Source organism: Triticum urartu, chromosome 1, assembly GCF_003073215.2.
Source record: "Triticum urartu cultivar G1812 chromosome 1, Tu2.1, whole genome shotgun sequence".
Taxonomy (NCBI): Eukaryota; Viridiplantae; Streptophyta; class Magnoliopsida; order Poales; family Poaceae; genus Triticum; species Triticum urartu.
In genome coordinates this window covers 213,878,858-213,950,946 of record NC_053022.1, presented here as the reverse complement: position 1 = coordinate 213,950,946, position 72,089 = coordinate 213,878,858, and positions in this window count along the sequence as shown.

The following is a 72,089-nucleotide window of genomic DNA, read 5'->3' as shown; positions in this document are numbered from 1 at the left end:
CAACTTTAGGCCAGTGGCTATGGATAATTGCCCGCGCAACCTTTGTCCTCTTCAGCAAGACTTCAATATTGTACCGTGGGTGTTGAATGAATACCTTCCTCGCCTCTTGACCATGCAGGTGGTTTGAGAGGTAATCATCGGTGAACTACTTTGAAAAGTACTGAAAACAAAGCTATGTAAATCGCTGTTGTAAATTTTGAAATGGCGCAAGGGGTAAAAACAAGGTAAAAGAGTTGGTACCATCCTATAGTTGACTGATGTCTTCTTCATTGTGCAAACAAAGATCTTGTTGTTATTCGTCGCAAGTTTCTTCATCCTAACAATCTTTTCGAGTTTCTTGACTTGACTTATATTCATGGACATCTCATTTCCCCATATGCAAAATGGGTCAAATAGTGGGTCTGAGCCTCTGACGGCAGGGCCTACATGTGCAAGACCAAATTGTAAGAAACCTAAATATTAGAATGATTCCTGCAACTGCACAATAATGTGCTATTAGCCAAAGGACCCTGCTTGAACAAACCTCGATGGTAAACCGCAGTGTCTCCCATTGTTTCCCTGCAACACACATAAGGAAGATCTTGATCAGGTTAACTGAGAGTTGTCATACTATCAGTAGAATATGTATTGAGTACAGCCAAATTCGATTGGTGTCACATGCATAACAATACAAAATTGTACCCATAGCAAATGAAAATCAAATTGCAGAACTGAACCAAACAGTTAAATGGACAGCAGACCAAATGAACCAAAATAGTTAACTAAGCACGACATTGCAGAATAGAAACATATACTAGAAGATAAGACAGTTAACAAAACAAAGAATGCTTGAGAACAGTACTACGAAATGTAGCAATTGTTGGACCAAAGTGTTAACTGAACATTAAATTTTAGAGGACCAAACTGTTAACTGAACATCAGATTGCATATTAACATTACAAAGGACAAATCACTAGAAGGCACTGGCGGTGGCCTCGAGAAAACATCACGAACTGTATCTTAAAGTAGACAACCGTGTGGCGGTGTCGATGGTGGCCTCGAAGACGAGGTGCTCCTCCAAGATCTGGCGGTCGACACGCATGGCAGCCATAGTGACGCATGTGCTGCCGCATGCTACTGAGCTCCACGTTATAATGCATGCAAAATGGCTGTGGGCGGCGCTTAATTGGAGGAGGGGGCAGTGATTATAGTGGAAGATGTCGCTCCATCGGTCGGGGCATGTGGGACAGGAAAGGAGGAGGATGGTGTGTGTGGGGTGTGGATTACCTGACCATATCGATGAGGCCACGCAGCAAGAAGAAGGGTCGGTGGCGAGGAGGCCGTGCAGCAAGAAGAAGGGTCGCCGGCAAGGAGGCGGCGCTACAAGAAGAAGGGTCGCTGGCGAGGAGGCGGCGCTGCAAGAAGAAGGGTAGACGGCGAGGAGGCTGAGCTGCCAGTAAGCAGTAGTGAAGGTTTGAACTTGGAAAGCAAGGTGGAACAATGGAAATGTGGATTTTGGTAGGAGGTAGGGGGCAGGGAGACAGATATTTCTGCGGTGGCAAAACAATTTCGCTCGATGCCGCGAAAAACAACATGTGTGTCTTTGGGTGAATTTATAGGTCCCATGCAAGAAATGGGAATGAAATTCAAACATCTGGGCGTCGTGGCTCGGCTAGAATGATTGAGAAACTTGGTTTTTTAATTCCTGTAAATCCAAAACACGGCTGAAAATCATGAAACTTGGCATGGTGTCATGACATGGCACCAACATGTTTGAGTAAATTTTTTGGCTGAATTGGGACAAGCTTTGGTGTAAGCTTCCTGCAAACCGGAGCTTCCCTCAAGAAGGCTCTTGGTTCCGAGAGGGAACGTCTCACCTTCGTGTGAGAAGCGACATAGGTACGCTGCCTTCACCCGCCTTAATTTTTTTACACTGGCAGATTAGACCAAATAGAAGTATCGTGCTAAATTTTGGAATTATTCTGGGTTCGTTTGGCCTTTTTTATACATTAATTGAGTTTTGGGGCATTTAATGTGCATAATTCAAATTTGAAATACAAGCACATGCTCCAGTGCACCAAAGTTGGTTGAAAAATCACATGTGTGTCTCTGGGTGAATTTATAGGTCCCATGCAAGAAATGGGAATGAAATTCAAACATCTGGGCACCGTGGCTCGGTCAGAAAGATTGAGAAACTTGATTTTTTTTAATTCCTGTAAATCCAAAACACGCCTGAAAATCATGAAACTTGGCATGGTGTCATGACATGGTACCAACATGCTGCAGTAAATTTTTTGGCCGAATTGGGACAAGCTTTGGTGTAAGCTTCTTGCACATCGGAGCTTCCGTCAAGAAGGCTCATGGTTCCGAGAGGGAACGTGTCACCTCCGTGTGCGAAACGAGATACATATACTGCCTTCTCCCGCCTTAATTTTTTTTACACATGCAGATTAGACCAAATAGAAGTATCGTGCTAAATTTTGGAATTATTCCGGGTTTGTTTGGCATTTTATGCATTAATTGAGTTTGTGGGCATTTAATGTGCATAATTGAAATTTGAACTACAAGCACATGCTCCAGGGCACAAAAGTTGTTTGAAAAATCACATGTGTCCTTGGGTGAATTTATAGGTCCCATGCAAGAGATGGGAATGAAATTCAAACATCTGGGTGTCGTAGCTCGGTCGGAAAGATTGAGAAACTTGGTTTTTTAATTCGTGTAAATCCAAAACACGCCTGAAAATCAAGAAACTTGGCATGGTGTCATGACACGGCACCAACATGTTGTGGTAATTTTTTTGGCCGAATTGGGACAAGCTTTGTTGTAAGTTTCTTGCAAACCAGAGCTTCCGTCAAGAAGCCTCGTGGTTCCGAGAGGGAACGTGCCACCTCCGTGTGCGAAACGACATACATATACTGCCTTCTCCCGCCTTAATTTTTTTACACAGGCAGATTAGACCAAATAGAAGTATCGTGCTTCCGCTTCCAGGCTCGCCTCTCCCTGGTGGTAATCTCTCTACCCAGAACTCACGCTGGCCATGGCAGACGAAGGGAACGATGATGAATGACTTGTTTGTTTTTGTGGATGAGGAGTTGAGCAGGAATGTGCAGTCATCTTGGAGTAGTAGTATTTATAACCGAGTATAATATGCTCCTAAGTGGGAAACCGTTTAGGTTTTGATCGGTGTGAACAGGTTCACAATTTGGAATGTGACGGGACACAAGCTCAAAATTTACCGACGTTATCAGTGCGGCACTATTCCCGGAAGGCGTAACGTGGGCACGTACGTCTTCTCGGCCACGTACGTGGAATTTGCACCATAGGGTGCACCGCAATAGGCAATGTCAGCACACGTCTTGTTCCAACAACCGTGTGCGCTCGTTATTACCATCTACACGCTTCTTTTAATTAGAATGTGTGTGCCCGTCTAGCGCACACACGTTGATCTATCTAACTGTTTCAGTTTGTTGTGGCTAATCGCAAACAGTTCATCCATGTGAAGTGTATGCCATCAATTGCAGACACTTTGATCCGGCTGACCCGTTTCTGTTCTGTTGCCTAATCACAAACAGTTAATCCTTCTGAAGCGTATGCCCTCAATCACACACACCTTGATCTGGCTGACCGTTTCTTTTGTGTTGCCTAATCACAAACAGTTCATCCGAGTGAACCGTATGCTCTATATCTGTGACGCCCCCGATTCAATCGTACACTAATCATACACGCAAACGTGTACGATCAAGATCAGGGACTCACGGGAAGATATCACAACACAACTCTACAAATAAAATAAGTCATACAAGCATCATATTACAAGCCAGGGGCCTCGAAGGCTCGAATACAGGAGCTCGATCATAGACGAGTCAGCGGAAGCAACAATATCTGAGTACAGACATAAGTTAAAAAAGTTTGCCTTAAGAAGGCTAGCACAAACTGGGATACAGATCGAAAGAGGAGCAGGCCTCCTGCCTGGGATCCTCCTAAACTACTCCTGTTCGTCGTCAGCGGGCTACACGTAGTAGTAGGCACCTCCCGAGTAGTAGTAGTCGTCATCGACAGTGGCGTCTGGCCCCTGGACTCCAACGTCTGGTCGCAGCAATCGGACATAGGAAAGGGGAAAAGGGGGAGAAAAACAACCATGAGTACTCATCCAAAGTACCCACAAGCAAGGAGCTACACTACATATGTATGCATTGGTATCAAATGGAAAAGGGGTATCATATGTGGACTGAACTGCAGAATGCCAGAATAAGAGGGGGATAGCTAGTCCTGCCGAAGACTACACTTCTGGCCACCTCCATCTTGCAGCATGTAGAAGAGAGTAGATGGTAAGTTCACCAAGTGGCATCGTGTAGCATAATTCAAATTTTAACTACAAGCACATGCTCCAGTGCACCAAATTTCAGGACCCCGATTCCAAGTCACATCGATCTAGCCGGTAACACTTCATATCACTTTGCGGCCTCACGCACGGTATTCCCACGGGTGTCGCCTTACCATGGCCCGGGACCGTTTGCGCCTTTTGGCTCACGTATATGATAGTGTCGCTAGCATCCATATGACAGGGAACCCGGGCCGACATGGCTAGTCGTGAACCCAAAGCCGCACTAACCTATGGGGACAGGCATACATGAATCACATCGAGCGTGTCGGTCAGCAGCGTGTGAATCCGGGCTATAGCACTGGGCTAACAGGACTCCGGGAACCCGGGCTGTAGCAGGCTAGGCAGGACTCCGGATGTCACCGCATGACATTTCCCCGAAGGGACAGACACAGGAACGAAGTGAAACACATGCCGGCCAGTCAAGTGTCCTGAGCAGTAGTGCTGGGCTAACAGGACTCCGGTGAACCGGGCTGTAGCGGACTACTATGGCTCATGGAAGCACTAGACTACATTTCCCCATAAGAGAGACTGCCAAGGATAAACAACTAGATTGTCGGATCCCACACATACCAAGCATTTCAATCATATACACAATATGCTCAATATGTGTAAATACAACATGGCATCACAACATAACCCTACAACTCAAGTATTTATCCATTAGGCTCCGAGGAGCGAGATATTACAAACATGGGTCTCATGACCCAACAATCATAGCATACAAGTCAAAGCACATGCGGAAGCTTAACATGTCTGAGTACAGACATCTACAAATGAAAAAGGCTGAGAAGCCTGACTATCTACCAGATCCTGCCGAGGGCACAAGATCGTAGCTGAGGTATCAAGCTAAACATCGAAGTCCACACGGAACTACTAGCGAGACTGACGTCTCTCTGCAAAAACATAGAATAGGCAAACGTGAGTACAAATGTACCCAGCAAGACTTACATCAGAACTAACTACATATGCACCGGTATCAACAAAGGGGGTGGTGGAGTTTAACTACAGCAAGCTAGCTTTGACTCAGTGGCTAATCTGAACTACGACTGAAAGCAACTCTTTTGAGGTGGCGCACACGAGTCCACATGTTCACCATTCAATACACCACTATGGATCCGCTCTCGTCTCCCTACGAGAAGGCCATCCATAGCACTCACACTTATCTTGCGAGTTTTAGAGTATCCACTTTCACTTGTCTATGAACTATTATAGGCAACCTAGAAGTCCATTACCGCGGACACGGCTATTCGAATAAGATGATGTTAACCCTGCATGGGGTGTACTTCTTCAAACACGCTCTCACCACTTACCGTCGTTTACACGACATGTACTCGGCAACCTTCAAGCGGAAGCCCAACGAGGGTGTCGGCCACAGCCTACCTAAACACTCAAGTCTCTAGTCCAGGTTTATCGCCTATCCAGGTTCTATCTGCAGGGAGTCCGGCCGAGGTTTCCACATACGGCCCCGGACGATGTGTACAGGGTTCCGAGACACCAAACGGGCGCCCGGCATGCCCGGCCACGGTGTATCTACCGCATCATAGCCCACCCCTAGGGTCAGCGCTACGCACGGCCGCCAACACATATCCTATAAACACCAGAAACTAGTTGCAACTCCTGGACAGAGGACAAGGGTGATCAAGAAGCCGAGAGGGTCCATTGGTTTCGGGCCTAATGCGTGGTAGTAACTGTTTCATGGATCACAAACACAGAACTCAGTTCCTAAGGACGGTTTCAATGAGACAACCCACCATGTAATCCTACATGGCCTCTCACCGCTACCTTTACCAAATCGTGTTCACACACTTAGCTCTCAACAGTAGGACATGTTTACACACCTCAATTCATCCCCGATGAATCAGACCTGACTCAACTCTAAGCAGTAGCAGGCATGACAATAAGCATGAATGAGTAGGCACATCAGGGCTCAAACAACTCCTACTCATGCTAGTGGGTTTCATCTATTTACTGTGGCAATGACAGGTCATGCAGAGGAAAGGGGTTCAACTACCGCAACATGTAACAGTTGAATCGTTGTTGTCCTAATGCAGTAAAAGAGAGCAGGAGCGAGAGAGTGGGATTGTATCGGAATGAACAAGGGTGTTTTGCTTGCCTGGCACTTCTGAAGATATTATAGCTCTTCATCGGTGTCATCGAACTCATCGTTGGAAGTACGTCTATCGAGAGGGGACGAATACCAGCAACAGAGAGGGAGAGCACAATCAATGCAATGCAATAATATGATGCATGATCATGACATGGCAATATGCTGTTATTTGGGCTAATGCAACAGAAAGTCATTTTAATTGAAGGGGAATTCAAAACTATATCAATTCCAACTCCAAACCTATTATGAAATTTGCCCTAATCATGTTTCATCCTAAACAGTGAGGTTAACTTGCTCAAACATGCATGAAAATGGTACAGATGGATTCCTTGAATTTTTCTGATAATTTTCATATATAATTTATTTCATTTGGAGTTATGGTTGATTTTCTATGATTTTTAGAAGTTTATACTAATTTCTGGAATTTTCTGAATAAACTTAAATCCAGAAAGTGCTTTACTGCGTCAGCATGACCTCATAGTGACGTCAGCAGGTCAACGGCTCGGTCCAGGTCAAACCTGACGTGTGGGGTCCACACGTCAGTGACACAGTTAACTAACAAGGTTAACTAAAATTAAACTAAACCTAATCTAGTTTAGTTAAGGCCTGGGCCCACATGTTAGAGGCTAATTAAAAATAACTAAATTAATTAACACTAACCTAGGTTAATTAGCAGGGCTAGCCCCACGCGTCAGTGACCCAGGGTGGTCAAACCCTGGTCAGACGGGGTCAAACCCCTGGTCAACCGGGGCTAAACCACCGGCGTTTAGCCGCCGGCGATGACCAGACGCGGCGGATGGCCGCGGGAACGGGCTCTGGGGCCCCGTTCGCACCATGGTTGGCCTTGTTCGAGAGCCCAAACCAGCGCGCGTCGGATGGTGGCGCCAGCCAGGCCTGGGGCGGCCGGAGGCGACGCCGTGCTCGGGTTCAGCGCTGGGATACACAATAGGGGCGTGGAGAGGGGCTACGGCCTCCTGGGAGTGTGGCAAATGCGGTGACGCGCTCGGTTTCGAGCCCGCGTGGCTGTGGCCACGACGACGGCATCGCCGGCGGAGCCGAGTGCTCGGGCTCGGTGGAGATGGCGGCTAGGGGGCGCAACCAAGGCGTAGAGGAGGGGGGTTAGGGGCAGGGGCTTACGTTGAGTCTTCCGGTGCAGACGGCGGGGCCGGGGAGGTGTCGGAGTGAGCGAGGCGGCGAGGTGAATCTCCGGCGACCCGAGGAGGATGAAGGGGTCGGGGATGGTGCTTCGAGGCGTCCGACGTCATGTGGCTCGGCGGAAAGGACCGGGGCGTCACGGCGGAGCTCGGGGACGCGTCGGAGAGGCTCGGAGGTGGCTCTGGCCGCGGGGGAGCTCGTCGGCGGCGACGGCTGCGTTCGGTCGCGCGTGTGAGAGAGAGACAGAGGAGGGGATGAGGGCGAGGGAGAGTGCGAGAGAGGTCGGGGGATGCGTGGCGTCGCGAGGGAGGGCGAGAGCGACGAGGAGGCAGGCAGGGAGGCAGGAGGTGGCCGGAGCGTGGCCGGCGCGCGGCGAGCACGCACCCCTGCCTTCTGGCGCGAGGTAGGGGGTGACTGGCGCTGGCAGTCGGCTGGGCCGGCACAGTGTCGGGCCAGCAGTGGACCAGGTAAGCTCTCTCTCTTCTTTGTTTTCTAAATTGTTTCTGTTTTCTATTTTTCTGCAATTGTTTTGGGTTTAGTTTTAACACCAAACCATTTTATGAAATCCTGAAAATAATTATGTGGCTAGAACTAAAATATCCAAAACCACATAAAATGTTCCAGAATTATTGGACATATATTAATTATATAAAGAATATATATCCAATGCAAATAGTTATTGAATTAATTCAAAGGCCCAAAATAAATGTTTCTGAGATACCAAAAACATTGGTTTGAATTTTACCTCTTGCCAATATTTTCAGAGACTAAGAGGAACATTTTCTTGGACTTCTTTGAAGACATTTTAATGTTGATTATTTTTGAACTGGTTTCTGAGGGTTTCAACAAACCTCAATTCAACTTTCAGAAATTTTAGACATGATGCATGAGTGCAGATGCAACAATTTCACTCAGGTACTCTAGGGCTGTGACAACTCACCCCTACTAAACAAGAATCTCGTCCCGAGATTCAAGCGTAGGGTAAAGTGAAGGGGGAAACACAAGCTAACAAAATCTTCATGATCCAGATGTCTTCTCGAGGATGTTGATTTATTGCATCATCTTGATCTCGACGTCTTGCTTTGAGAACTACATCTAACATGACAACGAGTAGAAAGGGAGAATTTAAGAAGAAACGATCTTCTTGAGGTTCGAGCAACGTATTAATGATCGCAAGATCAACTCATGGAATGAGACATGGAAACATCTCTGGAGCTGAGAGGCAAAACATGCATCAGAGATGATGGAAGAGAAACATATGACAAAGGTTCAAATTGGTAGGCGATAATTCCATGCTGGAGTAGGATGGTGCATGGTTTTCAAGGTAGTGAGGAGATAATTGCCATGATACCATAACGAGACATCTTAAGGAAGGTGACTCGCAGAAATATTCCCTTAAGTGGCAAAAAGAATTACTTTTGATTCAGAGATCATTGAAACTCTTCATACCGGCTTAAGGAAATTTACAATTGATCGTTTGAGATAGCTCGAAGAGATGGCATACTTGGACTAGGATGGATGATGTGGACTACCTTGTTGAAGACAACGCAATGGATGATTTTTGCTTATCACCGGAAATGGATGGGACCCATGGTAGACTGACACAATGACGGGTGCAAGCTGGGAACAAAATGCAAATACTGGGAATGATTCTAGTGACTGGGAAAAAGCTCAACAGACGAGAGTGATTCCCCTGTTTGAATGGTTATAGCATAACCGAGGAAACTGAGAGCGGATCCCATTTAATGCCGAAGATAAATCCTAGTGCTTGCACGTGCTCTCAAGAACTTGAGCATTTCCATATTCATCAAGGTTTTACCAATATCCGTGACAAGGATCCTGGCAACACAACATACCACCATGATGGATATTGGTGGAGGATGCGGATGCAAAGGAAGATAACACTTTCTAAGATTTCACCTTAGCGAGGCCAAGGGGACAAAATCTGGATAATCGACCGAGAGACATTTAGCACTCCGCTTCTAATGTTCTCCTTGAGGTACTAGCGTATCCCAATCATAGATATGGTTTGATATCTAGAACATCAAGTAAAGGTCAGACTTCAGGAACACAAAATCCATAAGGGACATCCAGGGGGTAAATCCTACGAAATCCTTATGGGGAGGTGGCCAACTTTCTAAATCAAGATACTACAATAATAGGTCTTCCGGTTGGGTGTGTTGGCCACGACATCCACTTTACCGGTTATGGTGAGACAAATATTATAGTTCTTGGGAAAACGTTCCAACCATCACATCTGCCTAAGATTCAGATCTGGTTGGTGTCAGGACATTCCAGACTCATCGAGTCTAGAAAGAAAAATTAAAGTTTGCAACACAAATCGACGAGATGACATTGCGAGATTCTCAGGGAATGAACTGCGATAGTAAGCTCCAAAACATGAGCTGGTTTTGTACAAACTGGTGAACACGCTGTTCCAGACAAGCATGACCACATAGTAGTCTTATAATAAAACACTACCGAGTTTAGGTGGGGAACCATCATCAAGGATAACAAAGTCCTTGCATAAGTCATCATTAGCTGTTAAGAAGGAACTTCTTCTCCTTGAATAAATCAATCAGTGGCTTGGTGTGCTAGGAACACATACAGAATGGAGGCGGCCAACCTATCATACCATAGAGTACTTCGCACATAGGCATGACTAACTTGGAATGATTCCAGAGGGAGCAAAAACAAGCTTTCTCGAATTTATAGCGGCAACTTGCACCAAATTCACATGAATCAGAGAAAGTCGCTTCTTTCATCCAAACATATGCTTCATGAACGAAACACGAAGAAATGCTTACACAAGTTTCCAACACTAGGTTGATGTTCAACATGAGTCATGGGGGAAGACAGAATGCTGCTAATGGGCTCAACAGCAACTCATCCGAATTTCCATATCACTGGACTTCCACCATCATGTGAACACGGTGATAGTATTGGTCAGACCAGAAGATGTAATGATGTATGCTCGAGGGATCAACCACGAGTAAGACAACATTACGAACATCGTTGGTTCTGATTTGACTTGACGATAGCCCATACTCAAGTCAAGGTTTTGACAAGGCAATAGATCCAACAATTGATCACGAGGACCAATCGATGGAGATATCATCTTTCTTCAACACGCACACACACAAAAAGATATCCCTTAACATGAGCTAAGTCAGACAAGCTTTATCTTCCAACTCTCCAAGTTGTTGTTTAGCTCAACCAACTAGCTCAGGGATATCCAACACAGATTCTTGGAGAAGGGGTGATTTATAAGAAAACCCATTTAATCACGAACTCAACATACCGATCAGGTGACAACCAGGTAATACTTCCGAGAAGATCTTCGGAAATCATGAACCACCGATATGTTATTAAGCTCGAGAAAAATCTTGCTTGTCAGGGCAAGACGATATGATCAAATAAGCAAGGATAGACACAGTCCCAACTCTTGATCGAAGAGCGCACCAGGGAAATGGACTAGGTAGCACAATCAATCTTAGAATGATGATTCAGTAACCAACACGCTAAGAATGAGAATATTGTCCATTAACTACCAAGCATCTAGGTTGCTAGGAGTATTGATTTCACACATCACAGTTCACTTGTCGGCATTCCGGTTATGGCAACACGGGACCGAGGAATGAACGATGATGGCGAGAGTATCACTGCATCAAGAATTCATAAGATAAGGTGCAATTCTCATGACGTTCCTGACATAAAAGTGGGTAATACTTCAGGGTAGAACAGAATCAAAGCTTGATTGCATTTGATCTGTGGAATACAACTGCTTTGACCCAATCCTGGATATGGATGAGGTACTGGAGTTTGTTTCTCCTAGTCATTCTGAAATAGAACGGCTTGACGAACCACAAGAATACTAGGCATCGATAACATGAATGCACGACATAAACTTGGCTATCAACTAATAGACAAGGATCGGAATACAACTACAGAGGGACAACTCAAGGAACATATATCTTTCTGAGTTGTGGATGCATAGGTTAGTATGTCGAACAAGTTCAACATATTTCTTCCGAATGACCCATGCTGAGAGGTAGGACTGGCAGAGACACAATTATGAATGGAGAACTCCTCAGGAGTACTCTAATGGTGATCTTTTGGTTCAAAGAACTTCTGCCTTAATGGTTCATGGTATTTGGAAGAAGGAAATACCATGGATCTCGAGGACTATCGCAAATGTTACTAGTATCTTAAAGGAACTAGCAACACTATCAACATGAGATAAGTAGGGTGAATCTCGGGTTCAAGAACCCAGGAATAGAATACCTACTACTAAATGGCATCACGGGATGCTTTCGAGAATGGTGGCCAGAATTATCACACCGGAACACAAAACATGGCTATATTACTAGGTGACTCCCTAAAACACCTAGGGTCATAATGATAGCTCCAACATATATGTCGAGACAACAGAGTACCTCAACTCACCGATTAGTGTGATTAATCTGGCCCAAAAGGATATCAGAAATGGAAAGAAAGGATTTGCAAATGCATCAGACTACTTAGAAACCTGGGATGACTCGGACAGCATAACGGCTGTAAATGCTCAAAACGATTTGAGACATCCTACAAAATGGTGGCATAACCACTCAACAACACAATATCAAGTTTCTGAGGCCAGCTATGAGCATACAGAGGTAAAAGGAACTGAACTGAGACTTGAATCCAACAATCCTATAAGTCTACGGATTAGTAACACGTCATCCTGATAGATAGATGAGAAGGCCTAGTTTCTTAACCCGCGTAGAATGATAAGAGAATGACTCAGATCAGAAGGCATAAGGTATAAGGAGCAAAAAGAGGCTTACGTTCCCTTCCACAATCAATTCTCGTATATAACTAAAGCATTTCTAGACTCAACTTCGACCGATTTGGCTTGGTAATCCTACAGGTAGTCAGGCTCTGATACCAATGCTGTCAGGACCCCGATTCCAAGTCACATCGATCTAGCCGGTAACACTTCATATCACTTTGCGGCCTCACGCACGGTATTCCCACAGGTTTCGCCTTACCATGGCCCGGGACCGTTTGCGCCTTTTGGCTCACGTATATGATAGTGTCGCTAGCATCCATATGACAGGGAACCCGGGCCGACATGGCTAGTCATGAACCCAAAGCGGCACTAACCTATGGGGACAAGCATACATGAATCACATCGAGCGTGTCGGTCAGCAGCGTGTGAATCCGGGCTATAGCACTGGGCTAACAGGACTCCGGGAACCCGGGCTGTAGCAGGCTAGGTAGGACTCCGGATGTCACCGCGTGACATTTCCCCGAAGGGACAGACACAGGAACGAAGTGAAACACATGCCGGCCAGTCAAGTGTCCTGAGCAGTAGTGCTGGGCTAACAGGACTCCGGTGAACCGGGCTGTAGCGGACTACTATGGCTCATGGAAGCACTAGACTACATTTCCCCATAAGAGAGACTGCCAAGGATAAACAACTAGATTGTCGGATCCCACACATACCAAGCATTTCAATCATACACACAATATGCTCGATATGTGTAAATACAACATGGCATCACAACATAACCCTACAACTCAAGTATTTATCCATTAGGCTCCGAGGAGCGAGATATTACAAACATGGGTCTCATGACCCAACAATCATAGCATACAAGTCAAAGCACATGCGGAAGCTTAACATGTCTGAGTACAGACATCTACAAATGAAAAAGGCTGAGAAGCCTGACTATCTACCAGATCCTGCCGAGGGCACAAGATCGTAGCTGAGGTATCAAGCTAAACATCGAAGTCCACATGGAACTACTAGCGAGACTGACGTCTCTCTGCAAAAACATAGAATAGGCAAACGTGAGTACAAATGTACCCAGCAAGACTTACATCAGAACTAACTACGTATGCACCGGTATCAACAAAGGGGGTGGTGGAGTTTAACTACAGCAAGCCAGCTTTGACTCAGTGGCTAATCCGAACTACGACTGCAAGCAACTCTTTTGAGGTGGCGCACACGAGTCCACATGTTCACCATTCAATACACCACTATGGATCTGCTCTCATCTCCCTACGAGAAGGCCATCCATAGCACTCACACTTATCTTGCGAGTTTTAGAGTATCCACTTTCACTTGTCTATGAACTGTTATAGGCAACCCAGAAGTCCATTACCACGGACACGGCTATTCGAATAGATGATGTTAACCCTGCAGGGGTGTACTTCTTCACACACGCTCTCACCACTTACCGCCGTTTACACGACATGTACTCGGCAACCTTCAAGCGGAAGCCCAACGAGGGTGTCGGCCACAGCCTACCTAAACACTCAAGTCTCTAGTCCAGGTTTATCGCCTATCCAGGTTCCATCTGCAGGGAGTCCGGCCGAGGTTTCCACATATGGCCCCGGACGATGTGTACAGGGTTCCGAGACACCAAACGGGCGCCCGGCATGCCCGGCCACGGTGTATCTACCGCATCATAGCCCACCCCTAGGGTCAGCGCTACGCACGGCCGCCAACACATATCCTATAAACACCAGAAACTAGTTGCAACTCCTGGACAGAGGACAAGGGTGATCAAGAAGCCGAGAGGGTCCATTGGTTTCGGGCCTAATGCGTGGTAGTAACTGTTTCATGGATCACAAACACAGAACTCAGTTCCTAAGGACGGTTTCAATGAGACAACCCACCATGTACTCCTACATGGCCTCTCACCGCTACCTTTACCAAATCGTGTTCACACACTTAGCTCACACACAGTAGGACATGTTCATCACTGTTCCAATTCATCCCTGATGAATCAGACCTGACTCAACTCTAAGCAGTAGCAGGCATGACAAATAAGCATGAATGAGTAGGCACATCAGGGCTCAAACAACTCCTACTCATGCTAGTGGGTTTCATCTATTTACTGTGGCAATGACAGGTCATGCAGAGGAAAGGGGTTCAACTACCGCAACATGTAACAGTTGAATCGTTGTTGTCCTAATGCAGTAAAAGAGAGCAGGAGCGAGAGAGTGGGATTGTATCAGAATGAACAAGGGTGTTTTGCTTGCCTGGCACTTTTGAAGATATTATAGCTCTTCATCGGTGTCATCGAACTCATCGTTGGAAGTACGTCTATCGAGAGGGGACGAATACCAGCAACAGAGAGGGAGAGCACAATCAATGCAATGCAACAATATGATGCATGATCATGACATGGCAATATGCTGTTATTTGGGCTAATGCAACAGAAAGTCATTTTAATTGAAGGGGAATTCAAAACTATATCAATTCCAACTCCAAACCTATTATGAAATTTGCCCTAATCATGTTTCATCCTAAACAGTGAGGTTAACTTGCTCAAACATGCATGAAAATGGTACAGATGGATTCCTTGAATTTTTCTGATAATTTTCATATATAATTTATTTCATTTGGAGTTATGGTTGATTTTCTATGATTTTTAGAAGTTTATACTAATTTCTGGAATTTTCTGAATAAACTTAAATCCAGAAAGTGCTTTACTGCGTCAGCATGACCTCATAGTGACGTCAGCAGGTCAACGGCTCGGTCCAGGTCAAACCTGACGTGTGGGGTCCACACGTCAGTGACACAGTTAACTAACAAGGTTAACTAAAATTAAACTAAACCTAATCTAGTTTAGTTAAGGCCTGGGCCCACATGTCAGAGGCTAATTAAAACTAACCAAATTAATTAACACTAACCTAGGTTAATTAGCAGGGCTAGCCCCACGCGTCAGTGAACCAGGGTGGTCAAACCCTGGTCAGACGGGGTCAAACCCCTGGTCAACCGGGGCTAAACCACCGGCGTTTAGCCGCCGGCGATGACCAGAAGCGGCGGAGGGCCGCGGGAACGGGCTCTGGGGCCCCGTTCGCAGCGTGGTTGGGCTCGTTCGAGAGCCCAAACCAACGCGCGTCGGATGGTGGCGCCAGCCGGGACTGGGGCGGCCGGAGGCGACGGCGGGGAGCTCGGGCGCGGCGGCCGGAGCTCGGGCGTGCTCGGGTTCGGCGCTGGGATACACAACAGGGGAGTGGGGAGGGGCTACGGCCTCCTGGGAGTGTGGCAAACGCGGTGACGCGCTAGGTTTCGAGCCCGCGTTGCTGTGGCCCACGACGACGGCGTCGCTGGCGGAGCCGAGTGCTCGGGCTCGGTGGAGATGGCGGCTAGGGGGCGCAACCAAGGCGTAGAGGAGGGGGGTTAGGGGCAGGGGCTTACGTTGAGTCTTCCGGTGCAGACGGCGGGGCCGGGGAGGTGTCGGAGTGAGCGAGGCGGCGAGGTGAATCTCCGGCGACCCGAGGAGGATGAAGGGGTCGGGGATGGTGCTTCGAGGCGTCCGACGTCATGTGGCTCGGCGGAAAGGACCGGGGCGTCACGGCGGAGCTCGGGGACGCGTCGGAGAGGCTCGGAGGTGGCTCTGGCCGCGGGGGAGCTCGTCGGCGGCGACGGCTGCGTTCGGTCGCGCGTGTGAGAGAGAGACAGAGGAGGGGATGAGGGCGAGGGAGAGTGCGAGAGAGGTCGGGGGATGCGTGGCGTCGCGAGGGAGGGCGAGAGCGACGAGGAGGCAGGCAGGGAGGCAGGAGGTGGCCGGAGCGTGGCCGGCGCGCGGCGAGCACGCACCCCTGCCTTCTGGCGCGAGGTAGGGGGTGACTGGCGCTGGCAGTCGGCTGGGCCGGCACAGTGTCGGGCCAGCAGTGGACCAGGTAAGCTCTCTCTCTTCTTTGTTTTCTAAATTGTTTCTGTTTTCTATTTTTCTGCAATTGTTTTGGGTTTAGTTTTAACACCAAACCATTTTATGAAATCCTGAAAATAATTATGTAGCTAGAACTAAAATATGCAAAACCACATAAAATGTTCCAGAATTATTGGACATATATTAATTATATAAAGAATATATATCCAATGCAAATAGTTATTGAATTAATTCAAAGGCCCAAAATAAATGTTTCTGAGATACCAAAAACATTGGTTTGAATTTTACCTCTTGCCAATATTTTCAGAGACTAAGAGGAACATTTTCTTGGACTTCTTTGAAGACATTTTAATGTTGATTATTTTTGAACTGGTTTCTGAGGGTTTCAACAAACCTCAATTCAACTTTCAGAAATTTTAGACATGATGTGAGTCAGATGCAACATTTCATGTACTCTAGGGCTGTGCACCAAAGTTGTTTGAAAAATCACATGTGTGTCCTTGGGTGAATTTCTAGGTCCCATGCAAGAAATGGGAATGAAATTCAAACATCTGGGCATCGTGGCTCGGCCGGAAAAGATTGAGAAACTTGGTTTTTAATTCCTGTAAATCCAAAACACGCCTGAAAATCATGAAACTTGGCATGGTGTCATGACATGGCACCAACATGCTTGTGGTAATTTTTTTGTCCGATTTGCGAAGGCGCACACATTAACAATCAAAGTCATTTTGGAACAAGTGCTGTCACGTTACAAATCAGGAAACACAAGTATTATTGAAACCATGGGCGTTCTACTTACCAATTACGTGCGCCACGCGTCCCCTTTTTTTATTGGCTAGGAGGTGTCGTGCGGGGTAGCTATTTGAGTACGGAGGTGCGATCAGACCCCTACGCGTGCTCATCGGGAGGAGAGCCCTTTTGACCGCTACGCGCACCTCCCTCCCAACGTCTCCCATTAATGGCGCCCGAGCACCTGTTCTACGGCGTGGCTATATGTCTCACTGGACTAGATTTAAGAGAGAAAAATGAAAATCTGAAAAGAAAGTTTTGCACGGATCTTGATGTAAGATCTGACGGACCTATATAGCATCGACTGCGACTTATAGCAAGCATGATGAATATAAGGATGATGACAGTGGATAATAATTGTCTTACATATTTAGGAACATAATTAAAAAAAGCCACATGCGGCAACGCCCGAAATACAAAAGGCAAAAGAAGAAGGAAGACAACGATCTTGGCTCGCTGATCTCTACTTTCTTGATGTGTTGCTGCAGGCCGCAGGAACTAGTCTCCGCGGCGAGCGGCGAGCTCTTTCTTGTCCTCAAGATGCTGCTTGAGAGCATCCACGGATTCCTCCACCAGCCTTCTGCGCTCGATGCTAGCATGGCATTCTCGTCCATAAGTTTCTCGACGATGACGCCGGTCCTCTTCAACAAGGCAGTGGTCTGCTCCTGCTGCTCCGACACTTCCGACGATCTTCGCCCTCAGCAGGTCGCTCGGCCGGAGCTTCGCATTGCTCTCATTTAGTTCGGATGACGTGTAGACTGTTCAAACGAGGCTTTCAGGTCATCCTAACCTCGCCCACCTGAGATCTGATCCATCTGCCTAAGGACGAGGGCACGCATGCGCCTGTAAGAGTCCTCGCTGCCCGCGAGACATTTGGACGCCGCGACGCGGGACGGACATCGTATATCGTATGACGATGTGCGGTTCCCACACTTGGCGTAGTAGATGGATGGTTATGGAGTAGCAGACTGGGAGGAGAGATCGTAGAGCGACTGATTCGTCATCATGATGTCAGCAGGGACTGCGAGTCGCGTAATAACAGATGACAACGAGAGTGAGTGTATAGTAATTCTCACGGCAAAGATGTGGAGTGTGACTCTACGTATTACGTTAGATTTACTAGAGACACTGTATTAGAGTGAGAGTCACGTAGCTGTATGTGACTATCGGTCAGATGTATTAGGCAGTTAATCCAGCAGCAGAGTTAGACACTGTGTGGAGATAGGTATAGAGAGTATATCTTGGGTGTCTGCGTATGAGTGAGAGGCGATGAACTGCAGGAACTCTCGCTCTGTGGTGTCGCGCGCGAGACTCACACGTGGCTATGCAGACGAGAAATCCTGGAGGATTGTGCGAGCTGTTAAACAGTCATGGTGGGTGATTCTGTGTGAGTGACACATCATTTATAGACTTCTAGTGGAGCATGGTCATATATAAGTGCAGTGCGATGGGACAGTCGATCATAAGTATATCGTGAGGCTCACACACTCGCTCGAGCATGCTCGACGCGGCCATGGTCACACGGAGGATAGATGTGTGAGAGAGATTGACTCAGCAGATGAGGACGTATACGCGGGATTGGAGTCGAAGTGGCCTCTCTGCAGGATCACTCATCACAGTGAGTGCAGTGTCGCGGATTTGAGAGGAGTCATGCGTCGGGTTGGTGGAATATATTATAATATGAGGGCTCTCGATTTCTCGCGTGTGTAGTGAGAGCGGTGGTGGCACGCTTCGATACAGATGATATCGTGTGAGTGTATTCAGCTGTATATGTGTTAGCGCAGAGTGCTGAGAGAGACGCTACATAGGCACACAGTGAGAGTGTGACAGCTAGATAAGTGTTCTCACACTCGCTGCGCACGAACTCGTGTGGATGAGTTGAGCATATGAGGTTATCTCTATGCAGGGACTAGAGAAGTAACCGTGCCATATGACAGTCAGTGCGTTAGATATAACGTGAGGTGCCCATGGTGCGACGAGTATAGGAGTGGGACTGAAGACTTCTGTATAGTTGCGTATACTAGTAGTCATATGTCTTGATCGGCTGCACATACTTTTCTTCTTTTTGTTCTATCAAAAATTCATCTATGAACGTATATGCTATACTGTATGCCCCCGATTTCAATCGTACACTAATCATACACGCAAACGTGTACGATCAAGATCAGGGACTCACGGGAAGATATCACAACACAACTCTACAAATAAAATAAGTCATACAAGCATCATATTACAAGCCAGGGGCCTCGAGGGCTCGAATACAAGAGCTCGATCATAGACGAGTCAGCGGAAGCAACAATATCTGAGTACAGACATAAGTTAAACAAGTTTGCCTTAAGAAGGCTAGCACAAACTGGGATACAGATCGAAAGAGGCGCAGGCCTCCTGCCTGGGATCCTCCTAAACTACTCCTGGTCGTCGTCAGCGGGCTGCACGTAGTAGTAGGCACCTCCCGAGTAGTAGTAGTAGTAGTAGTAGTAGTAGTAGTAGTCGTCATCAACGGTGGCGTCTGGCTCCTGGACTCCAACGTCTGGTCGCAGCAATCGGATATAGGAAGGGGGAAAAGGGGGAGAAAGCAACCATGAGTACTCATCCAAAGTACTCGCAAGCAAGGAGCTACACTACATATGTATGCATTGGTATCAAATGGAAAAGGGGTATCATATGTGGACTGAACTGCAGAATGCCAGAATAAGAGGGGGATAGCTAGTCCTGCCGAAGACTACACTTCTGGCCACCTCCATCTTGCAGCATGTAGAAGAGAGTAGATGGTAAGTTCACCAAGTAGCATCGTGTAGCATAATTCAAATTTTAACTACAAGCACATGCTCCAGTGCACCAAAGTTGTTTGAAAAACCACATGTGTATCCTTGGGTGAATTTCTAGGTCCCATGCAAGAGATGGGAATGAAATTCAAACATCTGGGTGTCGTAGCTCGGCCGGAAAGATTGAGAAGCTTGGTTTTTTAATTCCTGTAAATCCAAAAGACGCGTGAAAATCATGAAACTTGGCATGGTGTCATGACATGGCACCAACATGCTGCGGTAATTTTTTTGGTTGAATTGGGACAAGCTTTGGTGTAAGCTTCTTGCAAATCGGAGCTTCCGTCAAGAAGGCTCGTGGTTCCGAGAGGGAACGTGCCACCTCCGTGTGTGAAACGACATGCGTACACTGCCTTCTCCCGCCTTTATTTTTTTACACATGCAAATTAGACCAAATAGAAGTATCGTGCTAAATTTTGGAATTATTCCGAGTTCATTTGTCCTTTTTTATACATTAATTCAGTTTCTGCGCATTTAATGTGCATAATTCAAATTTGAACTACAAGCTCAGCCTCAAGTGCACCAAAGTTGTTTGAAAAACAACATGTGTGTCCTTGGGTGAATTTCTAGGTCCTATGCAAGAGATGGGAATGAAATTCAAACATCTGGGTGTCGTGGCTCGGCCGGAAAGATTGAGAAACTTGGTTTTTTAATTCCTGTAAATCCAAAACACGCCTGAAAATCATGAAACTTGGCATGGTGTCATGACATGGCACCAACATGCTGCGGTAATTTTTTGGCCGAATTGGGACAAGCTTCGGTGTAAGCTTGTTGCAAATCGGAGCTTCCGTCAAGAAGACTCGTGGTTCCAAGAGGGAACGTGCCACATTCGTGTGCGAAACGACATACGTACACTGCCTTCTCCCGCCTTAATTTTTTTACATAGGCAGATTAGACCGAATAGAAGTATCATGCTAAATTTTGGAATTATTCCGGGTCCGTTTGGCATTTTTTATAAATTAATTGAGTTTATGCGCATTTAATGTGCATAATTCAAATTTGAACTACAAACACAGGCTCCAGTGCACCAAAGTTGTTTGAAAAACCACATGTGTGTCCTTGGGTGAATTTCTAGGTCCTATGCAAGAGATGGGAATGAAATTCAAACATCTGGGCGTCGTGGCTCGGCCGAAAAGATTGAGAAACTTGGTTTTTTAATTCCTGTAAATCCCAAACATGCCTGAAAATCATGAAACTTGGCATGGTGTCATGACATGGCACCAACATGTTGTGGTAATTTATCTGTCCAATTTGCCAAGCGCACACATTAACAAACAACAAAGTCATTTTGGAACAAGTGCTATCATGTTACAAATCAGAAACACAAGTATTATTGAAACTGTGGGTGTTCTACTTACCAATTACGTGCCGCCACACGTCCCCTTTTTTATTGGCTAGGAGGTGTCGTGCGGGGTAGCTATTTGAGTACGGGAGTCGTGCGATCAGACCCCTACGCTTGCTCATTGGTAGGAGAGCCCTTTGACCGCTACCCGTCGCGCACCTCCCTCCCAACGTCCCCATTAATGGCGCCCAAGCACCTGTTCTACGGCGTGGCTATATGTCTCATTGGACTAAGATTGAAGAGAGAAAAATGAAAATCTGAAAAGAAAGTTCTGCACGGATCTTGATGTAAGATCTGACAGACCTATATAGCATCGACTGCGACTTATAGCAAGCATGATGATTATAAGGACGATGACAGTGGATAATAATTGTCTTACATATTTAGGAACATAATTAAAATAAGCCACATGAGGCAACGCCCAAAATACATAAGGGCAAAAGAAGGAAGACAATGATCTGGCTCATTGATCTCTACTTTGTTGATGTGTTGCTGCAGGCCGCAGGAACCAGTCTCCGCGGCGAGCGGTGATGAGCTCTTTCTTGTCCTCAAGATGCTGCTTGAGAGCATCCACGGATTCCTCCACCAGACTTCTGCGCTCGATGCGCAGCATGGCATTCTCGTCCATAAGTTTCTCGACGATGACGCCGGTCCTCTTCAGCAAGGCAGTGCTCTGCTCCTGCTGCTCCACACTTCCGACGATCTTCGCCCTCAGCAGGTCACGCTCGGCCCGGAGCTTCGCATTGCTTTCATTTAGTTGCCGGATGACGTCGGTAGACTGTTCAAACAAGGCTTTCAGGTCATCCTGCAACCTCGCCCACCTGGAGATCTGATCCATCTGCCTAAGGACGAGGGCACGCATGTGCCTATAAGAGTCCTCGCCTGCCCGCGAGACATTTTCCTAGGCCGCCGCGGCGCAGGAGGACATCTCTGCTGCATTCGCGGCATGGTGGGACATCTCTTCTGCTTCCGCGGCGCGGCCGGACCAGTCTGCTGCATCGACGGCACGGTGGGACCTTCGTGCTGCTTCGGCGGCGCAACGGGACCTCTCTGCTACTACGGCCGTGCGGCGGGACATGTTGGCTGCTTTTGCAGCGAGGCGGGACATCTATCGTGCTTCCGCTTCCAGGCTCGCCTCTCCCTGGTGGCAATCTCTCTACCCAGAACTCACGCTGGCCATGGCAGACGCAAGGGAACGATGATGAATGAGTTGTTTGTTTTTGTGGATGAGGAGTTGAGGAGGAATGTGCAGTCATCTTGGAGTAGTAGTATTTATAACCGAGTATAATATGCTCCTATGTGGGAAACCGTTTAGGTTTTAATCGCTGTGAACAGGTTTGCAATTTGGATTATGATGGGACGCATGCTCAAAATTTACTGACGGTTATTAGTGCGACACTATTCTCGGAAGGCGTAACGTGGGCACGTACGTCTTCTCGGCCACGTACGTGGCGTTTGCACCATAGGGTGCACCGCAATAGGCAATGTCAGCACACGTCTTGTTCCAACAACCATGCACGCTCTTTATTACCATCGTACACGCTTCTTTTAATTAGAATGTGTGTGCTCGTCTAGCGCACACACATTGATCTATCTAACTGTTTCAGTTTGTTGTGGCTAATCACAAACAGTTCATCCATGTGAAGTGTATGCCATCAATAGCAGACACTTTGATCCGGCTGACCCGTTTCTGTTCTGTTGCCTAATCGCAAACAGTTAATCCTTCTGAAGCGTATGCCCTCAATCACACACACCTTGATCTGGCTGACCGTTTCTTTTGTGTTGCCTAATCACAAACAGTTCATCCGAGTGAACCGTATGCTCTATATCTGTGACGCCCCCGATTCAATCATACACTAATCATACACGCAAACGTGTACGATCAAGATCAGGGACTCACAGGAAGAAATAACAACACAACTCTACAAATAAAATAAGTCATACAAGCATCATATTATAAGCCAGGGGCCTCAAAGGCTCGAATACAAGAGCTCGATCATAGACGAGTCAGCGGAAGCAACAATATCTGAGTACAGACATAAGTTAAACAAGTTGCCTTAAGAAGGCTAGCACAAACTGGGATACAGATCGAAAGAGGCGCGGGCCTCCTGCCCAGGATCCTCCTAAACTACTCCTAGTCGTCGTCAGCGGGCTGCACGTAGTAGTAGGCACCTCCCGAGTAGTAGTAGTCGTCATCGAACGGTGGCGTCTGGCTCCTGGACTCCAACGTCTGGTCGCAGCAATCGGATATAGGAAAGGGGAAAAGGGGGAGAAAAGCAACCGTGAGTACTCATCCAAAGTACTCGCAAGCAAGGAGCTACACTACATATGTATGCATTGGTATCAAATGGAAAGGGGTATCATATGTGGACTGAACTGCAGAATGCCGGAATAAGAGGGGGATAGCTAGTCCTGTCGAAGACTACGCTTCTGGCACCTCCATCTTGCAGCATGTAGAAGAGAGTAGATGGTAAGTTCACCAAGTTGCATCGTGTAGCATAATCCTACCCGCCAATCCTCTCCTCGTCGCCCTGTTAGAGAGTGATCACCGGGTTGTATCTGGCACTTGGAAGGGTGTGTTTTATTAAGTAATCGGTTCTAGTTGTCATAAGGTCAAGGTACAACTCCAAGTCGTCCTGTTACCGAAGATCATGGCTATTCGAATAGATTAACTTCCCTGCAGGGGTGCACCACATTTCCCAACATGCTCGATCCCCTTTGCCCGGACACACTTTCCTGGGTCATGCCCGGCCTCGGAAGATCAACACTTCGCAGCCCTACCTAGGCACAATAGAGAGGTCAGCACGCACGTCTAAATCCTATGGTGCAGGGCTCTGGGCCCATCGCCCATTGCACACCTGCACGTTGCGAGGGCGGACAGAAGCAGACCTAGCCTACCAGGCGTTCCAGTCCAATCCGGTGCGCGCCACTCAGTCGCTGACGTCACGAAGGCTTTGGCTGATACCACGACGTCGAGTGCCCATAACTGTTCCAGCGTAGTTGGTTAATGCGTATAGGCCAGTAGCCAGACTCAGATCAAATACCAAGATCTCGTTAAGCGTGTTATTTTCAAATAACCATGGACGCTGACCAGGGCCAGGCCCACCTCTCTCCTAGGTGGACTCAACCTACCCTGTAGCTCCGCCACAAAGATCCACTCAGAGGGCCGTCGGGACAAACGTCCTTTCGGACCCAATCCGTGAATCGCTCGCGGGTACTCCTACGAGCCGACCCGTCTTTAATCACCACAAGTATCATATATTATGTATATAAGTATTTAACCGTGACGACTCCCGAGTGATCACGCCCCGATAGTATAGCAGGGCAGACGGACAAGAATGTAGGGCCACTGATGGTAAACTAGCATCCTATACTAAGCATTTAGGATTGCAGGTAAGGAATCAACAGCTGTAGCAACAATGACAGGCTATGCTTCAGAATAGGATTAACGGAAAGCAGTAACATGCTACACTACTCTAATGCAAGCAGTAGAGAGAAGAGTAGGTGATATTTGGTGATCAAGGGGGGGTGGCTTGCCTGGTTGCTCTGGCAAGAGAGAGGGGTCGTCAACACCGTAGTCGTACCGGATAGCAGCGGCGTCAGTCTCGTAGTCTATCAAAGAGAAGAGGGGGAAGAAACAATAAATATTAAGCAAACAAATGCATAGCGATGCATGACATGACAAGTAGCGGTGCTAGGGGTGCCCTAACGCGGTATGAGGTGGTACCGGTGAAGGGGGAAACATCCGGGAAAGTATCCCCGGTGTTTGGCGTTTTCAGACAGATGAACCGGAGGGGGAAAGTTGTGTGTTTGCTAGGCTAGGGGTGTGTGACGGACGAACGGGCTGCGTACCCGGATTCGTCTCGTCATTCTGAGCAACTTTCATGTACAAAGTTTTTTCATCCGAGATATGGTTTGTTTTATATGATTTTTCTAAGTTTTAAATGATTTTCTAAATTTCTGGATTTAATTTAATTCGAAATACTAAATGAGAAAACTGCTATGTGTACTTAGAGGGTAACAAGCCTCTTAGTATGACAGGTGGGGGTCCAGGGGTCTAGTCAATAGTGCAGTCAAAAGGTTGACCGGTCAAAGTTCGACTGGTCAACAGGATCAATGGACCCACATGTCATGGGGTGTAAAATTTAACTAGCACTAAATAAATCTAACAGGGCCTTTTAACCAATTTTATTTAAGTTACTTAGGGTGTTGGGTCCCATATGTCAGTGTGGCATTAGTTAAATCAGTTAGCATTTTAGTTGATTAACGGGACGGGGCCCGGTTGACAGTGAGAGAGGGAAAGGTGATTAGCGCCCTAATTAAGCTGGTTAGGCCGGCGGTTAGCTGGAGCATAGCAGCGTTGGCCGTCTGGCCAACTCCGGTGTCGGGAGGGCGCGCAGCTAGGCGTGTTAGAACGCCCCCGGAGAGGCGAGTGGGGTGGTGCCCACGGTTCGTGCCAAGGCCGCCGAAGTCGCCGGCAGTGAGCACGACCGTGACGGCTGCAGAGAAGCGGCCAGCGGACGAGCGGCAGTGGCGGAGCTCGCGAGCAAGGGTGGGGGTACGGCCATGGCGGGCGCAGGGGCTCGCGGTGAGCGTGGTTTGCGGCGAGCGAGCGCGGCCACGGTGCTGGGACGGAGGGGGAGCGGAGGGGACGACAGGGAGCTCACAACAAGGGGTCGGGGAAGCGTTCAGGGAGGCCGGCGGTTGCCCTGGCGGCGAGCAGCAGCTAGGGATGAGGCGGAGGACGAGCAGCTCGGGCGCGAGGTGCGACGGAGGAGCTCGAGCAGGGGGGTTGCTGTAGCGCTACTGGAGGAGGCCAAGTAGAAGAGGCGGCGACGCCATGGCCCTCCGCTGAGTAGAGGATGGCGCAAGGAGCTCCTCTCCCTGGCGCGATATGTGCATGCAGGTGTGGGAGAGGACGAGGGAAAGTGAGAGAGGGGGAGAAGGGGATCGAGCAGAGCGTTCTGTGATTCGTGTGCGTGTGGCGGCGCACGGGAGGGAACGAGGGCATCGGGAGGTGAGGGCTAGGGTTAGAGCGGGGGTGGCTGGGCTACCTCGGCCCATTATGGCCTAAGGCCCAGTGGGGAGGTAGGGGTTTTCTTTGTTTTAACATTTTGCTTGTTTTGACTTTTCTTTTCTTTTATTTATATTTTCTGTTTTATTTCTAGTTATGCATTAATTTTAGTTTAGGAAAATATGACAAAAGCTCCTAAATTAACATTTCAGAAAAACCCACAGCCATAATATGTTTTACTCCAAAATAAAACAGTTTAGCATTTTATAAAATACCAAAGGCATTTAAATAATATTTTCACTACTGCTTCATTCATTTTAGAGTATTTGAACATTTTATAAAAGTGTGGTTGCTCCACTATAATTACCTATGCATTATTTGTCACCTCTAGAACAATTTAGTCTTGATATTTGAAAACTTTTGTTGTTTGCCTGATTTTGAATTTGAATTCGAATCGGTTTCAAACTAACACGAGATTAGCAACAGTAATCGAGGTGTCGTGACATCATTAGCAGAGGATCACTGTAGCTTAATTATCCGGGCGTCACAATTCTCCTCCACTACAAGAAATCTTGTCCCGAAATTTAAGAGGTAGTGAAAGGGGGAAGGTTTGGTTACGAATCTAGCGGGTCTTCTCATCCTGGCTTGCTCTTCTCGAAGAGGCCGGTCCAATACATTGATGTCTTCATTTCCCTGCTTCAGGTCATCATGATGAAGTCGGCGTCCTTTCTTCAGGAACTCCATCACTTACGAAAGAATAAAGGGTGGGCATTCCAGGAGAACAGACCTCTGCAAGGTCGACTATCTAGTCAATAACATCGAGGAAGTTGGTGGAAGTAACTCTCAAATTGAAACTTACGAAAATATCGAGAGCGAAGTAAGGAGGTATCATGGGAAGTTTCGAGCGGGCAGGCAATCGTTCGATGCCTAAAACAGGGCGTGAAAAGGGGTTCAAAGCAATGGGAATAAGTATTGTGTCTGATACCAGAATTGATGATCTCTCGGAAGGTGGCTCGTGAGTCACATACGAGGCCAAGTGCGAGGAATTAACTTTGGAAACCGGGGGTGTATATGAGAGTCAGGTTTCGACCATGTGGAACTGTGGGTTATGGGCCCACCATGTGGGTTAAAATAGGGAGGGTGATGTCATCTTGCATGGTTATGATAGCAAGGCATGTCAGAAAATAGTCTGTCAGTTATGTCGCCAACAATGTCGGTACCAAGGGCGAGGGACGAAGAGAACCATATTCCTGCTCGTTGAACGAGGCGGGCCAATAGGCAAAGTTCTCGTCCATCGGTGGCTACTGGAATGTTATCAACATAGTAACAGGGTCTTGCTGACAGAATTGTACACCGAGGTGTTTACATAAGTAGGAGAATATTACTGCTTATGTCATATAGATCACAAGAAAGGTTAAACAAAACAACGGAAAGGAAAAGGTGTTTATCGGATTAACAGAACAATGGAAAGGAAAATGTGTTTAGCCACATATTTCAAGGGTATATCCTTCCCAAGGATAAGCAGAGCATGGTATCCATGATCGGATTGAAAGTAGAAAACCATTTAGGTAAGGGGAGAGGAATTTCATGACATTACCCATACAACAGTGTTTGGATAATTGATAAAGATAATTTGGCATTGTGCTTCAAATGCCCTTATTGTAGATCGGAGTACCACAGACATGCTTCAACATAGTATTGACATGGTCATCAGGTAAAGATCAGACTTTGGATACACAAAGGATCCACCAGGGACGACTTATAGAATAAGTCTTACAATTTCCTCATGGAAGAATGGATAACCTCGCAGAAAAGGAAACTATAACAATAGGTCCTCCGGCCAGGTGTGCTAGGCATGACACCACCTTACCGGGTCATATAAAGACCAATGTAATAACTCTTGGAAATATGTTCCAACCATCATATTTGACCGAGATTCAGATCTAATCGGTGTCAGGATACCTCGGACTCAGGATGCCTAAGAAAGAAAAGGTGCAAGCAATTGACGAAATGACAATATAAGATTCTCGGTCAATGAACTATGGAAGCAAGTTCCAAAACAAGAGTTCATCATTAAACCAAGGACAGGATGAGGAGGTGGTTGGCGGAATCAATGACAATTCCTCGAGATTACCAACAAGATGGATTCCACAATTATGTGAACAAGGAAATAACATTTGTCTGATCAAATGATATAATGATGTATACTCGAGGAAAACATCAATTAAACATTGGTTGAAAGGTGCACCCAAAATATGGGATTAGGTTGCATGATCAAGGTTAGAATGGTGTTTCATTAACCAATGGTCTAAGACTGAACTGTCGAAAATTAACTTCAAAGTGATAAGGTTGCTAGAAATACAGAATCCAAGCGGCACCGTTCACTTGTTGGTACCCCGGTTAGAATCAACACGGGAACCAAGAAAGGATGGTGATGGAGAACTATCATTATTTCAAGAATTCGTAAAAGGTGAAGCAATCCTCACCACATCCTTTGACATAAAAGCCAGTAATACTTAGAATCATAACATAAGTTGGATAGAAAGGACCTCTAGGTACAACAGAAACAGGATCAAGTTTTTGTTGGGGGGAAGGCAAGAATGTTGTCGATGGTAACACAATTCATTGAGGGGCCAGGATGTTATTTCTCATCATGAATTTGATTGGTATTCTGGAAGGAGTCAAAATGTTGATGATGATCACGACAAATTTTGTCGAGAGGCTCCACGAAGATGTAATCGATCGGCGATGACATCAAGTCAAAGGAATGATGAAGCGAAATGTTAATGGATCCAAGGGTACGACACAAACTCCAAACCAAGCTTGCTGTCCAAAGCGAAATGATATGATGACGAAGATCGACGTAAGCTTAGCTCATCGTCGAAAGTTGTGCTCCGGGATTAAGAACCAGGTAGCACAGTTAAAATCATCACGATACTGATATAGCCGATTAGGCTAGAATTGACGTGATCAAATACAAACTCGTAAGTAAAGAAGATTACTAATAGTTGTTTAATCATGATGCGGACTCGATTCAGTTATCGGTGTCCTTGAGCGTTTAATAACCCAGAGCCCATGAAAAAATTGAATCAATGAGAATGTAGTACTTGATGGAGAACTCATAAGAAGTTATGCAGTTCCGTGATAATCTAGAGATACCAGTGTGTAATACTCGGCGACAGATCAAAGTAGAGGTTGGACTGGGGTATTGACTTGCAAAAGACAAGTGCTTTAACTTGTCCGAGAAATGGGATCAAAGAGAAATCATGGTCGGAACCACGATTGCATAGGATCAATTCACATATACCAGATGATATTATATTAACGAAATAGTTATTATTACAAGAAGCTTCCATGATAGGATATACATCATGTCCATGGGCATGAACACAAAGTTCAAGGTCGACTCCCACTTCTTCAATGTATAGCCTCTCATTCACCTCTCGCTTTTCGAAAATGACATTAGTTGTTGAAAGTTTTACCTGGTGCAATACCAGATAAGTATGACCCGTGAAATCTTCCGGGTTCACACAGATTAAGGAAGGCATAGGTTCAACCCACTGGGGCATCTTAGGAACCGATACCACAAACTTTGGAGTAAATAGTACAAGCTCAAAAGTAGAGTATGGTTATCAAAGCAGAGGATACAAATTCCCAAAGGCATTATATATCAGGGAAAGAACTTCTCGAGGTTTTTGTATATGAAGGACATTGTCGGATGATATTTCAACAAAGGATCCGACGGTCCATAGCGAAGCTGATGTGAGTATCAGCACACAACCAGAGGAAGAAACAATGCGAAGGCATTGGATTATAGAAGCAATTGGCTAATTCAAAGCCCTCATGTAAAGGAATTATGATTTCCAAATCAGACGATCAGAAGCAAATGCTCTGATTTAGGATGGATAAGTTGAGTAAACTTAGGGGTAAAATCGACAACAAGTTGATTGGTCGAGATTTAGCTCACGTTTAAAATGACATCTGAGCCGAAAGGATGAATTCTAGGATCTGATTGAGGATTGCGAGCATTCGCAACCATATTGGATCAAAGAATCAAAATGACAATGACAAGGGATGCCAATAATGATTACGAGACTTATGGGATTAACCATAATGCAAGCAAGCAAGAATTTCAAGGGCAATAAGCTGCTAAGGATTTTTGGAAGATCGAATATTATTTCGAAGACCTTAGTGAAACACATAAACAACTGGGGATGAGCGGATACTCGGTAGGTGCGAGAAATTATCCATAGGGGCATTCAGGCGGCAAAGAACTATAAGGCGGTAGGCATAAAGTATTCTCGGAACAATAGAGAGAATTTTGGGGTATCTTGCAATAACAAGATCAGCTAGGAATAAAAGTAAGGACGGCTGGTGTATGTATTTATCCATAGGGATATTTCGGTGGTAGGGAATTGCAAAGGCGACGGGCACAAAGTCTCAAGAGAACATCGGAGAGTATCTTCGGAATCTTCTGGTGCAGCATGCGATCATCTGTGATAAGGGGCTCTCCGGGAGAAAGTAGTCACGAGAACCTAGAGTCAGATTTAGTAAAATCATTTAACCCGAATAGAAGAGAGATCAGAGTCCCAGAGTATAGACGAGGAGTAAAAGATCCTAATACCACCCAATGGTGACGTGGGCCCGTAAGTCGCACAACCATGTTAGTAAAAGTTTTTCAAAGACTAGACTCAACTCCGGCCAAGGAGTGTGGAAGGGGGATTCCTATAGGCAGTCGGCTCTGATACCAACTTCTGACGCCCCCGATTCAATCGTACACTAATCATACACGCAAACATGTACGATCAAGATCAGGGACTCATGGGAAGATATCACAACACAACTCTACAAATAAAATAAGTCATACAAGCATCATATTACAAGCCAGGGGCCTCGAAGGCTCGAATACAAGAGCTCGATCATAGACGAGTCAGCAAAAGCAACAATATCTGAGTACAGACATAAGTTAAACAAGTTTGCCTTAAGAAGGCTAGCAAAAACTGGGATATAGATCGAAAGAGGCGTAGGCCTCCTGCCTGGGATCCTCCTACACTACTCCTGGTCGTCCTCAGCAGGATGCACGTAGTAGTAGGCACCTCCCGAGTAGTAGTAGTCGTCATCGACAGTGGCGTCTGGCTCCTGGACTCCAACGTCTGGTCGCGGCAATCGGATATAGGAAAAGGGAAAAGGGGGAGAAAAGCAACCGTGAGTACTCATCCAAATTACTCGCAAGCAAGGAGCTACACTACATATGTATGCATTGGTATCAAATGGAAAAGGGGTATCATATGTGGACTGAACTGCAGAATGCCAGAATAAGAGGGGGATAGCTAGTCCTGCCGAAGACTACGCTTCTGGCCACCTCCATCTTGCAGCATGTAGAAGAGAGTAGATGGTAAGTTCACCAAGTAGCATCGTGTAGCATATTCCTACCCGGCAATCCTCTCCTCGTCGCCCTGTTAGAGAGCGATCACCGGGTTGTATCTGGCACTTGGAAGGGTGTGTTTTATTAAGTAACCGGTTCTAGTTGTCATAAGGTCAAGGTGCAACACCAAGTCATCCTGTTACCGAAGATCATGGCTATTCGAATAGATTAACTTCCCTGCAGGGGTGCACCACATTTCCCAACACGCTCGATCCCCTTTGCCCAGACACACTTTCCTGGGTCATGCCCGGCCTCGGAAGATCAACACGTCGTAGCCCTACCTAGGCACAATAGAGAGGTCAACACGCCAGTCTAAATCCTATGGCGTAGGGGTCTGGGCCCATCGCCCATTGCACACCTGCACGTTGCGAGGGCGGCCGGAAGCAGACCTAGCCTAGCAGGCATTCCAGTCCAATCCAGCGCGCACTGCTCAGTCGCTGATGTCACGAAGGCTTCGGCTGATACCACAACGTCGAGTGCCCATAACTGTTCTCGCGTAGTTGGTTAGTGCGTAGAGGCCAGTAGCCAAACTCAGATCAAATACCAAGATCTCGTTAAGCGTGTTATTTTGAAATAACCACGGATGCCGACCAGGGCCAGGCCCACCTCTCTCCTAGGTGGTCTCAACCTACCCTGTCGCTCCGCCACAAAGATCCACTCAGAGGGCCGTCGGGACAAACGTCCTTTCGGACCCAATCCGTGAATCACTCACGGGTACTCCTACGAGCCGACCCGTCTTTAGTCACCACAAGTATCATATATTATGTATATAAGTATTTACCCGTGACCACCTCCCGAGTGATCACGGCCCGATAGTATAGCATGGCAGACGGACAAGAATGTAGGGCCACTGATGGTAAACTAGCATCCTATACTAAGCATTTATGATTGCAAGTAAGGTATCAATAGCTGTAGCAACAATGACATGCTATGCATCAAAATAGGATTAACGGCAAGCAGTAACATGCTACACTACTCTAATGCAAGCAGTAGAGAGAAGAGTAGGTGATATCTGCTGATCAATGGGGGGGCTTGCCTGGTTGCTCTGGCAAGAGAGAGGGGTCGTAGCAGCGGCGTCGGTCTCGTAGTCTATTGGAGAGAAGAGGGGGAAGAAACAATAAATATTAAGCAAACAAATGCATAGCGATGCATGACATGACAAGTAGCGGTGCTAGGGGTGCCCTAACGCGGTATGAGGTGGTACCGGTGAAGGGGGAAACATCCGGGAAAGTATCCCTGGTGTTTGGCGTTTTTGGAAAGATGAATCGGAGGGGTAAAGTTGCGTGTTTGCTAGGCTAGGGGTGTGTGATGGACGAACGGGCTGCGTATCTGGATTCGTCTCATCGTTCTGAGCAACTTTCATGTACAAAGTTTTTTCATGCGAGATACGGTTTGTTTTATATGATTGTTCAAAGTTTTAAATGATTTTCTAAATTTCTGGATTTAATTTAATTCGAAATACTAAATGAGAAAACTGCTATGTGTACCCAGAGGGTAACAAGCCTCTTAGTATGACAGGTGGGGGTCCAGGGGTCTAGTCAACAGTGCAGTCAAAAGGTTGACCAATCAAAGTTTGACTGGTCAATAGGGTCAATGGACCCACATGTCACGGGGTGTAAAATTTAACTAGCACTAAATAAATCTAACAGGGCCTTTTAACCGATTTTATTTAAGTTACTTAGGGTGTTGGGTCCCATATGTCAGTGTGGCATTAGTTAAATCAGTTAGCATTTTAGTTGATTAACGGGACAGGGCCCGGTTGACAGTGAGAGGGGGAAAGGTGATTAGCGCCCTAATTAAGCCCGTTAGGCCGGCGGTTAGCTGGAGCACGGCGGCGTTGGCCGTCCGGCCAACTCCGGCGTCGGGAGGGCGCGCGGCTAGGCATGTTACCCCCAGAGAGGCGAGTGGGGTGGTGCCCACGGTTCGTGCCAAGGCCGCCGAAGTCGCCGGCGGTGAGCACTACCGTGACGGCTGCAGAGAAGCGGCCAGTGGACGAGCGGCAGTGGCGGAGCTCGCGAGCGAGGGTGGGGGGTACGGCCACGGTGGGCGTAGGGGCTCGCGGTGAGCGCGGTCTGCGGCGAGCGAGCGCGGCCAAAGCGCTGGGACGGAGGGGGGAAGCGGAGGGGACGACAGGGAGCTCACAGCGAGGGGTCGAGGAAGCGTTCAGGGAGGCCGGCGGTTGCCCTGGCGGCGAGCAGCAGCTGGGGACGAGGCTGAGGACGAGCAGCTCGGGTGCGAGGTGCGACGGAGGAGCTCGAGCAGGGGGGTTCCTGTAGCGCTGCTGGAGGAGGCCAAGTAGCAGAGGCGGCGACGCCATGGCCCTCCGCCGAGCAGAGGATGGCGTGAGGAGCTCCTCTCCCTGGCGCGATATGTGCATGCAGGTGTGGGAGAGGACGAGGGAAAGCGAGAGAGGGAGAGAAGGGGATCGAGCAGACCGTTCTGTGATGTGTGTGCGTGTGGAGGCGCACGGGAGGGAACGAGGGCATCGGGAGGTGAGGGCTAGGGTTAGAGCGGGGGTGGCTGGGCTACCTCGGCCCATTATGGCCTAAGGCCTAGTGGGGAGGTAGGGGTTTTCTTTGTTTTAACATTTTGCTTGTTTTGACTTTTCTTTTATTTATATTTTCTGTTTTATTTCTAGTTATGCATTAATTTTAGTTTAGGAAAATATGACAAAAGCTCCTAAATTAACGTTTCAGAAAAACCCACCACCATAAAATGTTTTACTCCGAAATAAAACAGTTTAGCATTTTATAAAATACCAAAGGCATTTAAATAATATTTTCGCTACTGCTTCATTCATTTTAGAGTATTTCAACATTCTATAAAAGTGTGGTTTCTCCACTATAATTACCTATGCATTATTTGTCACCTCTAGAACAATTTAGTCTTGATATTTGAAAACTTTTGTTGTTTGCCTGATTTTGAATTTGAATTCGAATCAGTTTCAAACTAATGCGAGATTAGCAACAGTAATCGAGGTGTCGTGACATCATTAGCAGAGGATCACTGTAGCTTAATTATCCGGGCTTCACAATATCACACACGCCTTCATCAGGCTGCCCATTTCTTTTGTTCCGCCTCATCGCAAACAGTTCATTAGACTGAACCGTATGCCCTGGATCGCACACGCAACTTAAATCTGAACCGTGTTTGATGGCTCCGCCATCGCAAACGTTTTGCATCTTTTTTGACCGTTCTTTTACACCACCGTTTGCGATTATTGCATCGCACATAGTTTCGTCAAAGGGTCTCTGATCGTAGTGTCACGTTAGCAGCATCCTGCGGTAGTGTCTTATGGAATCAAATAAATTGTTTGCGATGTTATGCTTGGAATCTTTGTGAACTTTGTGATTTACTTGTTGCTCTAAGAACCCTAAAAACACCTTCCCTACCTATGTGAGTTTAATGATAATGAAATCTTATCTTCTTATGAAAATGATGTTTACAGTTACTATGATATCGAACAAATTGAAGAATTTGTTTCTTATAAGGGTGCTTATTAAGTTGCTTCTTTGATTGAAAAGTATGATATTACTCTCTATAAATCTAAAAAAATTGACATACTTAAATATTGCTATGAAAACAATGCTCATAATGCATATGGCAAAGAATTTAGAGAATGATCATTGCTTTGGAAGAAAATGATGATAAGCATGAATCTATAGATAATTATGATTCTGATGATTTGATTGAGATATCCTCCCTTGATGAAAGTGATGCTTGCTATTGTTATGGCCGTGATGCCATTATTAATAATGTTTATGGAGATGAAGTTGCTATACTTCCTTATGCTAAACATGAGATTGTTGCTATTACACCCATAATTGATAGTTCCTTGAATCAAAAGCATGGTCTCAATGATGTTATTATAAATTATGTTAATGTCAATTGTGCTAATAATATGCAAAACCCCAAGCTTGGGGATACTAGTTTTGCTATGTCCTCTACTTATTGCAATGATCATGATTGGGGTGATTCTTCTTTTGATCTTGAAAATTTATTTAAGCCTCATGATGAATATGTTTGCGATAATATTGAAAGTGGGTTTGGAAGAGTGTCTACTTTAAGTAAAAGTAATCCCACTATTTTGGAGGAGTGTCAACTTTGCATGCATGTGGATCATGAAGAGAATATTTTATGTAATAGTTAAATTGTTGAATTTGAATATGATCCCACATGTAATTATTATGAGAGAGGAAAATATGGTTGTAGAAATTTTCATGTTACTAAATTACCTCTCGTTATGTTGAGATTGCTATTGCTCCATTCTTCTTCCTTGCATATGCTAATTTTTCTTATAAGATGACTATGCATAGGAAGTATGTTAGACTTAGATGTGTTTTTCACATGCTATATGATGCTCTCTTCGTGTTTCAATTGTTATCTTTCATGTGAGCATCATTAAAATTACCAATGCCTAGCTAAAAGGCTTTAAAGAAAAGCGCTTGTTGGGAGGCAACCCAATTTTATTTTTGTGTTTTTTGTTTTGCCACTGTTTGGAATAAAAATACACATTATTACCTCTGTAGTAATTGTGTTTTGGTGTTTTAGTTAGTGTTTGTGCCAAGTAAGACCTTTGGGATGGCTTACAGTGATAGTTGATTTGATCTTGCTGAAAAACAGAAACTTCTGCGCCCAGTAAAATAATTTTCATTTTTAACAGAAGCATGATAAAATAATGATTCTTTTTGCACAAGATTGACATACAAATTTCCTATGTTGTCCTCATTTTTAGGAATTGTTGGAGTTACAGAAGTATTCTAAGTTTACAGATTTCTACAAACTGTTCTGTTTTAGACAGATTCTGTTTTCTATGTATTGTTTACTTATTTTGATGAATCTATGGGTAGTATCCGGGGGTATGAACCATGGAGAAGTTGGAATGCAGTATATATTACACCAATATAAATAAAGAATTAGTTCACAATAGTACCAAAAGTTGTGATTTATTTTCTTATACTAACGGATCTCATGAGTTTTCTGTTGAGTTTTGTGTTGTGAAGTTTTCAAGTTTTGGGTAAAGATTTGATGGACTATGTAATAAGGAGTGGCAAGAGCCTAAGCTTGGGGATGAAAAAGGCACCCCAAGTTAATATTCAAGGACAACCCAGAGCCTAAGCTTGGGGATGCCCCAGAAGGCATCCCCTCTTTCGTCTTCAATCTATCGGTAAATTTACTTGAGGATATATTTTTATTCACCACATGATATGTGTTTTGCTTGGAGCGTCTTGTATGATCTGAGTCTTTGCTTTTTAATTTGCCACAATCATCCTTGCTGTACACAACTTTTGATAGGGACACGCATGAATCGTGATTTATTAGAATACTTTATGTGCTTCACTTATATCTTTTGAGCTAGGCAATTTTGCTCTAGTGCTTCACTTATATCTTTCTAGAGCACGGCGGTTGTTTATTTTATAGAAATTATTGAACTCTCTTGCTTCACTTATATTATTTTGAGAGTCTATCTAAAGAGCATGGTAATTTGCTTTGGTTAAGAATTTAGTCCTAATATGATGGGCATCCAAGAGGGATATAATAAAACTTTCATATGAAGTGCATTGAATACTATGAGAAGTTTGATTCCTTATGATTGTTTTGAGATATAAAGATGGTAATATCAGAGTCATGCTAGTGAGTAATTGTGGATTGGTAGAAATACTTGTGTTAAAGTTTGTGATTCCCGTAGCATGCATGTATGGTGAACCGTTATGTGATGAAGTCGGAGCATGATTTATTTATTGATTGTCTTCCTTATGAGTGGCGGTCGGGGACAAGCGATGGTCTTTTCCTACCAATTTATCCCCCTAGGAGCATGCGTCTATTACTTTGTTTCGATAACTAATAAATTTTTGCAATAAGTATGTGAGTTCTTTATGACTAATGTTGAGTCCATGGATTATACGCATTCTCACCCTTTCACCATTGCTAGCCTCTCTAGTACCGCACAACTTTCGCCGGTGCATTAAACCCACCATCACCTTCCTCAAAACAGCCACCATACCTACCTATTATGGCATTTCCATAGCCATTCCGAGATATATTGCCATGCAACTTCCACCATTCCATTTATTACAACACGCTTCATCATTCTCATATTGCTTTGCATGATCATGTAGTTGACATCGTATTTGTGGCAAACCACCTTTCATTTTTTATACATGTTACTCTTGAGTCATTGCACATCCCAGTACACCGCCGGAGGCATTCATATAGAGTCATATATTTGTTCTAGTATCGAGTTGTAATTCTTGAGTTGTAAGTAAATAGAAGTGTGATGATAATCATTATTAGAGCATTGTCCCATGTGAGGAAAGGATGATGGAAGCTATGATTCTCTCACAAGTTGGGACAAGTCTCCGGACTTTACAAAAAATAAAAGAGGCCAAAGAATCCCACAAAAAAATAAAAGAGGCCAAAGAAGCCCACCAAAAAATGAGAGAAAAGAGAGAAGGGACAATGTTACTATCCTTTTTCCACACTTGTGCTTCAAAAGTACCACCATGGTCTTCATGACAGAGAGTCTCCTATGTTGTCACTTTCATATACTAGTGGGAAATTTTCATTATAAAACTTGGCTTGTATATTCCAATTATGGGCTTCCTCAAATTGCCCTAGGTCTTCATGATCAAGCGAGTTGGATGCACACTGTAACGACCCGAGACCGACGCTCCAGGTGCCTTCCATGTATTATGAGTTTCGCCATGTGTTTTATTTGTTTGTTGCATTCATCATGACATCATATGCATTGCATCCGCATGTTTTCATAAAATGTGTAGTCGTTCATAGTGCCGCTTCTCTATTTGTCTCCGTTCATCTTTTGTCAGGCCCTTGTCTTCATCGACCTCTCTCAGAACCCCTCGCGCGCGTTCAAAAGTTGTCCTGAACCCGAACCGCTCTGTTGTTACCGATGGGTCCGGATCATCCCCAAACATCCCTAAAATATCTTCGGTTATTGTTGGACTCCCTGACCCATTTATTCCGGACCGCCCGATCGCGATCGGAGGATCGAAATCATCTCCCATTTCCTATATATAGACCCCTAGTACATTTTTAGATCAAACCCTAAATCCTAGGACATTTGTCCCCCTAGCCGCCGCCACTGTCTTCCTCGGGATCTCATCCCAATCCAATCCACCAACCGAAGCCTCTGACCACCTCCCTTGTTCTCCGCGCCTCCTCCTTCCGCGACCCCGCGCCCGAGCTATTCTCCCTCCCGATGCCTCTTCCTCCTTGCTTAGCTCAAGCCCAAAGGAGAGGAGCTCCTTCTCTGCCCGGCGAACCTCGACGCCGAGCACCAGCAGGAACTGCTCGCCGTGCCCCCTCCTTGTTCCTTTCTCTCCCTCCTCTGGTTTCTCCCTCCGCTAAGCATGCTCTCTCTCTTTTGCTGAATCAGGGAACGCCATGGCCGCCTCCAACCTGAACTCCTCCTGTGCCCGCACCTACAGCCATGGATGCCTCAAGCTATAGGGCTTGCCTTGCCGCCCTTGCAACCTCGGCCTCGCCTTTGCGCCTCTGACGACTGGCCTCATCATCGCCGGCAACCCCAGGCAGGCCTCGTTGCACCCTCTCCTTCGTCCTTCCCCTCCTTCCCCTCTCTCTCTAACCTTCCCTGCTCTCCATGTCTTCTTTGTTGGACAGGAGCAACCAGAGCGTCCCGGAGCTCCAATCACTGCCAACTCCAATCTCTGGCCAGAATCCGTCGAGTCTCGCTGCCTACTGCCATTTTCCTGCACCACTTGAGGTCCTGTCCGTCTCCGCCGCTTTGCCTATACTGCGCCCCTCGCTGGACCTCCCCTGTTTCGCCTCCCGCACCGAGCTCCTCAAGTCCCGCCATCAAATCCGCCTCAGGTCGCGCCTCTCGATGCTCCCTGTTACCGTCGTCTTCATCGATTCTTGACGAGGAGAGCGCCCCTCCTCTTCGTCTCGACTGCCAAGTCCCGCGCATGCTGGCTTCCTCTGCTTCGAGCGACAGGATGAGCGCCGCCCCGTCGTTGACCCGATCCGGCGCCAGCATGGACAAGCGCCAAGGCCCAGTTCGCCCTCCATCTCCCCACGCCAAGCCAGCCACATTGACTGGGCCATGGCCCATGGCGAGAAACCCCCAGCCCCTGTGCACTGTTGGGCTAGCAGATTCGGCCCGATACGTGTTTTTTTCATGCTGCTGCGATTTCCGCATTTATCCAGAGAATGCTTGTTTTACAAAAAAGTCCCTAGAGTTCATGCATTTAATATCTCACAAACCGTGCATTGGATTAAAATGAGTTAAACATGTAAAATGCTTAGTATTTCATCTAGTTTCATAATATGCTACTTTCATCCATGTTTGAAATGTTTAAATTGATGTTTGCATTTAGTTTGCATAAATGACATGCTAAAATGGTTTATTTCATAACTAAATAACCATAGCTCCGAATTAAATTAACTTTATATGTGAATGGGGTAGAAAAATGCATAGATTAACATGGTGCACTTATTTTGCAAGTTTAACAACTCTAAAATTGTGTATAGGGAAGAACATTACCAAATTTGAAATATGCACATGGGGATTTTCCAGAATTGTTATTTGTTGTTTCCGGCCTCATTTAAACTTGCCTAGATAGGTAGTTGTATTATGCTTCACCTCTTGATATGTTTAACAACATTTAATATTGTTGAGTAGATTAAACAGGAGAGAACTAAATAATTGATGTGGTGCTTCGTCGATATGCAACTCGTTGCATATTGAGTTCCACTTAATTTGTAGTGTTGTTTGTTGCACTTTGCGATGCCATGTTTCATTAAACTAGACATGCATCATACTTGATTGTGCATCATGTCATGTTTATGTGATGGTTGTTTACCATGTTGTTTGCTTCTATCCGGTTGTGCTACTTCTCGATAGTTCTCGGTATCGTTGCGATTGTGAGGATTCGTTCGACTATGTTGGTTTGTCTTCTTCATGGATTCGATCTTCTTCCTAGCGGGATTTCAGGCAAGATGACCGTCACCTTGGATCTCATTACTATCTTTCTATGCTAGTTGTCTCGATGCTATCGCTATGTCTCGCTACCTACCACTTGTTTATCAAGCCTCCCAAATTGCCATGATAGCCTCTAACCTTTTCCACCATCTTAGCAAACTGTTGTTTGGCTATGTTACCGCTTTGCTCAGCCCCTCTTGTAGCATTGCTAGTTGCAGGTTGTTCCATGTTGGAACATGGATTTCATGGTATATCACAATATCTCTTATTTAATTAATGCATCTAGATACTTGGTAAAGGGTGGAAGGCTCGTCCTTTTGCCTGGTGTTTTGCTCCACTCTTGCCGCCCTAGTTTCGTCATACCGGTGTTATGCTCCTTGATTTTGCGTCCCTAACACGATGAGGGTTTATGTGCCCCTCTTGACAGTTCGCTTTGAATAAAACTCTTCCAGCAAGGCCCAACATTGGTTTTACCATTTGCCTAATAACAACTAAAACTTGCATAGGGACCGGTTAGCACCCGGGGACTTAATTAATCAACCCCCCGGGCTAGTGCTCCTCGTGAGTGTTGGTCCAAACTAGAGCCCCTTGCAGCGCCGCCACGGGGAAACTCGAGGACTGGTTTTAGTTGTATGGACTACTCATCCGGTCGTGGCCTGAGACGAGATACGTGCGGCTACTATCAGGGTGTCGGCACGTCGGGAGGTCTTGCTGGTTTTGTTTTACCATTATCGAAATGTCTTGTGCATCAGGATTCCGAGTCTGATCGGAGGGTCTTGAGATGGAGGATTCTCTCCGCGGATTGTGAGCTTGTCATGGGCTAAGTTGGGACACCCCTGCAGGGTTTAAACTTTCGAGAGCCGTGCCTGTAGTTATGTGGAAGATGGGAATTTGTTAATATCCAGTTGTAGTGGACTTGAACTAAACTCAATTAAAATACACCAACTGCGTGCGTAACCGTGACCGTCTCTTTTTGAGAGTTCAAGAAGAGAACATGGTGGGGTTATGTTTGAACGTAAGTAGTTCAGGATCACTTATTGATCATTGCTAGTTGGCGACCGTTTGCGTAGTTTCTCATCTTACTCTTGTACTCATAAGTTAGCCACCATACATTGCTTAGTCGCTTGGTGCAACCTCACCACTTATCCATTCCATACCCATTAAGCTTGGCTAGTCTTGATACCCATGGTAATGGGATTGCTGAGTCCTCGTGGCTCACATTACTACAACAACAATTGTAAGTACAGGTAATGTGATGACCCAACATGAGAGTGATGCTTGATTGCTTTTGGAGTTCTTCTTCGATCAAGGGATAGGTTCCGGGTCGGGGAGCCTGGGAGTAGGAGGGTGGATGTCGTTCTTCTTTTTCATTTGATTTCATCTGTAGACGGATCCTGCTCTTCTGTATGATGATTGCTATGTATTGATGAATTGTTGTATTCATGTTGTAGCTTGTGGCGAGTGTAAGCCTTTATCTTGTATTCTCATCTATTCAGTACATGGTATGTTGTAATGATATCCACCTTGATATGCGCTCGAAATGCGATTGTGCCCCGATCATGAGTTCATCACGTGATTCGGATAGAATCGCATCTTGGGCGCTACACACACCCACCTAGTTTCTTTTTGAGCTTTCATACACTTATAGGTCTAGTGCATCCATTGCATGGCAATCCCTACTCACTCACATTGATATCAATTGATGGGCATCTCCATAGCCCATTGATATGCCTAGTTGATGTGAGACCATCTCCTTCTTTTTGTCTTCTGCACAACCACCATATTCTATTCCATGTATAGTGTTATATCCATGGCTCACGCTCATGTATTGCGTGAAAGTTGAAAAAGTTTGAGAACATCAAAAGTATGAAACAATTGCTTGGCTTGTCATCGGGTTGTGCATGATTTAAATATTTTGTGTGATGAAGATGGAGCATCGCCAGACTATATGATTTTGTAGGGATAACTTTCTCTGGCCATGTTATTTTGAGAAGACATGATTGCTTTGTTAGTATGCTTGAAGTATTATTGTTTTTATGTCAATATTAAACTTTTGTTTTGAATCTTATGGATCTGAATATTCATGCCACAATAAAGAAAATTACATGGATAAATATGTTAGCTAGCATTCCACATCAAAAATTATGTTTGTATCATTTACCTACTCGAGGACGAGCAGGAATTAAGCTTGGGGATGCTTGATACGTCTCCAACATATCTATAATTTTTTATTCTTCGTCGCACGTTGAGGGATGGTTATATGATCCAATTATATTAGCATTGTTGAGAGATTGCACTAGCGAAATTACGGACCCTGGGCCTCATTTTCAAGCATTGCAATACCGTTTGTACTCCATTTTATCAATTGCTACCTTGCTATTTTTTATTGTTCTTATTACAAAAATCAATATCTACTATGATTACTACACTTGTATTACCATCTCTTCGCCGAACTAGTGCACCTATACAAATTACCATTGTATTTGGTGTGTTGGGGACACAAGAGACTTTTTATTATTTGGTTGCAGGGTTGTTTGAGAGAGACCATCTTCATCCTACACCTCCCACGGATTGATAAACCTTAGGTCATCCACTTGAGGGGAAATTGCGGCTGTTCTACAAAACTCTGCGCTTGGAGGCCCAACAGGTGTCTACAAGAACAAAGTTGCGTAGTAGACATCAGTTAGCCATGTATCGACTGACCAAACTCATTGCAAAGGATACATCAAGCCTAGAACACACCATGGCATACATTAAAGAACCAACAGCACTGGAATATGGAACTCTTGACATATACTCAAACTCTTCATCACCACTTGGACAATGAGAAGATGATAAATTGAAACGAGGAGCAATGGGAGTGCTTACTGACTTAGCATCATGCATGTTAAAATGATGAAGAACTGTCTTAATGTAACTCCGCTAACTAAGAAATAACAAACTAGAATTTATGTCCCTTGTAATCTCCATACCTAGAATTTTCTTAGCATCACCAAGATCCTTCATCCCAAACTCGCCACTTAATTGTGCCTTTAATGTAATGATATCTTTCTTGCCCTTGGAAGCAATCAACATATCATCAACATATAAAAACAAGTATATAAGTGATCCATCAACAAATTTAATGTAAACACAACTGTCATATGCAGACCTCTTAAATCCATGTGCAATCATAAATGAATCAAACCTTTTATACCACTATCTCGGAGATTGTTTCAAACCATATAGGTGAAGGAAATATGCCCTAGAGGCAATAATAAAGTTGTTATTTATATTTCCTTATATCATGATAAATGTTTATTATTCATGCTAGAATTGTATTAACCGGAAACTTGATACATGTGTGGATACATAGACAAAACACAGTGTCCCTAGTAAGCCCCTACTAGACTAGCTCGTTAATCAAAGATGGTTAAGTTTCCTAACCATAGACATGTGTTGTCATTTGATGAATAGTATCACATCATTAGGAGAATGATGTGATGGACACGACCCATCCATTAGCTTAGCATATTGATCGTTCAATTTCATTGCTATTGCTTTCTTCTTGTGAAATACATATTCCATCGACTATGAGATTATGCAACTCACGGATACCAGAGGAATACCTTGTGTTCTATGAAACGTCACAACGTAACTGGGTGATTATAAAGATGCTCTGCAGGTATCTCCAAAGGTGTTTGTTGGGTTGGCATAGATCAATATTAAGATTTGTCACTCTGAGTATCGGAGAGATATCTCTGGACCCTCTCGGTAAAACACATCATAATAAGCCTTGCAAGCAATGTGACTAATGAGTTAGCTGTGGGGTGATGTATTACGGAACAAGTAAAGAGACTTGCCGGTAACGAGATTGAACTAGGTATGAAGATACCAACGATCGAATCTTGGGCAAGTAACATACCGATGACAAAGGGAATAATGTATGTTGCCATTACGGTATGACCGATAAAGATCTTCTTAGAATATGTGGGAACCAATATGAGCATCCAGGTTCCCCCGATGGTTATTGACCGTAGAGTCTCGGTCATGTCTACATAGTTCTCGAACCCGTAGGGTCCGCACGCTTAACGTTCGATGACGATTTTGTATTATATGAGTTATGTGATTTGGTGACCGAATGTTGTTCGGAGTCCCGGATGAGATCACGGACATGACGAGGAGTCTCGAAATGATCGAGAGGTAAAGATTCATATATTGGCCGATGATATTCGGACACCGGAAGTGTTCCTGGGGTACCGGGTACATATCGGGTCGCCGGAAGGGGTTTCAGGCAACCCCCGGCAACTACATGGGCCTAATGGGCCAAGAAGGGGACAGACCAGCCCCTAGGGGGCTCGTGCGCCCCATGTAGGACAAAATAAGGGAGAAGGAAAGAGGGGAAGAGAGAAAGGAAGGGGAGCAATTCAGCCTCCCCCTTCCTTCTCTCCTTCCTCCTCCTTCCTTCCCCCTCCGGATGAATATGGAAGGGGGAGTCCAAATTGGGAGACGCCCAAGTAGGATTCCTCCTACTTGGGGTGACCCCTTGGCTGCCTCTCCTCTCCTCCAACCTATATATGTGGGGGGCACCGCAAGAACACACATCAACAGTTGTTAGCCGTGTGCAGTGCTCCCCTCCACAGTTTACGCCTCAGGTCATAATCACGTAGTGCTTAGGCGAAGCCCTGCGTGGATCAATTCACCATCACTGTCACCACACCGTCGTGCTGACGGAACTCTCCCTCGGCACTTTGCTGGGTCAAGAGTTTGAGGGACATCATCGAGTTGAACGTGTGCAGAACTCGGAGGTGTCGTATGTTTGGTGCTTGATCAGTCGGAACGAGAAGAAGTTCGACTACATCAACCGCGATGTCAAACACTTCTACTTTTGGTCTGTGAGGGTACATGGACACACTCTCCCCCTCTCGTTGCTATGCATCTCCTAGATAGATCTTGCATGAGTGTAGGAATTTTTTTGAAATTGCATGCTACGTTTCCCAACGGTGGCCTCCGAGCCAGGTCTATGCATAGATGATATACATGAGTAGAACACAAGGAGTTGTGGGCGGTGAACATCATACTGCTTACCATCCAATGTCTTATTTTGATTCGGCGGTATTGTTGGATGAAGTGGCCTGGACAAACTTTACATGACCACGCTCATGAGACCGGTTCCACCTACAGACATGCAACTAGTTTTGCATAAAGGTGGCTGACAGGTGTTTGTTTCTCCAACTTTAGTTGAATTGAATTTGACTGCGTCCGGTCCTTGTTGAAGGTTAAAATAGCAAACTTGATAAATCACCGTTGTGGTTTTGATGTGTAGGTAAGAATGGTTCTTCCTAGAAGCCCTTAGTAACCACGTAAAACTTGCAAGAAACAAAGTAGAGGACGTCTAACTTGTTTTTGCAAGGCATGTTGTGATGTGATATGGTCAAGACATGATGTGATATATGTAATTGTATGAGATGATCATGTTTTTTAAAAGTTATCGGCAACTCGCAGGAGCCTTATGGTTGTCACTTTATTGTATGAAATGCAAACACCATGTAATTGCTTTACTTTATCACTATGTGTTAGCGATAGTTGTAGAAGAAATAGTTGGCGAGACGACTGTCGGTGTCAAAACCGGCGGATCTTGGGTAGGGGTCCCGAACTGTGCGTCTAAGGTTGATGGTAACAGGAGACAGGGGACACAATGTTGTACCCAGGTTCGGGCCCTCTCTATGGAGGTAATACCCTACGTCCTGCTTGATTGATCTTGATGAATATGAGTATTACAAGAGTTGATCTACCACGAGATCGTAATGGCTAAACCCTAGAGGTCTAGCTTGCATGGCTATGATAATGCCTGTCCTCCGGACTAAGTCTTCCGGTTTATATAGACACCGGGAGGATCTAGGGTTACACAAGGTCAGTTACAAAGAAAGGAATCTACATATTTAGTCGCCAAGCTTGCCTTCCGCACCAAGGAGAGTCCCATCCGGACATGGGTGTAGTCTTCGGTCTTCGTATCTTCACAGCCCATCAGTCTGGCCCATGGCTAACAGGTCGGACGCCCGAGGACCCCTTAGTCCAGGACTCCCTCAGTAGCCCCTGAACCTAGCTTCAGTGACAAGGTATCCGGCGCATAGGCCTGTCTTCGGCATTGCAAGGTGGGTTCCTCCTTCCGAACTCCAAAATAGTCTTCGGACGTATCACATGTCTAGACCTGTAACACACACCACACACAACCACAGAGAGAATATAATTTTACACGAGTCCAATCCGCTAACAACTTTACGTAACATGGCATCTCATCTGTCCGGTCATAATTTCGAACCATTTTTCGTCTGCCACTCCATGTTTCGAGATGCGGTTGCCATTGGCACGTCTTGTCAAAGTTGATATAGTGTCCCCTTGTTACGGGATTCTCATCAATACGGGCGTGGGTAACCCAACCGTGTCGTTTACACAGCCCTTGGGAATAGGCAAGTAGGAAGGCATTTGACATCCGTGGACTTTATAAGGGGATAAGGATTCATCCTCACTCACCCCTGCCTTCTCCTTCCTCTGCCCATCCATTCTTGAGCTCCAGCGCCCAAGCTCTAGCTTCCCCCGCCAGAGAAAGCACTCCAACCATGTCCGGATTCGGAGCTGGTGGCAAGTGGATGGCCTCCTCTGTTAAGAAGAAAGACATCAAGGAGCTCCAAGAGGACGGATGCCTGGCCAAGGAGATCGTTCACCGTCTCTCGGCCGAGGGACAGATCGTCCCTACCCTAGAGCCCCACGAGAGGGTTGTGTTTCTCAAACATTTCATCCGCGGGCTGGGATTCCCCCTCCACCCATTTGTCCGCGGACTGATGTTTTACTACGGGCTAGACTTTCATGATCTAGCCCCTAACTTTATCCTCAACATCTCGGCATTTATAGTCGTTTGCGAGGCCTTTCTCCGTATCCCACCTCACTTCAGCCTATGGCTGAAGACCTTCAATGTAAAGCCGAAGGTGGTGAGAGGCCAACAAGTAGAGTGTGGAGGTGCCATGGTGGGCAAGATGCCCAACGTCACATGGCCCGAAGGCTCCTTTGTGGAGACGCTGAAGGGGTGGCAGTCGGGGTGGTTCTACATCACCGAACCGTGCGACACCAACTGTGCGGCAGCCCTCGAATTTTGATCCGGAGCTCCGCTGTGGCTCATCTCCTGGCAAGAGAAGGGCCCAACCTGGGGTTCTTTGAACGAGCTAACTAGGCTCCAGACGTGCGTTCAGAACATGATAACCAAGAGAATAAAACTCGTCAACGTGATCCAGGTTATGCTCATTCCCCGGATCCTTCCGTGCCAACGCCGGACTTGCTATTTGTGGGAGTTCGATCCAGCCAAGCACTAGATGCTACTATAGCTCTTCGGCACGACGCACGAAGACATCTGGAAAGTGCTCTTCAAGGCCGGCGAGACACCACCGCCTACGACCGAGGATCGCGGGCTCAGCTTAAAACGCCAGGTTAATTTGGTAAGTTCTTTCATGTTTTCAAGGTATAGCCTTTACTGACATATTCTGAGAAGGAGTCTAAGCCTTCCTATCAATTTTTTTAGGCCTGGATCGACATAGCGGGGCAGATTAATTGTCTGGCTCCACTGCCCGAAGACTAAGAGAGCCCACTTCTGATGAAGATGTTGTTTCCAGCACCTTATGATGTGCCGGAGAAGAAGGCCAAGAAAACGGCCAAGGGGGGCCGGAGTGGCCTTCGCCGAAAAAGTGCTTCGGACGTGACGTCTGAAGACGGGACTCGCTCTTCGGTCGCCGAAGATGACGACGAGGAGGAGGAAGAAAGCGACTCCCCCCTAGGGGGTAAGGAAGAAAAGGGGGGCCTCCCAAGATTTGGAGGCGAAGGGGCCCAAGAGGGGGAAGGGCTCCCTTGCGGATGACTCCGCGTGGGATGTCGATAGCAGTCCGGAGCGGATGCCCCGGACCAAGCCTCGGGCCGCCTCGTAAGTACCAAAAACCTTATGGATGTCCAAACGCCTAGCCTTTCCATTTTGTAATATTAATATGTTTAAATTATGCTATCACAGTAGCCCGCGATAGCTCCGTGCGATCCTCGACAGAGGGTTCGCTAGATTCAAAGAAGATGGCCAGCGCGTCACCGCCGCCTGCCGACTCCCCGAAGGCCAAGGACGATGCGGAGGTGTTGTACCGAAGGACTTTCCCGGGCCGGGGAGAAGCTCAGGAGGCGCCAGAAGGCGATGCCTCCATCGCCGGACACCAGCGGGAGCCGATCCCCAGGGAGATTAGTGGTGAGGAGGGCTGTGTTCAGTCCGGCCCTCGGCCGGACTCGATTACGGAGACCGATGCAGCTCCCGAATCCAGTACGCAACCTCCTTCGAAAGAAGGGGATATGTGTATTCCACCGGTGACCCCTGTCCAACCCGAGGCACCGGATAATCTGCTGGAAGCACTGCGAGGCGCTTCCATTGTGGATGAGCACCATGTCCTTATGGGCATGGTAATCGAGAAGGTTCAGTCCGCCAAAAGCGGACTGACCGAAGCCTGCGCTAGCTGTCGGTGTCAAAACCGGCGGATCTCGGGTAGGGGGTCCCGAACTATGCTTCTAGGCCGGATGGTAACAGGAGGCAGGGGACACGAAGTTTTACCCAGGTTCGGGCCCTCTCGATGGAGGTAAAACCCTACGTCCTGCTTGATTAATATTGATGATATGGGTAGTACAAGAGTAGATCTACCACGAGATCAGAGAGGCTAAACCCTAGAAGCTAGCCTATGGTATGATTGTATGTTGTCCTATGCACTAAAACCCATCGGTTTATATAGACACCGGAGAGGGTTAGGGTTACACAAGGTCGGTTACAAAGGAGGAGATATCCATATACGTATTGCCTAGCTTGCCTTCCACGCCAAGTAGAGTCCCATCCGGACACGAGACGAAGTCTTCAATCTTGTATCTTCATAGTCTAACAGTCCGGCCAATGGAGATAGTCCGGCTGTCCGGAGACCCCCTAATCCAGGACTCCCTCGGTAACCCCCGAACCAGGCTTCAATGATGATGAGTCCGGCGCGCAATATTGTCTTCGGCATTGCAAGGCGGGTTCCTCTCCAAATTATGTGTACCTGTCAAAATAATGTCCGGTTTCTTGTGAATGTTTGTACTCCTCGGCTTCTACGCCCAATAATGGCCACTTTCCACGTGTCGAGCGAATGTGAAGAGCCAGGGTGTTTTCATATTTACCCCCTAGCTGTGTGAATGAGCCGCCTATTTAAAAATACGAGGATTCAAATCCAAATCACACCATCCCCCCTTGGCGAGCCTTCATCAGAGCGCACCCGACAGAGATCCATTCCATTATGGCCGGTCGACACAGCTCCTCCTCTCGCACCCCTAGCTCCAAGCCGGGAGATTGGGAGAGATGGTCCATCCCGCACAGCGAATTGGTGATGCTTCAGTCCAAGGGATTTCTTCCCCCAGCGTAGCTGGTCCCGGTTCGAGCCGGGCTTGCCACCTACAATGGCGGAGAGCAAGCGGAGAGCCGTCCCAATACCTCCAAGGGAGAGCGGGTATGCCTTGTCCCTTATTTGGTAAGAGGGCTCAGATTCCCAATTCATCCGTTTCTCTGGGGGCTTCTAGAGTTCTACGGCCTCCAGTTGCACAACCTTACGCCTGCCTCCCTGCTGCATATCGCGGGATTCGTAGCCCTTTGCGAGTTGTTTTTGGGCTGTGAGGCTCACTTCGCTCTGTGGAAGAAGTTGTTCTGCCTTGTGCCCCATTCTAAGAAGGGATCAATATATCAAGTGGGCGGAGCCGAAGTGTGGCGTTACCGGGACCGGATACCTGTCCGGGACCCCGAAGAAGACGTCCAAAGACTGGCCTTCAGAATGGTTTTATATAGAAGATGTCCCCCTCCCGGACCCTATTCGGATCGGCCTTCCGGAGTTCGACAACACCCCTTTGAAGAAGCGCCGGAGCTGGCCTCCACGGAGCTCCCTGGAGGAAGATGACAGGGACATTCTTTACCTGATGAGCCAGATAAGTTTTTTAGCTTGATCCGGATTGACCATGATCGAGGTCATGGCCACATGCATCATGCGGGGGGTGCAGCCGCTTCAGTATAGAGGCCACCCCATGTGGGATTTCAACGGGGAGGATGACGCCACCCGCCACGGCCGCAAAGGGCCGGGATCGGCTGCCGATCTAATAAAGATCTTATCCACTTTATACGAGGGAGAAGAGGAGGAATTCCTTCGTGTCAACCCGCAGGGCGGATTTTCTATGTACAATCCTCCAAGTTGGGTAAGCGGAGACTTTTTATCACCCATCCATTTCGTATTCCCGTAGTTAAGTATTCATTCTAGCGATTTCATCGCAGGAGCTGCGCCAGGCAGTAAAGGAGATAAACAGCCCTCCTCCACAACCCGAGGACCCTGGACGGTCCCTTGACCCGGCCTCCCAGGAGGATCCGGACATATCTGTGGAGCTAATCGACGGGGTATTTTATCAATGGAGTAATGACAACGCCTTGGTGGCCATTACGGCCGATTACCCCGGGCTAGTTCCAGCCTCACAGGTGACTGAGACCGAAGTCCCAGCATTTAAAAAGGGATTCGTCCTTGCGCTCTTTGATTGCCGTATAATAGCTATGTTTTGCAGGGGAGGTCCTCGGGGCAGAAGGCCGAGCCTGTGGCAACTAGCCAACAAGGGGCCGCGAGGCCAGGCAGGCTGAAAAGATCCGCAGTCCGGATTGAGACACCGGCACAGCAGTACGACGCGCCGTCTTTATTACAAGATATTATTTTCAGAGGCATATTAACGCCCATGCCTTTTTTCCAGGAAAAAGAGCGCTCGCCGGACTATACCAGGAGAGGCTACCAATCGCGCCTCCACAAGCCAGGCTCCAAGGTCGGATTTAGAGGCGGGAACGAATACAAGGCGGGCGCCTGGTGCTCCTCTGACAGAGGATGTGGATAAACTGTCCGCCACCCATTCTGAGGTGGAAAGTGCCATGAACCACAGGCGTCGCCGGACTGTCCTTCGTGACGCTTGTTTCTCCCAAGAGGCATTCGATGCCTTCAACTAGGGAGACGTGCACCTTCGTGCCGCTCAAAATGGTCTAGCTAGAGCCACGGAGCGGTATGTAAAAGACATACGGGTGAGAAAATTTGATGATTATATATATATCAGTAGCCCCTGAGACTTGAAACAGTTAGGATAACTGATTTAAGGATCATTTGTTATGCAGGTTCTTACAGAAAAGAATACTCAACTGTCCCAAGAGCTAGAAGAGTGCAAAGCCCAACTTCAGGCCGCACTGGCCGCAGCAGGGGAGCCCAAAGAGACCCCCTCTGGTAACATATCCTTCGAATGATAAGTATCATATTAGAATGCGGCATGTATGCCGATCTGACGATAAAATTGCAAATGACGCTGGAGTAAATCCGGATAAGCAACAGCTCATACGCCAGCTGAAGGCTGGTGAGAGCGTGCTTACGAGGGTGAGGCAGGAGAAGAATGATCTCCAATATGCCAACACCGAGCTGGGCATGGAACTAAAAGATGTTTGTGCCCAACTGTCGGACTCTGTTAAGGAGAATCGGCGGCTTCGACGCGGCATATTTAGTAAGTGCTTGAACGAACTTTGAAAAAGAGTTCGGCGAGGAAGCTGGCTGACAGAGTTATGTCTATAGGTATGCTAACAGGTCGTCCTGCCGAGGAGATGCCTGGTTCAATGGGTGATCTTCTTCCCGAGCTGCACAGTTGCACGAACGAGTTCGGCAGGTGATGCCAGGCGTCACCCAGGCCTTGTGGCCGTCCGTCTCCATACCCGAAGGCCTTGGAGAGCTTGCAGAAAAGCTGAAGGGAGCACGATGGTGCTTCCGATTATGGAAGATATCAGCCTGCCGTCAGGGCGCCAGGGAAGCCTGGGCAATGGTGAAGATACGATACACGAAGGCTGACCCGAACCACATGGCCGAAGTCGGACCTGTGGGGCCTGATGGCAGGGAGATCCCTGTGAGTTTAGTGTACGATCAAGTAGAATTGGCCGCAAAGTATTCCCAACAGGACTGTAGACTAGACAGCCTATTGGATGGCATTGAAGAGGAATTCAACCAGTCAAATTGACTATGTAATTTTAAAGTGACATGTATGATGCCTTCTAGCCGGATTGTAGATCGTTTGTCGTGGCAGACCTTTTCGCTTCAACCTCGGGACCCGGCAGTCCGGAGTGTATCCGAATACCCTCTCGGTTATGTAAGAACCGGAGCATGCATGGAGATCAGGCGTAGGGGTCATTAGTGCTTTATAAGACAAGTGCCCAACTAGTTATGTTATATTACATGGGTAGTAAGAAACATCTTCCAGAGAGAATAGTTCCGTTAAGGGTTCCTTTCCCTGGGTAGGCATGCCCTAAAGTGCATGTCCGGACTGCGACAAGAAGCGCAGAAAAAACATCTGGGGGCAGATATAGATAATAAATAAAAGTCATCTTTTGTTCCCCGACCGAATATTCTCTTAAGAACGCTAGCTTTCGGCTTCACCCAGTCTGAGGTACATGTCCGGCTGACCCGGCGGTAACAATCGCAGAGGTGCTCCCCTTATGCCCTAGCCGAATTAACGGAAACATAGGGCATAAATACAAGAGCCAGGCAACCCAGCTTGGCCAAAACTTAAGTCATGTCGGTGCATATAATGGTGAAAGAAGGTACATGCGGAAGTATAACACATGTGTTGGGCGTGAGGCCCAGGTAAATAATTTAAGCTTCTGTGAAAGAAGCCCCCAGGTATGAAGAGTGCGGCTAGCGCATCTGTAATGTACGAGTGAGGCACAAGGTGACCCTTGAAGGCCTAGAGGAATAAAAGAAAGTAAAGGGAAACAAGACAGATGAGCATATGTAGAAAAAGGACAAAGGGAGGGGACTAACATAGAGTCCGGTGCTAAGCGTAGAATCTTCGAAGCCTGGCTGCGGTCCATGGGTTCGGCTTGAGTCGTCTAGTCGATGCATCCCGCAGTCGGTACGCTCCACCGGTCAGAACTTGGTCGATAATGAAGGGACCTTCCAATTTGGGCTCGAGCTTGTTCTTTTTCTTATCCGGCAGCCATAGAACTAGGTCGCCAATGTTATAAGTTTTGGCCCGTACTTCTCTGCTTTGGTATCTGCAAGCCTGTTGCTGGTAAAATGCGGAACGGGCTTTGGCTACGTCGCGCTCTTCCTCCAAAGTGTCCAGACTGTCCTGCCGATCGAGCTCGGCTTCTCTTTCTTCGTACATGCGCACTCGAGGTGAGTCATGAATTATGTCACAGGGCAGGACTGCCTCTGCGCCGTACACCATAAAAAACGGTGTATATCCGGTACTACGATTAGGCGTGGTCCGCAGCCCCCAGAGTACAGAGTTGGGCTCCTCTACCCAGTGCGTGTCAGACTCCGTTAAGGAGCGCACTAATCTGGGTTTAATGCCGCTCATTATAAGACCATTTGCTCGTTCGACTTGGCCGTTGGTTTGTGGGTGATAGACTGAAGCGTAATCGAGCTTGATGCCCATTTTGCTGCACAAGATTTTTACCTCGTCGTCCGTGAAATTCGTGTTGTTATCAGTGATGATGTTGTGGGGGACGCCGTAACGGTGTACAACCCCGGATATGAAATCTATCACCGGTCCGGATTCGGCTGTTTTAACCGGTTTAGCCTCTATCCATTTGGTGAATTTGTCCACCATGACCAATAAGTATTTTTTTCTTGTGGGTTCCCCCTTTAAGGGGTCCAACCATGTCAAGCCCCCAGACCGCGAAGGGCCATGTAATGGGGATTGTCCGGAGGGCGGTGGGTGGCATGTGGCTTTGATTTGCAAAGAGCTGGCAACCGGCGCAATGTTGGACCAAGTCCTGTGCATCTGCCCGTGCTGTTGGCCAATAGAATCATGTACGGAAGGCCTTGCTTACAAGAGCCCGGGCTGCGGAGTGATGACCGTCGAGTCCGGCGTGAATTTCTGCCAAAAGGTTCCGCCCTTCCTCTTCGGAGATGCACCTTTGAAGGACTCCGGTAGCACTTTTTTTGTACAATTCTCCCTCATGGACCCTGTAGGCCTTGGATCGCCGCACTATGCAGCGTGCCCCATTTTGGTCCTCCGGAAGTTCCTGTCTAGTTAGGTAGGCCAGGAATGGTTCTGTGCACGGGGCAGTAATGGCCATTATTTCGTGGGCTGATTGTGTTATTTCGGTGGCGGAGCCTCCAATTGTGTCAGAGGGTTCGGTATCGGGTATTTTGGCCGGGTCCGGACTGTTGTTACCGGTGTCCCCTTCCCATGCTACGGATGGCTTGAAGAGCCGTTCCAGAAATATGTTGGGAGGGACCACGTCGCGTTTTGCACCGATGGGGGCGAGGATATCCGTCGCCTGATTGTTTTCCCGAGCCACATGGTGAAATTCGAGCCCCTCGAACCGAGCTGACATTTTTAGGACGGCGTTGCGATAAGCTGCCATTTTCGGATCCTTGGCATCGAAGTCTCCATTTATTTGGGATATCGCAAGGTTCGAATCCCCGCGCACCTCTAGGCGTTGAATGCCCATAGATACTGCCATCTGGAGACCATGTAGAAGGGCCTCATATTCGGCCGCGTTGTTGGAGTCCGTATACCTTATCTGTAGTACGTATTGGACGGTATCTCCTGTTGGGGACGTCAAAATGACGCCAGCCCCCAGACCAGCCAACATTTTGGAGCCGTCGAAGTGCATGATCCAGTTTGAATATGTGCCGTACTCTTTAGGGAGTTCGGCTTCCGTCCACTCAGCGACGAAGTCAGCCAAAACTTGTGACTTGATAGCTCGTCGTGGCTTGTAGGTTATGTCGAACGGGAGGAGCTCAATGGCACATTTGGCAATCCGGCCCGTCGCGTCGCGGTTGTTTATAATATCGTTAAGTGGTACTTCCGAGGCTACGGTTATCGAACACTCTTGAAAGTAGTGTCGTAGCTTCCGGGATGCCATAAATACCGCATACGCTATCTTTTGATAATGCGGGTACCGTGATTTGCACGGAGTAAGGACAGTGGACACATAGTAAACCGGCTTTTGAAGGGGGAATTTGTGTCCGTCCGCTTCTCGCTCGACGACGAGCACTGCGCTTACTACTTGATGAGTTGCTGCAATGTATAATAGCATTGGTTCGCCAATGTTTGGCGTGGCCAGGACTGGGTTTGTTGCCAATATGGCTTTTATTTCGTTGAGTCCGGCCGAGGCGGCATCCGTCCACTCGAAGTGTTCGGTGCACCGGAGGAGGCGATAAAGAGGTAATGCCTTTTCTCCCAAGCGGGAGATAAAGCGGCTTAGAGCCGCCACGCATCCAGTCAATTTTTGTATTTGTTTGAGGTCTGTTGGGGTAGCCAACTGTGACAACGCTCGGATTTTGGCCGGATTAGCTTCAATACCTCTACTGGAGACAATGAATCCCAGGAGCTTTCCGGCTGGTACGTCGAAAACGCATTTTTCCGGATTGAGCTTGATGTCATATGTTCGGAGGTTGTCGAATGTGAGCCTCAAGTCGTCTGGTAGAGTTTCAACATGCTTGGTTTTAACGACCACGTCGTCCACGTATGCCTCCACTGTTTTGCCGATCTGGTTTGCCAGATATGTCTGAATCATGCACTGATATGTTGCGCCGGCGTTTTTGAGCCCGAAGGGCATTGTGTTGAAGCAAAATGGGACGTATGGTGTGATGAATGCCGTTGTGGCTTGGTCTGGCTCCGCCATTTTAATTTGATGGTAGCTGGAGTATGCGTCGAGGAAACACAATGAATTGTGTCCTGCGGTAGCATCGATGATTTGATCGATGCGGGGGAGGGGAAGGGATCCTTTGGGCAGGCCTTGTTAAGGTCCTTAAAATCGACGCACAAGCGCCAGGATTTGTCCTTCTTTGGTACCATCACCAGGTTTGCTAGCTAGTCCGGATGTTTTATGTCTCTGATGAATCCGGCCTCCAATAGCTTGGCTAGTTCCTCTCCCATGGCTTGTCTCTTAGGCTCGGAGAAAAGTCCAAGAGCCTGCTTGACTGGCTTGTATCCTTTTAGGATATTTAGGCTGTGCTCAGCCAGCCTGCATGGGATTCCTGGCATGTCTGAAGGGTGCCAGGCAAAAATGTCCCAGTTATCGCGTAGGAACTCTCGCAGTGCAGTGTCGACATCAGGGTTTAATTGTGCCCCGGTGGAAGCTGTTTTTGTAGGGTCCGTTGGATGGACTTGGAATTTGACTATTTCATCCGCCAGTTTAAAGGAGGTGGACTTGGATCTTTTATCGAGTATCACATCGTTCCTGTTCACCGTGGAGCGCAACACAGTTAGTTCCTCGGCCGCTAGGGCTTCAGATAGTGCCTCGAGGGCCAGTGCGGCTGTCTTATTTTTGGCGTGGAGTGCTATGTCCGGATCACTAGCAACCGTGATGATTCCGTTGGGCCCGGGAATTTTGAGCTTCATGTACCCGTAATGGGGTATGGCTTGGAAGGTTGTAAACGCCTCCCGCCCTAGTAGAGCGTGGTATCCGCTGCTGAACGGGGCCACTTGGAATGTAATTTCTTCGGACCTGTAATTATCCGGCGTGCCGAATACCACATCTACTGTGATTTTCCCGGCACAGCGTGCTTCCTGACTAGGGATGATTCCTCGAAAGGTTGTGCTACTGTGCTCAATGCGGCTCTGGTCTATTTCCATCTTTTGAAGAGTTTCCTCATAGATGAGGTTTAATCCGCTGCCGCCGTCCATGAGTACCTTGGTGAGTCAAAAGCCGTCCACGATTGGACTGAGGACCAGTGCGGCTGGTGCTCGGGCTGTTCGGAATTTGGGTTCGTCACTGGCATTGAAGGTAATAGTCGTGTCACTCCAAGGATTTATTTCTGCTATGTGGCAGATTTCGGCCATGCTGCAGAGTGCTCGCTTGCGTCTATTATTTGATGCGAAGGTCTCAAAGACCGTTAACACCATATTGTTGTCCGCAGGATGGTGCTCTGTGGTTTTTGGGAGGAGTAGATCCTCACCACTTTTGGCCACCTGCCGGAGTATCCAACATGCTCTAAGGCTGTGCGTTGGTATTGCATCTGCTGTACTATGAATTTTGCAGGGTCCGTTGAGCCATCCCTCCAGTACGGTTCCTTGCCCCATTGAGGGCTTTTGCTTTTTGGTAGTTAACCCAGGTGTATTGTGATAATGCACCCTTTTATTTCGGACTGGGTTTGTATTCAGGGCCGGATTATCCAAAATTTTATTTCGGTTTTCCAGGCGCTTTCCATCGCACAGTACTTTTGTACTATGGACACCAAGTCGGCAAAGCGTGTAATTTCGCGGCGACTTATGGCATTGAGGATTCCCTTGTCCGTGCAATTATTGCAAAAGAATGAAATTGCGTCTTCCTCGCGGCGGTCCTTTCCTGTTCATGACTAGGAGGAATCTGGCCCAGTAATGGTGTACTGTTTCTTTGGGCTCTTGCCTAATTTGGGATAGATCGCGTATGTTTGGGTGGGTGGGTGGAATTGAATCCGAATCCTCACCCGATCTGAGACTCAGGGGCCAAGGAGTTTCCGAACTCGAAAGTTTGGATTCTTGGATGTTTTCTGATAAATCTAGCCCGCTGCCTGATTCTAGGTTCAGGCCTTGAGTGATGTCCTCCCCTCTGTGGGTATCCGGCTTGGAGGGATCGGGAATCCGTACATAGCTAGTCCCTAAGATAGATGAAGGTTTTCCGCATTGTTCCTCCACCACTGCAATGTGATGGGTGACCTAGGGAGAGTTAATCTCTCTGAGATCAGGTTTAGGCCCAATCTGATCGTAGTCTATAGCGACTCCCAGGGCGGCGATGTGATCCAAGAGCTCGTTCAGGGAAGAGAGCTCCATTGGATCTAACTGCTCGGCGAGTTCCGAGTTGACGTGAAGATTGCTTTCGATGACCCGAGAAGTCATCGTTGGTGCAGCGGCCGAACAAGCGGTCGTAAGAAAACCACCTAGCCAGAGAGTTTGGCCGATAGCCAAAGCTCCCTCAGTGATAGTGTCGTCTTTAAAGACGAGATGAGACATCCTTCCTGGTGGCAACGGCACAGCGGAACTCTCAATGAAAGCACCAATGTCGGTGTCAAAACCGGCGGATCTCGGGTAGGGGGTCCCGAACTGTGCGTCTAGGCCGGATGGTAACAGGAGGCAGGGGACACGAAGTTTTACCCAGGTTCGGGCCCTCGCGATGGAGGTAAAACCCTACGTCCTGCTTGATTAATATTGATGATATGGGTAGTACAAGAGTAGATCTACCATGAGATCAGAGAGGCTAAACCCTAGAAGCTAGCCTATGGTATGATTGTATGTTGTCCTATGCACTAAAACCCTTCGGTTTATATAGACACCGGAGAGGGTTAGGGTTACACAAGGTCTGTTACAAAGGAGGAGATATCCATATATGTATTGCCTAGCTTGCCTTCCACGCCAAGTAGAGTCCCATCCGGACATGAGACAAAGTCTTCAATCTTGTATCTTCATAGTCTAACAGTTCGGCCAATGGAGATAGTTCGGCTGTCCGGAGACCCCCTAATCCAGGACTCCCTCACTAGCCTATTAACAGGCTTTGAGGTAAGTAATGTAATTGTAGAAAGGATATCACAGTGTAGACAGTAGCCCCTGATGCTCTGTTCGGTGTTCGGAAAGAAAAAGCCGAACAGAGGATCAAAATAATTTTCGAAGGAGTCTAATATAAGATGTCTATGTGAATAAGCAGGCGTCGCTACTGGCTGATGCCGCTCATACTGTGAAGGTCTCCGGCCTGAAGCAGAGCCTGGAGCGGGACGAAGAAGAGCTCGGCCTCATGAAGAAGTAGCTGGAGGACAGCCAAGGTATGCAGTGACCTGCGCGTGAATTAAGGAAGGATGGATGTTTCATTTTGACTGAAGTGTCATGAGTTCTATTAGGGGCCACGAAGGTGGCGGCCCTTAAGAAGGCGTTAGCCGAGGCTGAGGACAAAGCGGCCAAGGAGTGCGCCGCGTGCGAAAAACACGAGGCCCGGGTCAGCGAGGTCCAGCAAGAGCTCCAGGACGCCGTCAAGAAGTATGAGTCCTTGGAGCATGATTCGAAGACGAAAGCGTCCGAACTTGCGAAGGCCCACCAGAGCACACAAGAGGCTCGAGCCAAGGCCCGGAGCGCCCTTCAGGAAATCCAGGCGGCCAAGAAGATCACGGCGGGTAAGGCTTTCATTATGCAAAGCAAGTATGTGAAGGAAACGTTCCTTTTACTTACCCGAATTTGGAGCTCTCCAGGGGCGTTTACGGATTTGCCGCATAGCGTATCAGATGCTGCTGAGTTCTATCGAGCCGAACAAGGGAGTTCTACAGAGAAGCTGTTCTGGTCTCAATATCTTGGACCAGAACATCCGGTGCCCTTCAGCGACCAGCTGAAACAGCTGGTCGAGCTGCACAAGGCGACCGAGCTAGCCATGAAGGACCTGATAGTCCGACTATGGCCTGCCGTGCCGATACCCAGCAGCTACTTCGGGCTTGTGAGGCGGCTCGTTAGTGCATGCCCACGGCTTGAGGTCATAAAGTGATCGGTCTGTATTGAAGGTGCCCGGATGGCCTTTGCCCGTGTCAAGATGCACTGGGCGAAGATGGATGCCAAGAAGCTGATGACCGAGGGGCCGCCTGAGGGCAAGGAGCACCGCCGTCCTGAGTTATATTTTGATGGTGTCCTAGAGGGATCTCGCCTTGTGGCGGAGCAATGTGCGAAGGATGTTATATTCCCATGAAAATATTCGTATTATCCTGTCATGTAACATGAATCAACGATGTTGTGTAATATAATGTTTGTTATGTTTTAATTTTTTCCTCCTGTGCGACCGTGTTGTATGAAATCTGAGGGTTGGCCAGTCATCGGCTTCTGCCCCCACATAGGTAGTACGGGGGTGTTCGGGATGGAATCAAACAATCTTGATCCAATTATATGGTCCTTGAAGGAGTTGTTTAGAGCAACGAATCAGGCAACCAGACTATGCGGCTTGAACGCCCTCACTTAGCCATAGGAGTTTTATAATAAAAACATGGGCGCAACCCCTAGTATCTGAACTAGAGTGCTATAAGCGTCTGATCGGGGATTACCGATCCTTCGCGTAATGCGGAAGAAATCTCCAACGATTTGTAACCTCTGAACAGCTGACCGGCTCTCACCACATCATGACAGTCAGTTTTCGGCTTTCTCTATTGAGGTGCTCCTTTGGATAAACCAAGGCACAATCGCGGTAGTTCTCCCTTTACTACCTTAGTTGATATAGCGGAACGTAAGGTAGCAAGCACATGAGCCGGGCAACCCAACTATTGATCAAAGACATGATTCGGAGCTAATGCATATAATGCTAAATTCGGGGTGCAGAACTATACTTATAAAAAGTGTTCGGACTTGTGTTGCCGTAATGTGGGGTGCTATGAAGCCCCTAGCAATCATCAAACGTACCAAAGTGTACGGGTGCTACCTGATAGGGTTATCCACAGGGGAGCTGAAAAAGAGAAAGAAAACAGAAAAGGTACAGAGGTAAAAAGCTGGGGTCCTAAAGCTCCAGCCGCAAACTGTTCTTGTTGTAATTTAATTAGTACGTCAAGGCGCATTGATACAGGTAGTGCGATAAGCAACAGGCTATTTGACATGCCGAAACCAAGGGAGAGGTGCATGTGGTCCCTGAAAAGACGGGGAGAGTTATCGTTAACGGAATCACCTAAAAAGTCCCCATATGTTTGTGTTTCTCGCCGTCTTGGTGTGTTTATCCTTCAAGAGGACCGATGACCAGTCCACCAGATGCGGTCTATGGGATTGAGACCTGCGAAGGAAACAAGTAAAAGTGAAAGTATGTGTGTATCTGATGTCGGCTAAGCCGTACTATGGACCACAAGCTAGCTATGCCTCTGTCGATGCCCATGGGATATTGAGTGCATAGTTATGTACGCACGGCACGAATGCCGCCACTTCATCGGGACTGAGACGGAGGTCGGATTGCTAGTGGAGCTCCTGACGAGCCGAGCTCTCCTGCTGCAGAATAGTTCGGACCCTCTTAATGGTGTTTGTGGGCTCGGCAGCTGAATTAAGGTTCTTCTTAAGAAGGCCGCTCTGTACTTTTGTTGCTAAGGCAGATGTGTGCTCTTCTGTATGGAGGGAGCGTTTCGTATTTCCGTTGACCGTTATGATGCTGCATGGACCGGGCATCTTGAGCTTGAGATAAGCATAGTGTGGTACTGCGTTGAATCGAGCAAACGCGGTTCGTCCGAGCAGTGCGTGATAGCCGTTGCGGAAGGGGACGATGTCGAAGATTAACTCCTCGCTTCGGAAGTTGTCCGGAGATCCGAAGACAACCTCTAGTGTGATTGAGCCTGTACAGCGGGCCTCTACACCTGGTATGATCCCTTTGAAGGTAGTCCTGGTGGGCTTGATCCGTGATGGGTTAATGCCCATTTTCACATTGTATCCTGATAGAGCAGATTGAGGCTGCTACCTCCGTCCATAAGGACGCGAGTCAGGTGGAACCCATCAATTATTGGGTCTAGGACCAGTGCGGCTGAGCCACCGTGATAGATACTGGTCGGATGATCCCGGCGATCAAAAGTGATCGGGCATGACGACCATGGATTGAATTTTGGGGCGACTGGCTCTATCGCGTAGACGTTCCTGAGCGCACGCTTGCGCTCCCTCTTGGGAATGTGGGTAGCGTATATCATGTGCACTATTTTGACCTAAGGGGGAAACTTCTTCTGGCCCCCTGTGTTCAGTTGTCGGGGCTCTTCGCCATCGTCCTTGCTTTGCGATCCCTTTTCCCTGTTCTCGATGTTTAATTTGCCGGCCTGTTCAAAAACCCAGCAATCTCTATTTGTATGATTGGGTGGTTTGTCCGGGGTGCCGTGAATCTGGCATGGACGATCAAGTATGCAGTCCAAGCTGGATGGGCTTGAATTGTTCTTTTGTAACGGCTTCTTCCGCTGACCGGACTTGGAGCCACTGAATCCGGCATTGACCTTCGTATCCTCGGTGTTGTCATTGTTGTTTTTACGCTTGTATTTGTTGCGCCGAGACTTGTCTTTGTTATTTTGAACTCCAGGGGTGCCGGCGTCGCTTGCATTGTTTTTGCTACGGGCCAACCAACTGTCCTCGCCCGCACAAAAGCGGGTCATGAGTGCCGTGAGGGCCGCCATGGATTTTGGCTTTTCTTGGCCGAGGTGGTGAGCGAGCCATTCGTCGCGTATGCTGTGTTTGAAGGCTGCTAGGGCTTCGGCATCCGAACAGTCGACGATTTGGTTCTTTTTAGTTAAGAACCTAGTCCAGAATTTCCTGGCGGACTCTCCAGGTTGTTGAACTATGTGGCTTAAGTTATCGGCGTCTGGTGGCCAGACATATGTACCTTGGAAGTTGTTGAGGAAAGCTTCTTCCAAGTCCCCCCAACTGCCGATAGAATTTTCAGGCAGGTTGTTTAACCAGTGCCGAGCTGGCCCCTTGAGTTTTAGAGGGAGGTATTTGATGGCGTAGAGGTCGTCACCGTGGGCCATATGAATGTGGAGAATGAAGTCTTCGATCCACACCGCGGGGTCCGTGGTTCCATTGTATGATTCTATATTCACGGGTTTAAACCCTTGTAGGAATTCATGATCCGTGACCTCATCAGTGAAGCAATGAGGGTGTACGGCGCCTCTATATCGGGCCGTATCATGATGTAGCTCTGATGGAGTCCATCTACGGAGCCCGCACATGACTAAGTTTGTCACGTCCAAATAGGTGGCCGTCGTCGCGTGTCGAGGCACGTCCTCGAGATCCATAGATTGATCTGGTATGTCCTACTTTATTGTTCAGGTTTTGCCGGAGGTCATATGTATGGCCGTGGGCTAATTTACCCCTACCTTTGCGATGAGGCAGGGCGGGCTGGTGTTCGGCGTGAGTTACCGTTTTGTCCCGACCATGTGGTGGTCGGTCAGCTGCATTGTACGATGGTGGTATGTATTCTGGTGCCTCCTCGTCAAACTGAGGTAGCAATTTGCGCTTTGGGTAGCTTTTGGTTGGGCGCTTGAGGCCGTATTCTTCGGCTGCTAGGACGTCGGTCCATTTATCATTGAGCAGATCTTGATCAGCTTGAAGCTGCTGCTTCTTCTTTTTCAGGCTCCTGGCAGTGGCTATTAGCTGGCGCTTGAAGCGCTCCTGCTCAAGAGGTTCCTCAGGTATGATGAAATCGTCGGTGCCGAGGCTCACCTCATCCTCGGAGAGCAGAAGATAACTTCTGTCCTCTGAGTCTTCGCGTGTGGCCTGTTTATCAAGGCTGACCTTCCCATCTTCCCGTTCATCTTGTTTATTAGTTGTTTCAATGGGGTCTTCGTTGTCTTCGGCACCTTCTGGAGTGTTATCTTCTCCTGTGCCGGTGTTGCTGTCTTTACTGCGGCGTGACTTAGAGAGGCGCCGCTGATGCCGGCGCTTGGATTGTATTTCGGAAGGTTTATCCTCAGCTGGATCTTCCTTGTCATCGCCGCTGTTCTCCTTTGGTGCATCCACCATGCATACATCGTACGAGGAAGTGGCCGTCCAGTGTCCGGTGAATGACGGGTTCTGGGCCTCTTCTTCTCCAGCATCGTCGTCCATACCATCAATGTCCTCAGAGTCGTAATCAAGTGTTTCGGTTAAATCCTCGACCATGGCTATGAAGTGGGTGGCGGGTGGGGAGCAAAATTCTCCATCGTCAGCCCCTAGTTCGAACCGGATATAGTTCGGCTGTGAGTCCTCCGCCAAGGACAGGTTCTTTAATGAGTTTAGCATGTCGCCCAAAGGCGAGTGCTGGAAGATGTCAGCGGCACTGAATTCGAGGATCGATGAACGATCAAGTTCGGCGTCCGTGGGCTCACATGGTTCGGAACTTACAGCCGGAAACGAGTCCGGAGTTCCGGTGGCACGGGTATCATGTGAGATCAAGTCTATGTGCGGCTCCAGCGCCGTGGAATCTGTGGCCTCCGCGGTGGGGTCGATCCTCCCGTCCTCGGATGGCGCAGTCTGCTCTGGGTCTAAGGCCAGAGTGGTTATGGGAGTTGTCTCCTGGATGTAGTCCGATGACAAATTTAGGTCATGTCCCTCGGGGTGACCAGGAGTAGCGGCCGCGGTCTCGAATCCGGCGAAGATCAAGTCTCCACGGATGTCCGCAACGTAGTTCAAGCTCCCAAATCTGACCTGATGGCCAGGGGCGTAGCTTTCGATCTGCTCCAGATGGCCAAGCGAATTGGCCCGCGGAGCGAAGCCTCCGAACACAAAGGTTTGTCCGGGAAGGAAAACTCCCCCTTGGGCAGCATCGTTGTAGATGGTTAACGGAGCCATCGAACCTCTGGATGATGACACAGTGGAACTCTCAATGAAAGCACCAATGTCGGTGTCAAAACCGACGGATCTCGGGTAGGGGGTCCCGAACTATGCGTCTAAGGTCGATCGTAATAGGAGACAGGGGACACAATGCTTTACCCAGGTTCGGGCCCTCTCTATGGAGGTAATACCCTACGTCCTGCTTGATTGATCTTGATGAATATGAGTATTACAAGAGTTGATCTACCACGAGATCTTAATGGCAAAACCCTAGAGGTCTAGCTTGTATGGCTATGATAATGCCTGTCCTCCGGACTAAGTCCTCCGGTTTATATAGACACCGGAAGGATCTAGGGTTACACAAGGTTGGTTACAAAGAAAGGAATCTACATATTTAGTCGCCAAGCTTTCCTTCCACGCCAAGGAGAGTCCCATCCGGACACGGGTGTAGTCTTCGGTCTTCGTATCTTCACAGCCCATCAGTCCGGCCCATGGCTAACAGGTCGGACGCCCAAGGACCCCTTAGTCCAGGACTCCCTCAACGACCATGACGCTATGATGGAGATCAAGGTGTCAAGCCGGTGATGATGGAGATCATGATGGTGCTTTGGAGATGGAGATCAAAGGCACAAGATGATGATGGCCATATCATGTCACATATTTTGGTTGCATGTGATGTTTATCTTTTATGCATCTTATTTTGCTTAGTACAGCAGTAGCATTATAAGATGATCCCTTACTAAAATTTCAAGGTATAAGTGTTCTCCCTGAGTATGCACCGTTGTGACAGTTCGTCGTGCTGAGACACCAAATGATGATCGGGTGTGATAAGCTCTACATTCACATACAACGGGTGCAAGACAGTTTTGCACATGCAGAATACTCGGGTTAAACTTGACGAGCCTAGCATGTACAGACATGGCCTCGGAACACTGGAGACCGAAGGTCGAACGTGAATCATATAGTAGATATGATCAACATAGAGATGTTCACCATTGAAAACTACTCCATCTCACGTGATGATCAGACGTGGTTTAGTTAATATGGATCACGTGATCATTTAGATGACTCGAGGGATGTCTATCTAAGTTGGAGTTCTTAAGTAATATGATTAATTGAACTTAATTTATCATGAACTTAGTCTTGATAGTTTTTGCATATCTATGTTGTAGATCAATGGCTCGTGATACAATTCCCTTGAATTTTAATGTGTCCCTAAAGAAAGCTAAGTTGAACGATGATAGTAGCAATTACACGGACTCGGTCCGTAACTTGAGGATTATCCTCATTGCCACACAGAAAAATTACGTCCTTGATGCACCGCTAGGTGTGCCACCCCCTCCAGCAACTACAGACGTTGTGAACGCCTGGCGGTCGCATGTTGATGACTACTTGATAGTTCAGTGTGCCATGCTTTACGGCTTAGAATCGGGACTTCAAAGACGTTTTGAACGTCATGGACCATATGAGATGTTCCAGGAATTGAAGTTAATATTTCAAGCAAATGCCCGAGTTGAGATATATGAAGTCTCCAACAAGTTCTGTAGCTGCAAGATGGAGGAGAACAGTTCTGTCAGTGAATACATACTCAGAATGTTTGGGTATCATAGCCACTTGACTCAGCTGGGAGTTAATCTTCCAGATGATAGTGTTATTGACAGAGTTCTCCAATCACTGCCACCAAGCTACAAAGGCTTCGTGATGAACTGTAATATGCAAGGGATGGATAAGACAATTCCCGAGCTCGTCGCTATGCTCAAAGCTACGAAGGTAGAAATCAAGAAGGAGCATCAAGTGTTGATGGTTAACAAGACCACTAGTTTCAAGAAAAAGGGCAAAGGAAATAAGGGAAACTTCAAGAAGAATGGCAAGCAAGTTTCCACTCCTAGGAAGAAGCCCAAGTCTGGAACTAAGCCTGAAACTGAGTGCTTCTACTACAAACGGATTGGTCACTGGAAGCGGAACTGCCCCAAGTATTTGACGGATAAGAAGGATGGCAAAGTGAACAAAGGTATATTTGACATACATGTTATTGATGTGTACCTTACTAATGCTCGTAGTAGTGCCTAGGTATTTGATATCGGTTCCGTTGCTCATATTTGTAACTCGAAACAGGCCCTACGGATTAAACGAAGATTGGCTAAGGACATGCGCGTCGGGAATGGTTCCAAGGTCGATGTGATCGCCATCGGCATGCTACCTCTACATCTACCTTCGGAATTAGTTTTAGACCTGAATAATTGTTATTTGGTGCCAGCGTTGAGCATGAACATTATATCTGGATCTTGTTTAATGTGGGACGGTTATTCATTTAAATAAGAGAATAATGATTGTTCTATTTATATGTGTAATATCTTTTATGGTCATGCACCCTTGAAGAGTGGTCTATTTTTGTTGAATCTCGGTCGTGGTGATACACATATTCATAATATTGATGCCAAAAGATGCAAATTTGATGATGATAGTGCAACATATTTGTAGCACTACCGTTTAGGTCATATTGGTATAAAGCACATGAAGAAACTCCATGCGGATGGACTTTTCAAATCACTTGATTATGAATCATTTGATGCTTGCGAACCATGCCTCATGGGCAAGATGACTAAAACTCCGTTCTCCGGAACAATGGAGCGAGCCACTGACTTATTGGAAATAATACAAACTGATGTATGCGGTCCGATGAGTGTTGAGGCTCACGGCGGGTATCGTTATTTTCTGACCTTCATAGATGATTTGAGCAGATATGGGTATATCTACTGAATGAAACACAAGTCTGAGACATTTGAAAAGTTCAAAGAATTTCATAGTGAAGTGGAGAATCATCGTAACAAGAAAATAAAGTTTCTACGATCTGATCGCGGAAGCGAATATTTGAGTTACGAGTTTGGCCTTCATTTAAAACAATGTGGAATAGTTTCACAACTCACGCCACCTGGAACACCATAGCATAATGGTGTGTCCGAACGTCGTAACCGTACTTTATTAGATATGGTGCGATCTATGATGTCTCTTACTGATTTACCACTATCATTTTGGGGTTATGCATTAGAGATAGCTGCATTCACTTTAAATAGGGCACCGTCTAAATCCGTTGAGACGACACTGTATGAACTATGGTTTGGCAATAAACCTAAGCTGCCGTTTCTTAAAGTTTGGGGTTGCGATGCTTATGTGAAAAAGCTTCAGCCTGATAAGCTCGAACCCAAATCGGTGAAGTGTGTCTTCGTAGGATACCCAAAAGAAATTGTTGGGTACACTTTCTATCACAGATCCAAAGGCAAGATCTTCGTTGCTAAGAATGGTCCTTTCTAGAGAGGAGTTTCTCTCGAAAGAAGTGAGTGGGAGGAAAGTAGAACTTGATGAGGTAATTGTACCTTCTCTCGAATTGGAAAGTAGCTCATCACATAAATCAGTTCCAGTGATGCCTACACCAACTAGAGAGGAAGCTAATGATAATGATCATGAAACTTCAGATCAAGTTACTACTGAACCTCGTAGATCAACCAGAACACGTTTCGTACCTGAGTGTTATGGTAATCTTGTTTTGGAAGTCATGTTACTAGACCATGACAAACCTATGAACTATGAGGAAGCGATGATGAGCACAGATTCCGATAAATGGCTTGAGGCCATGAAATCTGAGATAGGATCCATGTATGAGAACAAAGTGTGGACTTTGGTTGACTTTCCCGATGATCGGCGAGCCATAGAGAAAAAATGGATCTTCAAGAAGAAGACTGACGCTGATGGTAATGTTACTGTCTACAAAGCTCGACTTGTTGCGAAAGGTTTTCGACAAGTTCAAGGAGTTGACTACGATGAGACCTTCTCACCCGTAGCGATGCTTAAGTCTGTCTGAATCATGTTAGCAATTGCCGCATTTTATGATTATGAAATCTGGCAAATGGACATCAAAACTGCATTCCTTAATGGATTTCTTAAAGAAGAGTTGTATATGATGCAACCAGAAGGTTTTGTCGATCCTAAAGGTGCTAACAAAGTGTGCAAGCTCCAGCGATCCATTTATGGACTGGTGCGAGCATCTCGGAATTGGAATATACGCTTTGATGAGGTGATCAAAGCATATGGTTTTATACAGACTTTTGGAGAAGCCTGTATTTACAAGAAAGTGAGTGGGAGTTTTGTAGTATTTCTAATATTATTTGTGGATGACATATTGTTGATTGGAAATGATATAGAATTTCTGGATAGCATAAAAGGATACTTGAATAAGAGTTTTTCAATGAAAGACCTCGGTGAAGCTGCTTATATATTGGGCGTCAAGATCTATAGAGATAGATCAAGACGCTTAATTGGAATTTCACAAAGCACATACCTTGATAAAGTTTTGAAGAAGTTCAAAATGGATTAGTCAAAGAAAGGGTTCTTGCTTGTGTTACAAGGTGTGAAATTGAGTCAGACTCAATGCTCGACCACTGCAGAAGATAGAGAGAAAATGAAAGTCATTCCCTATGCCTCAACCATAGGTTCTATCATGTATGCTATGTTGTATACCAGACTAGATGTGTGCCTTGCTATAAGTCTAGAAGGGAGGTACCAAAGTAATCCAAGAGTGGATCACTGGACAACAGTCAAGAACATTCTGAAGCACCTGAAAAGGACTAAGGATATGTTTCTCGTTTATGGAGGTGACAAAGAGCTCATCATAAATGGTTACGTCGATGCTAGCTTTGACACTAATCCGGATGACTCTAAGTCACAAATTGGATATGTATTTATATTGAATGGTGGAGCTATCAGTTGGTGCAGTTCCAAGAAAAGCGTCGTGGCGGGATCTACGTGTTAAGCGGAGTACATAGCTGCTTTGGAAGCAGCGAATGAAGAGGTCTGGATGAAGGAGTTCATATCTGATCTAGGTGTAATACCTAGTGCATCGGGTCCAATGAAAATCTTTTGTGACAATACTGGAGCAATTGCCTTGGTGAAGGAATCCAGATTTCACAAAAGAACCAAACACATCAAGAGACGCTTCAACTCCATCCGTGATCAAGTCAAGGAGGGAGACATAGAGATTTGCAAAATACATACGGATCTGAATATGGCAGACCAGTTGACTAAGCCTCTTCCACGACAAAACATGATCAACACCAAGACTCCATGGGTGTTAGAATCATTACAATGTAATCTAGATTCTTGACTCTAGTGCAAGTGGGAGACTGAAGGAAATATGACTTAGAGGCAATAATAAAGTTGTTATTTACATTTCATTATATCATGAGAAATATTTATTATTCATGCTATAATTGTATTAACCGAAAACTTGATACATGTGTGGATACATACACAAAACACAGTGTCCCAAGTAAGCCTCTACTAGACTAGCTCGTTAATCAAAGATGGTTAAGTTTCCTAACCATAGACATGTGTTGTCATTTGATGAACGGGATCACGTCATTAGGAGAATGATGTGATGGAAATGACCCATGCGTTAGCTTAGCATATCGATCATTCAGTTTTATTGCTATTGCTTTCTTCATGTCAAATACATATTCCTTCGACTATGAGATTATGCAACTCCTAGATACCGGAGGAATACCTTGTGTGCTATCAAATGTCACAACGTAACTGGGTGATTATAAAGATGCTCTATAGGTATCTCTAAAGGTGTTTGTTGGGTTGGCATAGATCGAGATTAGGATTTGTCACTCCGAGTATCGAAGAGGTATCTCTGGGCCCTCTCGGTAATACACATCATAATAAGACTTGCAAGCAATGTGACTAATGATTTAGTTGCGAGATGATGTATTACGGAATGAGTAAAGAGACTTGCCGGTAACGAGATTGAACTAGGTATGAAGATACCGATGATCGAATCTCGGGCAAGTAACATACCGATGACAAAGGGAATAACATATGTTGTCATTATGGTACGACTGATAAAGATCTTCGTAGAATATGTGGGAACCAATATGAGCATCCAGGTTCCACTATTGGTTATTGACCGGAGAGGTGTCTCGGTCATGTCTACATAGTTCTCGAACCCGTAGGGTGCGCACGCTTAACGTTCGATGACAATTTTGTATTATATGAGTTATGTGATTTGGTGATAGAATGTTGTTTAGAGTCCCAGATGAGATCACGGACATGATGAGGAGTCTCTAAATGATTGAAAGGTAAAGGTTCATATATTGGACGATGATATTCAGACACCGGAAGTGTTCCGGGGGTACCGGGTACATATCGGGTCACCGGAAGGGGTTCCGGGCATCCCCCCGGCAACTACATGGGCCTAATGGGCCAAGAAGGGGACATACCAGCCCCTAGGGAGCTGGTGCACCCCATGTAGGCCGAAATAAGGAGGAAGGAAAGAGGGGAAGAGAGAAATGAAGGGGAGCAATTCGGCCTCCCCCTTCTTTCTCTCCTCCCTCCTCCTTCCTTCCCCCTCCGGATGAATATGGAAGGGGGAGGTCGAATTGGGAGGCGCCTAAGTAGGATTCCTCCTACTTAGGGCGCCCTTTGGCTTCCTCTCCTCCCCTCCAACCTATATATATATATATATATATATATATGTTGGGGGCACCGCTAGAACACACATCAATAGTTGTTAGCCGTGTGCGGCAATCCCCTCCACAGTTTACGCCTTCGGTCATATTCACGTAGTGCTTAGGCGAAGCCCTGCGCGAATCACTTCACCATCACCGCCACCATGCCGTTGTGCTGACGGAACTCTCCCTCGACACTTTGCTAGATCAAGAGTTTGAGGGACGTCATCGAGCTGAACGTGTGCAGAACTCGGAGGTGCCATACGTTCGGTGCTTGATCGGTCGGAACGAGAAGAAGTTCGACTACATCAACCCCGGTGTCAAACGCTTCCGCTTTTGGTCTACGAGGGTACGTGGACACACTCTCCCCCTCTCGTTGCTATGCATCTCCTAGATAGATCTTGCGTGAGCGTAGGATTTTTTTTCAAATTGCGTGCTATGTTTCACAACAATAGGGATCTCTTTAACTTGCAAACAAATTTCTCTTTACCGGGCACTATGAAACCTTCTGGTTGGTCCATGTAAATCTCCTCCTCCAGTTCACCATGCAAAAAAGCAGTCTTGCCATTTAACTGTTCAAGCTCAAGATCATGCATATCAAGAATACCAAAAAATGCATGAATGAAACTATGCTTGACAACTGGAGAGAA